Here is a 71195-nt window from a genome sequence, read left to right on the forward strand (position 1 = left end):
ACGAAGACCCAATGCAGCCAAAAATAAAATAAATAAATAAAAATTTAAAATATGTCATGTCAGATTATGTAGTTTCACACCTCAAAACCCTCTAATGGCTCCTCATTTCACCCAGACTAAAAGCCAAGTCCTTGCATGGCCTGAAAGCCCTATATAATCTGTCACTCTCTGACCTCATACACTCTTCCCCATGTTCTCCACCTCTGTTCCAGTCACACTGACGTCCTTGTTCCTTGAATGCACTAGGCACACTCCTGCCTCAGGACCTTTGCACTGGTTGCTCCTCCTGCCTAGAATGCTCTTCCCCTGGATATCCACATGGCCAACTCCCTCTCTTTTATTCAAGTCTTAGCTCAACTGTCACCACCTGACCATCCTATTTAAAACTGCAATCTCCTGCCTCTTCCACACACTCTCGATCACACTTACCCTGCTCTATTTTTCCCTATTGAGCACCTTTTAATACTTGTACCTTTTCACATGCTGCTTTTCTTATTGGTTTATTGTTTGCTCCCTCCATTAGAATGTAAGTTCTGTGAGAGTAGGAGCTTCTTTGTCCTGATTAGGGCTTTGTGGGGAACCAGGTTATGTGCCTAGGCTTTGGAGCCAGACTGCCTGGGTTTGAATCCTGGCTTTGCCATCAACCTTGGGTAAATAGTTTAATCTCTGTGAGCCTCAGTTTCCTCATCTTCAAAATGGGGGAATAATGGTGCCTCCCTCAAAGGGTTATAGAAATGATTAAGTGAGATAATGGATGTACAGGATTTAGCAGTAGTGCCTGGCATACAGTATATGTCTTAGCTCAATATGTGTTAGTTATTGTCCACTCCCATGTCTGGTCCATAGAAGGCATGCAATAAGTATTTGATCAATCGAGTAGGTGTTATTAACCCCCATTTTACTGATGCCCAAAGTTACATGACCAGTGAGTGGCAGGGGCAGGTTTAGAATCCAGGCTTATTTGCGGTCAAAATCCCTGCTTCAGGGACTTGCCTGGTGGCACAGTGGTTAAGAATCTGCCTGCCAATGCAGGGGACACAGGTTCGAGCCCTCGTCTGGGAAGACCCCACACGCCATGGAGCAATTAAGCCTGTGCACCACAACTACTGAGACTGCACTCTAGAGCTCACATGCCACAACTACTGAGCCCACGTGCCACAACTACTGAAGCCCGCACTCCTAGAGCCCATGCTCTGCAACAAGAGAAGACACCGCAATGAGAAGCCTGCACACTGCAACGAAGCGTGGCCCCCGCTCGCCGCAACTGGAGAAAGCCTGCATGCAGCAACGAAGACCCAATGCAGCCAAATAAATAAAATAAAATATATAAATAAGTTTATTTTTTTTTAAATCCCTGCTTCATCCACTGATCCATAATCTACCTTCTGGTGGTAGGTTCTAGGCTCACCTCCAGGGAGTGGAGAGTTCATGTTTCATGTCATGGACGAGATGACCAGAGACCAGAAGAAGTGAAAATGAGGACAGCCAAGGGAAGTGGATACAAAGAGGGGCTCCACCTCCCCCTTAGGATCAAGCCCATGCTCCTTTGCGTGGCCACAACCCCTTCCCCACCTAGCCCCATCTGCCTCTCCAATCCTCTCTCAGGAGAAGAAAACCAACCTCAGTCCAGTTCCTGAGGCTACCTCTCTTCTCATGCACAGTCTGTTCCTTCTGCCTGCATTACTTTTCCAGCTTCTTTGCCTGCTGACCTCCTATTCATTCTCATAACTCAGATGTCACAGATGTCACTGCCTCAGAAAGCCTCCCCTGATGCCCTGAGATGGTTTGGTGCCCTTCCGTTTGGTACCCCTGTGCCTCCTCATCATGTCTCACTTTGTTTCCTTGCTTCCCCCTCATTCCCTGTGTATGAAGACCCACCCCTATCTACCCTTCGCTAGAATGAGAGCTATATGACCCTGTGGCCTCAAGTTGTGCAAGATGTTTCCTACCCAAAGATCCCCCAGGAACTGGAAAGTACCCAAGAGCCAAAGGAAGCTACTCTTCAGGGCCAAATGGTCTTTGTTTGCATATCCTCAGTTCAAGCCACCAACAGAGACTAATCTCAGAATCTCAACTTTTAAATTCCCTTGAGAGAGAGTTGGATGGCCCCAGCCTGCCTCACAAGAAGCTCCCAAGCCTCCCTGCTGCACACTTGACTGTGAATTGCAGTCTACATCATGGCGCCCCCTAGAGGGGAGCAGTGCACAGCCTGCCCAGCTGGAAGGCTGGGCACAGTAACACTGAGTGTCCACTAGGGTGGGCCAGGCTCCCTGGGAGCTGTGGGAGCTGCCTACACCATATAGACTACAGGGCACCTATAGGGGCAATTTGCAGAGAAAGGTGTGGACTGATCAGATATACAAACATCTGTAGTTGTCATCAGATTCCCAAAGGGTTCACAAACCCATAAGAGTTTTAAAATTCCTAAGGAGACATTTGGTGAACACATAAAAATATTCATATTAAAAGGGTATGTACGTGGGCTTCCCTGGTGGCGCAGTGGTCAAGAATCCGCTTGCCAATGCAGGGGACACGGGTTCGAGCCCTGGTCTGGGAAGATCCCACATGCTGCGGAGGAACTAAGCCCGTGCGCCACAACTACTGAGCCCATGTGCCACAACTACTGAAGCCCACACGCCTAGAGCCCGTGCTCTGCAACAAGAGAAGCTACTGCAATGAGAAGCCTGTACACCACAACGAAGAGTAGCCCCTGCTCGCTGCAACTAGAGAAAGTCCGTGCGCAGCAACGAAGACCCAATGCAGCCAAAAATAAATAAGTAAAATAAATAAATTTATATATTAAAAAAAGGGTATGTACGTGAATCCATCTGCACAGCCCGCCACCACCATTGTTTCTGAGAAGGGTGCTTGAGATGGGGTGGGTTTCCCAGGATATGAAATAAAAATGAAAATAATGATCAGTTATCAGATTTACTCAGTGTAGGTACTTTTCTAAGCCCATTACATACAATAACTCATAGAATGCTCTCATAGGTAGGTACTGTTATTATCCCCATTTTGTAGAATAGGAAACTAAGATAGGAGCAGTAAGGAACTTACCCAAGCTTACCAGTACTCAAGTGATGGAACCAGGGGACAAACACAGGGAATGTGGCTATAAACTGGTGTCCAGTGTCTGCGCGTCTATCTCCCGGCCTAGATGAAAGCAGATTCAAGCCGGGGTGGATAACTAAGTCCAAGTTGTCTTCACCAACTTCCTCATTGGAGGGGGGAGGATAGCCAGTCTTCCAACCCTCTGCCCCTGCTCCAGCCAGAAGGGCCCCCAGCACCTTTGGCTGAAGCCCATCCAGGCAACTTGGAGTAGAGACTATCATGTGAAGTCTTTTCTCAAGCCTAGTGGGGACAACCTTTGGAGACAGGCCTGTGTTTCCATCCTGGCTATGCTCCTTATTAGCGTGGGCAAGCCTCCATTTCTCCAATGGAAAATGGAGAGAATAGTGCCTGTCTCATGGGGTTGTTGTGAGGATTAAAGGAGAGTGTGCTCATAAAGTTCACAGCGCTGTAAGCGCTCAGAAAGCAGTTACTGCTCTTTTCATTCACCTTCGGTTGAAGAAAAGAAAACGCCTTACAATTTTTTGGAGGTCTGTCTTATAGCTCTGGAGGTTGGAAGTCTGAAATGGGTTACTGGGCTAAAATCAAGATGTTGGATGGACTGTGTTCCTTCTGGAAGCTCTAGGGAAAAATCCATTTCCTTGCTTTTCCAGCTTCTAGAGGCTGTCTACATTCCTGGTGGTGGCCCCTTCCTCCATCTTCAAAGCCAGCCGTTTAGCACCTTGGAACCTCTCACTGACTCTGACACTGACTCTCCTTCCTTTTTCACATATAACGAACCTTGTGATTCCATTGGGCCCACCTAGATAAGCCAGGATACTCTCTCCATCCCAAGGTCAGCTGATTAGCAACCTTAATTCCACCTGTGACTATAAATTCCCCTTGCTATGTAATATAACATATTCATAGGCTCTGGGGATTAGGACATGGACATCTTTGGAAGGCCGTTACTCTGTCTACCACAGTGGTAAGTAAGAAAACAGTGTTGTTGGCCAAAGACATACTGGGACTTTGAGCCATGAGCACACCTGTGCTCAAAAGCCTACATGGCTCCCACTGCCTCCAGGAAAAGGGCCAGGCTTCTCAGCCTGGCAGGCAAGGCCTTTCATGAACTGGCCTCCATCCCATTTATGAACAGGCACTTTCTGGTCTCCTTGCCTCTGCTCTACCTGAAAGGCCTTTTCTTCCAGTTATGATCATTAAAATCCCTCCATTCATCATCGCCAAGTTCAAATCTCATCTTTTCCATGAAACCTCTTCAGAACCCCCAGAACAACTCTCCCTCCTCTGACACTATTACAGAATGTCTGGACTGGAGTTATTTGTGTTATGTCCCGGTTTGCGTTGGTCCCCATCTGACTGTGGGCAGCTGAAGTACAGAGACTACTGTAGCAACGGTCTGTGGTTCTCACACTTGAGTGTGCATCAGAATCACCTGGAGGGCTTGTTAAAATACAGGATTCAGGGCCCAACATCCAGAATTTCAGATTCAATAGATCTTCAGTGGGACCTGGAAATCTGAATTTCTAACAAGTGCCCAAGTGACCCTGATGCTGTTGGTCTGGGGAACACACTTCAAGGACCACAAGCATGGAAGCTGAGGTGGTGGCATGAGGCTAGACTTGGATCTCAGCTCTGCCTTTCATTGCATGACTTTGGATACATTCCTTGCTCTCTCCGAGCGGCTCGCTCATCTCTAAAAGGATTCCCTGCATTTGGATTCCCTCCCTACCCCATTGGGTTGATGTAAGGAGTAACAGGCTTAGGACAGTGCTATGCACCTTTCTGGTACTGAGTAAATGGCATAGAGCTCTATGTCTATAATTTCCCTCTCCCTGTATTTTGGCTTCCTAGTGGGTATTCAGTAAAAACTTGTGAGTTGGTTTTAGGGAAAACTACTGACTTGGACCCTGATGAAGAATGTTGGCAAAATGAGAATAGCTAAAATAGCCAAGTTGCATATATCTGGGTCAAAGGAATCCTAATTACCTTCACATTGGGGAGCATTTTCCTTCCATGACTGGTGACCACACAGTACAATAACAATCATGTGTATCGTCACGACGGACTGCAGATCAACTGTGTTCTAAGTTCATGGGCATTTATCCAACACATGCTTCCCCAGCACCTCCAAGGAGCCAGCCTGGTGCCCACTGGTTTGGCTCAGGGGATGCACTGCCTGGAGAAGAAGACTCCTTGTGGCTGGGACATTGCCTTCAAGCTTCCCTGAGGACCTGTTCCCTTAGGATGCCAAACACACACACACACACACACACACACACACACACACACACAACCATGCTTCTGCTGCTGCTCCTGGAGCAGAGCATCTTCTCCCGACTTACATTGTCGGACACAAGTCTTTTTTTTTTTTTTTTAACGGTACGCGGGCCTCTCACTGTTGTGGCCTCTTCCACTGTGGAGCACAGGCTCCGGATGCACAGGCTCAGCAGCCATGGCTCACGGGCCCAGCTGCTCCGCGGCATGTGGGATCTTCCCGGACCGGGGCACGAACCTGTGTCCCCTGCATCGGCAGGCGGACTCTCAACCACTGTGCCACCAGGGAAGACCCGGACACAAGTCTTGATCTTCATGGGCAAAGGGCTGTGTCTGTTTCCCCAGCATCTAGCATTGAACACACAAAGGAAACATCCAAGGTCAGAATGCAGCCCCCACAATGCCAGTCAGGAGACTGGGCACATGATGGTTAAGACCGTGAGTCTTGGAGTTCAGTTGACCAGATTCCAGTCCCATCCCATTTTCTCCCTTGCCTCACCCTAGTCACAATCCTGTCTACTACATCTAGCTGTGTGACCTCAGTCAAGTAACTTCATCTCCCTGAGCCTCACTGGGGATAATAATACCTATTCTATAAGGTTTTGGGGAGATAAAACAAAACCGGTCCTGAATGGTCTCCACAGGGAGAGTTTTTTTCCCAATTTCGGCTTTTGGCAGAGTGGCCACCAGAGGGCAGTGGTCCCCATGCTGGGAAAATAACCTGCCTGATGATCTGTGGTTCCTTTGAAGGAACAATTGAAGGAACACACACACACACACACACACACACACACACATCTGCACACGCGTACACCAGGAGGGTATGTGGCCTTGATTGGATCAACACAGCCACTGGCCAACAGATGAGCATCCTGCTGGTCACTCCCCTCTGTGGTCACTTGAGGATTGGCATGAGCCTGAGACCAGTGAATTGGCATTTACTGGGACATTCTATTCTTTATACCCTAACCATGGGGCCACCTGGCCTTTTCCAAAGTGGTTCCTTCTGCTTGCTGTGCAGCCTTTTCCCCCTCTTTGCTTTGGCAAATGTCCTATTCAGGTCCATCCCACCATGCCCTCTCTGAGTTCATTCTTCCATAGATGGGGTCCATCTAGGTTCCCAAAACACTCTATTGCCTCCTTAATGGTAGCATTTAGAACACCCATTAAATTACTTATGTGCAGTTTAACTGGAGGTTAAGAGTAAGGACTCTTGGGGACCTGCAGCCTGGGTTCTGTCACTTACTGTGTAACTGTGTGCACATTACCTAACCTCTCCTAGTCTCAGTTTCCTCATTTGTAAAATGGGGCTAATAACAATATTCAACACATAGGGTTTTCCTGAAAACTACACAATATTATGAATGCAAAGCCCTGGTTTGATGAACAAATGAATGAGTGAGTGAGTGAATGCCTATTAAAACCCATGGAGTTGTGAAAACTATAAAACATTGATAAGGGATATCGAAGATGATTCAAAGAAATGGAAAGATATCCCATGCTCTTGTGTTGGAAGAATTAACATTGATAAATATTAATACTACCCAGAGCAATCTACAGATTTAATGCAATCTCTATCAAAATACCTATGACATTTTTCACAGAACTAGAACAAATAATCCTAAAATTTATATGGAACCACAAAGGACCCAGAATTGCCAAAGCAATCCTGAGGAAAAAGAACAAAGGTGGAGGTATAACCCTTCCAGACTTCAGACTATACTACAAAGCTACAGTAATCAAAACAGCTTGGTATTATGGCCAAACGTTACATGAAAAGATGCTCAATATATACACATAACTGAATCACTTTTTTGTACACCTGAAACTAACACAACACTGTAAATCAGCTATACTTAAAAACAAACAAACAAACAAAATAAACCAGCATGGTATTGGCACAAAAACAGACATATATATCATTGGAACAGAATAGAGAGGCCAGAAATAAATCCATACACCTATGATCAATTAATCTACAACAAAGGAGGCAAAAATATACAATGGAGAAAAGACAGTCTCTTCAGCAAGTGGTGTTGGGAAAGCTGGGCAGCTACATGTAAATCAATGAAATTAGAACACTCCCTCACACGATATACAAAAATAAACTCAAAATGGTTTAAAGAACTAAATATGGGACTTTCTTGGTGGTCCAGTGGTAAAGAACCCACCTTCCAATGCAGGGGACGGGGGTTCAATCCCTGGTCAGGGAACTAAGATCTCATATGCCGTGGGGCAAATAAGCCCGCGTGCCACAACTACTGAGCTCGTGTGCCTCAACAAGAGAGCCCGCGTGTTGCACCCTACAGAGCCCGTACGCTCTGGGCCCACGCACCACAACTAGAGAGAGAAAAAAACCCTCACACCACAACTAGAGAGAAGCCCACATGCCGCAACGAAGAGCACCCTCTACAACGACAGATCCTGCATGCCTCAGCGAAGATCCCACATGCTGCAACTAAGACCCGACGCGGCCAAAAAAAAAAAAAAAAATTATATATATATATATATATATATATATATATAGAGAGAGAGAGAGAGAGAGAGAGACAGAGACAGAGACAGAGACAGAGACATATATATATAGAGAGAGAGAGAGGGAAAGAGAGAGAGAGAGAGACATGATACCATAAAACTCCTAGAAGAGAACATAGGCAAACATTCTTGGACATAAGTCTCAGCAGTATTTTCTTACATCAGTCACCCAAGGCAAAATAAATAAAAGCAAAAACAAACAAATGGAACCTAATCAAACTTAAAAACTTTTGCACAGCAAAGGAAACTATCACAAAACAAAAAGACAACCTATGCAACGGGAGAAAATAATTGCAAAAGATGTGACTGACAAGGGTTTAATATCCAAAATATACAAACAGCTCATACAACTCAATATTAAAAAAACCCCAAACAACCCAATTTAAAAAACGGGCAGAAGACCTAAATAGACTTTTCTCCAAAGAAGACATACAGATGGCCATCAGGCACATGAAAAGATGCTCAACATCACTAATTAGAGAAATGCAAATCAAAACCACAATGAGATATCACCTCACACTGGTCAGAATGGTCATCATCAAAAAGTCTACAAATAATAAATGCTGGAGAGGGTGTGGAGAAAAGGAAACCCTCCTACACTGTTGGTGGGAATGTAACTTGGTAAAGCCAAGTTACATTGGCTTGTAACAGTGTGGAGAATAGTGTGGAGGTTCCTTAAAAAACTAAAAATAGAGCTACCATATGATCCAGCAATCCCATTCCTGGGTATATATCTGGAAAAGAAGAAAACTCTAATTCAAAAAGATACATGCTCCCCCATGTTCATAGCGGCACTATTCACAATAACCAAGACACGGAAACAACCCAAGTGGCCATCAACAGATGACTGGTTTAAGAAGATGTGGTATATACGCACAATGGAATATTACTCGGCCATAAGAAAGAATGAAATATTGCCATTTGCAGCAACATGGATAGACCTAGAGAATATTATACTTAGTGAAGTAAGTCAGACAAAGACAAATATTATATGATATCACTTATATGTGGAGTCTAAAAAATAGTACAAATGAATCTATATACAAAACAGAAACAGACTCACAGATATAGAAAACAAACTTATGGTTACCAAAGGGGAAAGGGAGGTGGGGAGGGATAAATTAGGAGCAAACAAACAAAGAAACCCCATGGAGCTGTAAGCTTCTCAGCGGTAGGAAGTTTTCTTTCTTTTTTATATTGTGTAATGCCTGAAACCCAGTGTGGGCATGTTACTAGTGCAATGGTTCTCAAAGTAGGGTCCCCCCTGACCAGCAGCCTCAGCATTACCTTGGAGCTTGTCAGATATGCACATTTTTAGGTCCTACCCCTGTCCTACTGACTCAGAAACTCTAGAGATGGGGCCCAGTAATTTGTGCTTTAATTAGCCCTCCAGGTGATTCTGATGTGTGCTAAAGTTTGTGATCCACTGGCCTAGAACATAGAGGCTCAGAAGTGTTTCTTTAAATGGATGTACCAACCTGTAAAATATGTGATTTGGATTAGAATAGGTTGTAAGCTCCATGAAGGCAGCAGGGGCCATGGTTTCCCTAGCACCTAGCAGATGCGGGCACATAGTAGGTGCTCAGAAAATGTTTGCAAAACAAATAAGTGAAAATCCCTTCCAGTTCTTTTTGTGGTTCTAAGTATCTTAAACTTTCCAAATTTCAGTTTTATTACCTGTCCTCTCTCCCAAGATTGATGGAAGGATCAAGAGGCAAATGAAATATATGAATATACATAACAAAATAGTATTGTCATACTGCTAAGCCCCATTAGAAATTCTCCTTTAGAACACCCTGAGAGGTCTGGGCTTCTATCCCTGCTCTAATCTAGAACTTCAGGCACCTTAAGAGTTCTGTGTGCAGACGCACACCTTCCAGGCCTTGTCCATTCATGGAAAGAGGAAGCCAGTTCCTAAAGCAGGTCAACACTCTTGACAAGGAAGTAGCAGTAGTTATGACCCTACCCTGGCACCCTGGCAGAGTACACTGTAGTTAATTGCATGGGTTTTGAGCCGTCAGATCTGGGCTTTTTTCTCCCTCTTGTCCTATTGCTTTGTCCAGGATCACCAGGATGATGTTGAGTTGTAGGTGTCCTGGTCTTGTTTCTAAGGTTTTACTCTTAAGTAGGATATTTTGCTGAGGAATAGTAATTACTGTGTATTCTGATTTACCTATCGGGTTTCTAAAAACCATAAATGAGTGTTGAATTTTTCCAGTGTTTTTCCTGTATCTATGGAGATGATTACATGGGTTTTTCCTTTAGTTTGTTAACATGGGGATTGCATAGATTGCTTTCTTTCCATTTTTGAGGGCAGGAGTTTATGTTATGCATGGTGTCAGAACAGCACCCAGCACTTAATAGGCACCTAAATATGTTTGCTGAATAAATAAATGAGGAACAGATTCCTAGGAAAACTTCCCAAAAAAGTAGCATTTCTAGCTCATATTCTACACATAAGAAAAGCTTGGAGTTTTGCAGCAAATGTGCTGACAACATGTTTGCATGCCTGGGGTCAATCCAAGTTGGCTGTGATTTATTTTTATTTTGCAAGGCTATATTTAACTGGCTAATATATATTTAGGATTTGTGTCTCTACGTTTGAGAGAATTCCTCTGGCATTTTGTTTTCTTGCATTGTTGTCCTTGTCTGGTTTGGGGATCAAGATTATCCTAGCCTCATGAAACACATTAAATGACTTTTGTTTCTCATTCTCTGAAAAATGTGTAAGTTCAAGATTAAGGTTTAATAAAACTTGTAAACTCCATCTGGCTCTGGTATCATTTGGAGTCAGAAACTCCTGAATGCCCATTCAAGCTACTTAACGATTTGTATTTCTTCTTGAGCCAGTTTGCATAAATTTATTATTTTCTAGAAAATTTTCCCTTTCACACACATTTTCAGCTCTGCCTCTCATTGGCTGTGTTATCTGGGAACTCTTTTTTTTTAAACAACTTTATTGAGGTATATATATATACACACACACACATATATATATTTTTTCGGTACGCAGGTCTCTCGCTGTTGTGTCACCGTTGTGGCCTCTCCCGTTGCGGAGCACAGGCTCCGGACGCGCAGGCTCAGCGGCCATGGCTCACGGGCCCAGCCACTCCGCGGCACGTGGGATCTTCCCGGACCGGGGCACAAACCTGTGTCCCCTGCATCAGCAGGTGGACTCTCAACCACTGCGCCACCAGGGAAGCCCTATTGAGGTATATATATATATATATATATATATATATATATATATATATATATATATATATATTTTTTTTTTTTTTTTTTTTTTTTTTTTTGTGGTATGTGGGCCTCTCACTGCTGTGGCCTCTCCCGTTGCGGAGCACAGGCTCCGGACGCGCAGGCCCAGCGGCCATGGCTCACGGGCCCAGCCGCTCCGCGGCACGTGGGATCTTCCCGGACCGGGGCACGAACCCGTGTCCCCTGCATCGGCAGGCGGACTCTCAACCACTGCGCCGCCAGGGAAGCCCTGAGGTATATTTTACATAATCTAAATTTCACCTATTTTGGGTGTACAGTACATTAATATCTAGAAATTTTGTCAAGTAACTACAACTATTACCATAAATTTTCATGTCCCTATGTCCACTTGTAAAACAATAGCTTTGTTGAGATATAATTCATATACCATACAATTCAACTACTTAAAGTATACAATTCAGAGGTTTTTAGGGCATTCATGGAGTTGTGCAATCATCACCACACCGATTTTAGAATATTTCCATTGCCCCCTCTCAATAAATCCCTGTACATTAGCAGCCACTCCTCTTCCTCCTTCCTCCCAAGCCTTAAGCAAGCACTAATCTACTTTCAGTCTCTAGATAGGCCTACTCTGGACATTTCATATAAATGAAATAATATCCTATGTTGTCATTTGTGTCTGGCTTCTTTCATTTAGCATGTTTTCAAGGTTCATTCATGTTGTAGCATATATCAGTAGTTCATGTCTTTTTATTTGCTAAATAATGTTCCATTACTATATGAATACACTATATTTTATTTATCCATTCATCAATTGATAGACATTTGAGTTGTTCCACTCTTGGATTATTATGAATAATGCTGCAATGAACATTTGTGCACAAGTTTTTGTGTGAATATGTTTTCAATTCTCTTGGGTATATACGGGGTGGAATTACTTCGGTTGCATCGTGGTTTTATGTTTAAACTTTTGAGGAACTGCCAAACTTTTTCCAAAAGTGGTTGTAGTATTTTACATTCCCACTAGCAGTGTACAAGAGTTCCAATTTCTCCACATCCTCACTGGAGCTTTGTTATTATCTGTCTTTTTGATTACTGCCATCCTAGTAAGTATGAGGTATCTCTTAGTTTTGATGTGCATCTCCCTGATGGGTGGCTAATGATCTTGTGAATCTTTTCATGCACTTAATGGCCATTTGTATATCTTCTTTGGAGAAAAGTCTATTCATATCCTTTGTACATTTTTTTTTAGTTTGGTGATATATATATTAATTATTAAGTTGTAAGAGTTCATTCTATATTCTGGATACAAGTCCCTAATTAGATATATGATTTACAAATATTTTCTCCCATCCTGCAGGTTGTCTTTTCACTTTCTTTATGATGTCCTTTTCAACAAAAAAAAAGTTCTAAAGTTTGATAAAGTCAAATTTGTCTATTTTTTTCTATTTTGTTGCTTGTGCTTCTGGTGTCATATCTAAGAAATTATTGCCTAATCCAAGGCCATGAAGATTTATGCCTATGCTTTTTTCTAGGCATTTTATAGTTTTAGCCCTTATATTTAGGTCTTTGAGTTAAATTTTGTAGATGGTGTGTGTTAGGGGCTCAACTTCATTCTTTTGCGTATGGATATCCAGTTGTCCCAGAACCATTTGTTGAAAAAATTATTCCTTTCCCCAATGAGTTGTCTTGGCATCCTTGGCAAAACTCAACTGACTGTGAATGTGAGGGCTTATTTCTGGACACTAAATTCTATTCCATTCATCTATATGTCTATCCTCATGCTTGTATTGACTACTGTAGCTTTGTAATAAGCCTTGAAATTGGGAAGTGTGAGCCCTTCAACGCTGTTTTTTTTCTTTTTTGAGATTATTTTGGCTATTCTGGGTCCCTTGGATTTCCATGTTAATTTTAGGATCAGCTTATTGATTTCTGCCAAGAAACCAGCTAGAATTTTGATGGAGCCTGGGTTGAATTTATAAGTCAATTTAGGGAATATTACCATCTTAACAATATTAAGTTTTCCAATCCATTAACATGAGATGTCTTTTTACTTATTTGGGTATTCTTTAATTTCTGTCAACAATGCTTTGTAATTTTCAGAACATACGTTTTGTACTGCTTTTGTTATGTTTATTCTCAAGTATTTCATTATTCTTGATGCTATTCTAAATGAAATTGTTTTCTTAATTTTGCTTTTTGCATTGTACACTACTAGTGTATAGAAATATAACTTATTTTTGTATGCTGATTTTGTATCCTACAACCTTACTGAACTCATTTATTAGTTTTATACTTTTTAATGGATTCCTTAGGATTTTCTATACACAAGATCATGTTATCTGCAAATAAAGCTAGTTTTTCTTCTTTCCAATCTGGGTGCCTTTTATTTTCTTGCCTAATTGTCCTGGCTAGAACTTCCAGTACGATGTTGAATAGAAATGGAGGGAGTAGACATCCTTGTCTTGTTTCTGATCTATGGGAAAAATGCATTCAGCATTTCACAATGAAGTCTGGTGCTAGCTGTGAGTTTTTCGTAGATGCTTTTTATCAGATTGAGAAAGTTTCCTTCTATTCCTAGTGTGCTGAGTTGTTGTTTTTTTTAATCATGAAGAGGTGTGGAATTTAGTTAAATGTTTTTTTCTGCATCTATGGAGATGATCATTTTCGACCTTTATTCTATTGATATGGTGTATTCCATTCACCGATTTTCAGATTTTAAACCAACCTTGCCTTCCTGGGATAAATCCCATGGTATATAATCCTTATTTATATGTTGATAAATTTGGTTTGCTAGTATTTTGTTGAGGATTTTTACATTTCTATTCAGAAGAGCCCTCGTGCCCATTTACAGTTCATCTCATTCCCACCTCCTGTATCAGGCAACCACCAGTTTACTTTTTGTCTCTATAGATTTGCCTATTCTGGACATTTCATACAAATGGAATTAACAACAGGTGCTCTTTTGTGACTAGCTTCTTTCACTTAGCATATTGTTTTTGAAGACAATCTCATCCATATTGCATCAGTACTTCATTCCTTTTTGTGGCTGAATACTATTCCTTTGTCTAGATCAAATATTTTCTCTCTTCACTGGTTGATAGATATTTAGATATTTCCCATTTGGGCTATTATGAATTATGCTGCTATGAACATTCATGTGCAAGTCTTGTCTTTGCATGGACACGTTTTCATTTCTCTTGAGCAGACATCTAGGAGTGGAATTACTGGGTCCTACGGTAGTTTTATATTTCTGAGAAACTGCCAAATTTCAAAAATAGCTTGTACCATCTTACATCCCTACTAGCAAAGTATAAGTGTTACCTGGGAACTTATTCAAACTGAGTGTTTCCTCATCTATAAAGTGGTGATAATAATAACACTGACTTCATAACGTGAACATTAAATGAACTTATCATGTGTGAAGGACTGAGCACACTGCTGTGTCCAGACACATGTGAAGGCTTAAAAAATGGCGTCTGTTTTGTTCCTTTGTCTATGCTAATGTCTCAAACCTCAGCCCTTGCTTTGCTTACGTGGATGAGATTGTCTTCATGCCCTCCAGGTAAACTGACATCTTGGTGTCAAGTTCAAGACCCTCCTCATTAATCAGTCCCCTGTGGTCTAACAGGACCCCCAGACCTAGTCTCCAGATCCCACTGCCCTTAAGGTCTGTGTCAACCACTTTGGCTCAGCAGGCTTCCCCAGGGCAAGAGCTCCAAATTGGCAGAGTTGGGGCAGCAGGCAGTGCTTTGTGGTGCCACCCTTGTCTGCTGGATGGCAGGACAGAAGGTATTGATTGCTCTGCTTGGAAGTCTCCCATCCCTCATTTACCGTTACTCCAGGCTACTCTTATTTATCTGTTAAGACATACTTTGGGCATCACCTCCTCCAGGAAGCCTTCCCTAATGACTGCCCCTCCCAACTCTTATAATGTATATTATTGCAACTGACACATCATTTGTAATTTTTTTGGGCCATGCTGCACGGCATGCAGGATCTTTAGTTTCCTAACCAGGGACTGAACCCAAGCCCCCTGCAGTAGAAGCATGGAGTCTTAACCACTGGACTGCCAGGGAAGCCCTGTAATTATATTTTTACGTGTCTGTGTCTTGTGAGCATCCTGAGGATGGGGACTATTCTTATTTATCTCTATCTCCCCAGTTCCTAGCACACAGTAGGTATTCAATAACCCATAAATGGCCATATCCGTGTACAAAGTATTAACGGTTACATATTAGTGTCAAGGAAAAACTCTATAAAAAAACTGAACTGGGCCTTGAAGAATAAGCAGGAGGGCTTCCCTGGTGGCGCAGTTGTTAAGAATCCACCTGCCAATGCAGGGGAGATGGGTTTGAGCCCTGGTCCAGGAAGATCCCACATGCCGCGAAGCAACTAAGCCCATGCGCCACAACTACTGAGCCTGCGCTCTAGAGCCCGCAAGCCACAACTACTGAAACCCGCATGCCTAGAGCCCGTGCTCCGCAACAAGAGAAGCCACTGCAATGAGAAGCCCGCGCACCACAACGAAGAGCAGCCCCTGCTCGCCGCCGCAACTAGAGAAAGCCCGTGCGCAGCAACAAAGACCCAACTCAGCCAAATAAATAAATAAATAAATTTATAAAAAAAGAGTAAGCAGGAGCCTACTCAGGTGAATTGCAGAGAAGGGGGGAAACATGTTGTTTTCAGGAACTGACAAAGAAGTCCAGTGTGGCTATGGGTGGTGGGAAGGAGTGGCCAGTGAGGCTGGAAAGGTAGGGTAAGCCAGTTGCAAGGTTAGAAATGGACGTTCACACCAAGTGAAAGGGCACTTCACCCTGAGGGCAGAGGGAAGCCATCCATTAAGAAGGGGAGTGACATGATGAGAGCTGTGTTTTAGAAGGATCTCTCTGGATTAGTGGGGTCATGGTTCTCAAACTTCACCTGCACTAGAATCACCTGGAAGGCTCATTAAGACACAGATTCTGGGTCCCACCCCATGAGTTTCTTATTCAGAAGGTCTGGTGTGGGGCCTGAGAATATGCATTTCTCACAAGTTCCCAGGGAATGCCGGTTTGAGGGCCACATTTTGAGAACCACTGATATAGAGGATGGGGTGGAGAAGAATGGGTAGCAGTGAGAATATTAAGGAAGCTACTGAAATTGCTCAGGTGAGAGGTGATGGAGGCAGACGCAAGGCAGGGGCTCACAGTTTAGATCTGGGTGCTGCTAACTTCAGGGTCTTATTGGTGAGATTTCAGGCATGGTACTAAGCCAACGTGGGGAAGGGAGGCTGTTTCTGGGCATAGATCAGCCAGTTGGTCAGAACAGTCTCCACCCCCGACCTGGGAGGGCCAGACCCACACTTGGTAATGACCTTCAGAAAGCACAACAGAGACAAGGGGCCCAGGTTTGTCATTTAATGCCCAATCATCACAACACGTGGAGGTTTACATGGTGCTCGTCAAGGCAGGACACAGGGCAAAACCAGAAACCCGGCCAGAGGTGAGTGACCCGAATGGAATCCCAGCAGAGACCAGGGTCCTTCTAGACACGTGTCACATACAAGGCTTCAGCACTTATCCAGGAGCCAGCAGGCTGGCTGGGCTTCTGCTCACCGAGAGTCCCCATGGTAGGCTAGGGTCCTAGGATGAGGTGGGGACCTCAGGACACAGTGATAAGAACCAGAAAGCTGCTTGCAAACAACCCCAAACGTCTTTCACTTCAAATGCTTTAAGCCACACAATGCTTGGACGCAGGAGCACCCAAACTCTTTCACTAAAAACTAAACACGGCGCAGAACTGAGGCTGAACACCTGGAAAGAGGAAATAAAGTCAAAACCACGCTCCAGCCAGTTTTAACACCCTCCGCCCTCCCCCTCCTCTTCCCTGTAGCCGCACTGTTCAGACCACAGCGTGGCTGTGGAGGAGAGATGCTACTCTGGTTTTAAGAAATCTCTTTGAATCTCCAACACTACTGCACAATTTAATACTACTGGGTTCCCGGGAGTCCCCGAGCCTTTGATGCCCCTGGGGACATGAGTGACGGGGGTGGAGTGGGGGCTGCCAGAGCGGCTGGGAAATTTCCTGGCAGGAATAGTTTACCTCAGAAAGAAACTGGCTTTTCTTCTACCCTGGTTTTAAAGTTTACCTGGGCCCTGAAGGGAATTCCACTCAAAATGTTTCTTAAAGTACTTGATGGAACTTGGGAGGTTTCAGGAATCACCAGGAAGAAAGAGGCACAAGCTTGTTTCCTACACCAAGCCTGAGGCTTGGCCTGTTGATCCCGCCACTGGGCCAGGACAGGTGTGGAGGGGACAGGACGGTGGGGGCGCCAGCTGCTCTGGATATAGGCCATGGGCCCAAGGGACAGCCTCTCTGTCCAGCCCTTTGGCTGGGCTTTGGGGAATGAGCTTCAATTCTGGCTGGATTTCACCACTAAATTCATTTCCCTTTTCTATGATTTAACTCTAGGAGAAAGCTCTAGACAGAGCCCAAGGCATGGAAGTCAGACAGCTCTGTCCTCAGATATGGCGCATGGCTAGATGGCAGCCCAGCAGAGACCTCACAACAACCATGCCATCTCCAGCCCCACCCGCCCCAAACCAGATCTCAGGCAGCACCCCTTCCCCCCACCCAAGGGCCAAGGTGGTCCCTTGGCCCTAGGCATGCTGGGCTTCAAAACTGCCTTCTGGGGCTTCCCTGGTGGTGCAGTGGTTGAGAGTCCGCCTGCCGATGCAGGGGACACGGGTTTGTGCCCTGGTCCGGGAAGATCCCACATGCCGCGGAGCGGCTGGGCCTGTGAGCCATGGCCGCTGAGCCCGCGTGTCCGGAGCCTGTGCTCCTCAATGGGAGAGGCCACAACAGTGAGAGGCCCGCGTACAGCAAAAAAAAAAAACAACAAAAAAAAACAACTGCCTTCTGATGAGACCCCTGTGTTTAGAGAGTAGAGACCAAAGTCACTTCTGTAAAGCATAAAAAAACTAGCCCTGTTTATAGAGCAGGGTATCTGTGACCATTCCTGAGAGGGCACTAACTTGGGGACCCAGGAAGTTGAGCAAATGACAAGGCCTGACTGTCCCTGGCTGGGCATTAGCTCACATTGGACCCCACCCCCAAAGAAGCCCACCTTCCAAGCTTCAGAAGCCAGTAGGTCAGCTCAGGAGCAATCCCATAGAGCCAACTTCATATTTGAAACCAACTTAATGCTACAAACTTAAAAAAATAAAAGTGCTGCCCAGCTGAGCCCCTGAGGAAACCTAGCTCCCTGAGGGTGGGTGGTGGGTCTCTCAGACCACCACCCCTGGCTGCCTCTCTCAGGAAGGCACAGCCTTGGTTCAGCCCAGAGCCCCCCACCCACCCCAAGTTGGGCGGGGGAGGAGAGCTGACTGCCCCATACCCAGCTGGGCTATGGGGACAATGTGGGATGGTCAAGCCTCTGGGGGATGGGGTGAGGCCAAAAGACCTTCTTAGGACCCCAAGCCTGAAGAGGTAACATGAGCCCATCTCCCCATTAGCTGCCAACGTCTGGTCTGCCATGAAGACTCTTCCCTGTCACCCCTTCAGCATCCTGTGACAAAAGGAGCCAACATGCCATCAAGCCGTGGTCACTTCTGTCCCTGGGGGTCTCTGTGAGAGCTGGGGGGAAGGGGAGGTCCTTAAAGAATCACCCCCTTCGACAGATGTAGCAAAAAAAAGTCCTTCCAGGGAAGGGGAGGACGATACCAGCAGCTACCAGCAGAGGTGCTTTCTGGCAGTTTCTTATTTTATGCTCACCCTTGTCCATAGTGGGCCTATCTCTACCGCCCAGGTCCTCAGGGTAAAACAGCCCCTGTCCCAGCAAGAGGCAACAACGGAGGAAAGGTGCCCACAGCAGCGGACAGCTGCTTCCATGTTCGTGCCCCAGTTTCCCCGGGAGCTCTTTTGGGCTGACTCCCTGGAACCAGCTCTGGGACACAGAAGACCAGGAATCCTGCAGCCCCCGCTCGAGAGAATTAGGAGGCTGAAGTGCAACTGGCATTCCAGCAGACTGGATGGTCCCCTGAGGCCCAGTCCCCCACTGCGGGGGGGAGTCAGGGAGTTGGCCTGGGCCCCTGCAAGCCCCCGCCTGCCCTTGGACCTGTCTGAGGAGATGTCTTCCTAGGAACTAGAACAACCTCCCTGCTAAAACTCAGGGAAGGCAAACAAACAAAACTCAACCTGAAATAAATACAAAGGCATTAAGTGCTTCTTGATAAACTGAGGGTCCTAATTGCCCCTCTAAAGGCAATTGCAGGAACTCTCCTTGGACCTGGTCACCTCCCCTGTGGCCCTTCACATGAGATCAGAGGTCAGAAGACTGGCTGCGTCTTCCCAGGCCCAGTTTCCATCAAGAAGGACAGGACCCAACCCCTGACAGGCTCCTCCCCCGTATCCTCCACATTCCCCTGACAGCGCTGGCTGGCAGGTGGTAGGTAGGAAAGGAAAAGGGGGGACCCCCATACCCTGAGGGCAGCACCTCGTGTCACATCCTGTGCAGGCAGAGGGCCTGTCAGTCTGCCTGTGAGGAGGTAGAGACTGGAGGGGTTGCCGGGGGGCAGGCAGGGGCCATTCAGTTAATCAGCAGGTCCCCGAGGTCATAGGTGTCGAAGAGGTCACTGATGCCCTCCCCGCCGTCCAGGCCCCACAGGTAGTCGTCCTGGTCCAAGGGCGGGGAGAAGCTGATCAGAGGGGAGCTGCACGGCAGCGTCGGGGACAGGAACTGGTCCTCCGTCTGCTGCAGGAGTGGGTGCGGCAGCTCCAGCATGCTGTCGGTGGCCTCCAGGGGAACAAGGGATGGCGGGAGTGGTGGCAGGACCTGCTGGGACGTCAGCGCTGGTCCTGGAGACAAATCAACAAGGGTTACGCCTGATGCTGGTGTCCGAAAGCCTCTGGTCAGACCTCCGAGAACAAAAACAGCCTCTGGTCTCTCCTACCCTGGCTCACGCCTGACAGCACAGGACACCCTGCCCTTTCCCGCCCCAGCTCCAGCAGCCCCCCTCCTTCACCCACACTCTCTCCCCTCCCCTCTCCTGTCTCCACACCCACCCCCAGCTTCTGCAGTCACCCTACCCACTTTCAACGTCAAGGTCCTGGCCCCTGAAGTCACTATCTCTTTTTCCTGCATCATCAATTCCCCTCACTCTCCTAGATCATTCCTGTCAACACACAGACATCCTCTTATAACTCTTATCTTTATTATGTTTTTTTGGCCTCACCATGCAGCATGTGGAATCTTAGTTCCCCGACCAGGGATCGAACCCACGCCCCTTGCATTGGAAGCGTGGAGTCTTAACCACTGGACCGCCAGGGAAGTCCCTAATAACTCTGATCTTTAAAGAGCATCCTCCCCTGACCTCATGACTCTCTCCAATTACCAGCCCACTGTACTGCTCCCTTTCACAGTGAAGTTTCTTAAGAGTTACCCGTGCTCACTCCCTACTTCCCCACCACTATTCACGCTTCAACCCACTCCAACCTGGGATCTGTCTGAACCAGTGCCCTCCATGTTGCTAAATCCAGGGGTCAGTTCTCTGGCCTCATCCCATGTGACATTCCAGCAGAATCTGATGCAGTCGTTCACACCCTTCTTCTTGAAACATCTTCACTTGGCTTCGGAGGTACTAGATTCTCCTGGTTTTCTTCCTACCTCTTTGGCTGCTTCTTCTTGGTCTCCTTTCCTGGATCCTCCTCCTCTTCTCAACTTCTAAACCCTGAAGCCCAGGGGCTCCATCCTCCGATTCTTCTCTCCTCTGGCTGCACTCCTTGCCAGGTGATCTCAGCGGGCCCCATGGCTTTAAATCCGTCTCCAGATCTACTGCTCCCAAGTGGATGCCTCTGGCACAGACCCCACCTCCCGGCTCTGGGTTCCTGCTACATCTATACTTGATGGCTACACTAGGTCAGAACTCAGCATGTCAAAACCAAACTCCGGGGCTTCCCTGGTGGCACAGTGGTTGAGAGTCCGCCTGCCGATGCAGGGGACACGGGTTTGTGCCCCGGTCCGGGAAGATCCCACATGCCGCGGAGCGGTTAGGCCCGTGAGCCATGGCCGTTGAGCCTCCGCGTCTGGAGCCTGTGCTCCGCAACGGGAGAGGCCACAACAGTGAGAGGCCAGCGTACCGCAAACAAAACAAAACAAAACAAAAAAAAACCAAACTCCTGGTCTTCCCCCATTGTATTTAATGAAGCCCCGCCCACTCAGTTGCTTAGACCAGAAGGCCCAAGAATCACCTGTAATCCTGCCATTTCCCCGCATCTGACCCAGCAGCAAGTTCGGTCACTTCCACAACCAAATCAACCCTCTAAGCTGCCCATCTCTCTTCAGTCCCGCTGCTGTGATCTGCAGCCCGCCCCTTCCTCTCACCCAGGCCCCTGCAGAAGCCTTCTCACCAGTCACCTTGCTTCGACTCTTGGCCCTTGCAGTCTGTGCTCTGACTTAAAAATGGCTTAGAGGGACTTCCCTGGCGGTCCAGTGGTTAAGACCCCACGCTTCCAATGCAGGGGGCGCGGGGTCGATCCCTGGTCGGGGAACTAAGATCTCACATGCCAAGTGGCGTGGCCAAAAAAAAAAAGGTGGCTTAGAATAAAATCCAAGTTCCCACCAGGACTGAGCAGGCCCGGTGTGACTTGGTCCCGGCCTCCCTTTCTGGTCCCTCTCCCGCCTCCCTCCCATAGCTCACGCTCACCTCTCTAGACACACCGGCCATCACCTACTCTTCAGCACACCAGCTCATTTCCATTTAGAGGTAAGGACGTGATTCCCTACGCAGGCATGTGGAGCAGGGCGCCGGAAATCCCCTGCCAAATATACCCTGACGCCCAGAATCTCACCATCTGGGTCGTTCCTTACCAGCCAAGCATTGCTTTGAAAATACAACCATGTCAGTGTGCCAGACCGCCTCGAGCTAGCTGTGTAACTGTGGGCAAGTGACAACGTTCATAGGTCTCCGTTTCCTCACCCCTAAAATGGGGATGATGATTATACCTGCCTCCGGTTGAGGGGCTTAAATGGTAAGTGCAGATAAAGAACAGCTGGTCTGCAGGCCGCCCTTCTTAAAAACAAAAATAGCTCCCATTTCCCAAGGGCTTACTCCGTCAGCTCTGATCTCAAGGAGAGGCCTGTTTCACCTCCTTGGACACTCCAGAAGCCCCAGCGGGAGGCACTGTTATTATGTCTATTTATAGATGAGGAAACTGGAGCTCAAAGAAGCCAATTAAATGTAGTATTTGAATGAAAAAAAAATCAGTTTGTTTAGCACATCGCAGAGGCCTGCGCGTGTTAGAGTATGAGGCCTGGCTTGGGAGTGAGGAAGAGGCTGGGAGCTCAGTCCCCAGCCCCTCACCAGCTACAGGACCCAGCATCTCAGTTTTCCCAGCAGGAGAAATAAGGACCCACCACCCTGAGTTGTGGAAGCAGCAACTGAGCTATCACACCTGAGAGCCTTTACCTCAGGTCCGACCCCTCCCATCCATCCATCCATCCATCCATCCATCCATCCATCCATCCATCCATCCTCTCTCCCTCTTTCTCTGTCTCACTGTGTATCACATCCAGAAGAGAAATGCTCTTTGTAACATCTGTGCCTCCACTGCGCCCTGAATGGCTCATATTCACTTAAATATCTCCAAACCCACACATAATAGGTGTCCAGTTCACACAAGCTTTTAAAAAGTCACATTCACGCTGTATCATCACCTGAAATGCACCCAATAATCACGAGGGGGTTTTATTTAGTGTCCCCCTTTTTGGAGACGTGGGAACAGAGGCTTGGAGGGGTTAAAGTGACTCCCCCCAAGTCACCCCATCATAGGAGGTGAGATGCAGACTCACATCCAAGTGTCCCAGCTGCAGCTCCTGTGCCCTCAGCCACATGTAGGTTTAAGTCAGAAAGTCACAGCCTGGAGGGATGTTCAATGACCCAGGTTCAGATTCATCCCATTGCAGGTGAGGGAAACGAGGTCCCCAAGCAAGAATGATTCCCCTGGTGGCACCAGAACTAGGACGGGAACCTGGGTCCTAAGACTGTAGTGGCCTCCTCTTTGGACCAGGCCCTTGGTGCTTGTATCTCAGAATGACCCTGCTTCAGGCCAGAACATGGAGCACGTGTGAGTGCACGTGTGTGTGTGTACACCTTCTGGAAAACTTCCTCCTGCTCTTTTCAGCAGGGACATCACTAAGAGACCACATGGCAAGGGTGAAGAGGGGCAGCAAGGGCATGGGCCCTGGCACAGAGCTGACTTCTGGGCTGGCCCCTCCACCTACTGTTCCATAAGCCTCTATCTAGGCTTTTCGGGCCTCAGCCTCTTGACTTGTACAACTGAGGTAAAATCCTTGTCCTTGCTTACGCGGTAGGGTCCTCCACCTCTGCCCAAGGTCTCAGACGACAACTGAAGGTTCTAACTCTGGAGAGCCGTGCACATGTTGACAGTGGAGCGAGAAAGCAGAGCGGGGGAGGAGGAGGGAGAACAGGGTGGGGCACAGGTCTGGACTGGGAGATAGGCACTGGGAGGTTCCCAGAGGGACAGATGGTCGGTTCAGGGAGAGCCCTGGTCCTGGGACCAGGCTGGAACACAGGAGAGATCGCTAGAGAAGAACTGGGAGTCTGGGCTCCTGTCTGAGCTCTGCCACTAACTTGCTGTGTGACCTTAGGAAAGTCACTTGCCCTCTCTGGGCCTCAGTTTATTCATGTGTAAAATGAAGTGTTGAGTTAAATCAGGGGTCAACAAACTTCTGTAAAGGGCTAGATAGTATTTTAGGCTTTACAGGACACGTATGGTCTCTGTCACATAGTCACTTGCCCTACGCCGAACCCCCAACTCTTTAAAAATGTGAAAACTGTTCTTAGGTCATGGGTCATATAAAAACAGGCCGGATTTGGCCTGCAGGCAATAGTTTTATTAACCCTTGAGTTAAAGAAATGGAATCCAATCTGGGTTCTGTGGACACCTGCCTCCACCACCACACACACAAAAAGCCTCTTCCCCCAGACCAGTTCTAGCTCTGCATTTGTTTAAACACTAGGGTTCTATTTAGGGGAATTCTGCTGCTAAGAAAACAAAAGCGGAACACTGGCCTACACGGCCTCGAAGGATCCTGCTGATCTAACCTGATGTCAGTAAAGGGCAAAAACCATTCTGGGGGAGGGGCCTTCATAGGCTCCCATTTCTACTCTTGCCCAACTCCCAGTCTCCCTGGGGAGACCTCGGGGACTCTCCTGCCACTTTACTCCTTGGCAACGGCCTCATACTACTTCCTGCCCGGCATAGACAGCTTTCAGCTCTACCACCCACCTCCCAGCCACCGTCCTTCCTTGATCTGTTCTGTGCCTCGTGGAGAGAGCCCTGGGCTAGAGTGTGGAGACCAAGGTTCAAGACACAGCTCTGCTGCCTCCCAGCTAGGAGGCCTTGGGCAGGTCACATCACCTCTGTTTCAGTTTATCTATCTCTAAACTGGGAAAAATAAAACCTACCTCAAGAACCGCTGTGAGGAGTAATGTGATAATGGACGTACCTGGTACACAGTCGTGGCTAAAACACCTTAGTTATGATCTCCTAAGAAAGTGCTGAGCCTTCCTCAGAAAATCTATAGTTTCCATGTACTATGGGCTTATTGAGTGTCAGGAGCTGCCGTCAGGAGCTGTTACAGAAGTAGCAGTGCTAGTGACGGTGGCCGTAGTGATGATAATAATAGTTAACAGTTACTGCCAGGCACCGTTCTAAATGCTTTACCTATATTAACTCATTTAACGTTCACAAACTATGAGGTAGGTACTATTAATTACTATGCCCAAAATACAGATGCGGAAATTAAGGCAAAGACAGGTAAAGTAAGTTGTCCAAGATCATATAGCTGGTAAGTGGAAGAGGTGGGATTCAAACCCAGGCGCCCCTCTGCCCAGAGCAGCAACAGTCTCCCCACTGAGACAAGGAACGTGCATGTGCTTTATAAAGTGTAAAGGACAATGCACACGTGTGTGGGAGAAGGACTGTATCCCCTCCTGCTGGGTAGAAGGTAGGTACCCAACAAATGCTGACACGGAAGAGGGAAACTCTAAGGCTGGTCCCTCTCGGCATCCCTTGTCCCTCTGGACAGAGGGTCTCACCTGAGGATGCTGTGGATTCCGTGATTCCAGGGTTGATGCTGCTGCTGGGCTGCGTGGGGTCAGAGCTGGGACTGAGGGCGGAGGTGGAGGGGAGGGGCTCCTTGGCAGGACTGTTGGGCTCCTGCACCTCTTCTGGGCACAGGTAGACTTCGATGGGCCCCTGCGTGCTCTTCAGGTATATCTGCAGGTTCTCCTGGAGAAGCAAGAGAAGCCAGGTCATGGCTCTGGGCAGCTGGACTTACTCATGGCTCAGTGGGTATGGACGGACACATGAGGCTCTCACCGTCCATATGAGCATGCTCGGCTCCTGAGCTGGGTGCTGGGCCTGCCCCATGTGGTCTGTGGTAGACATCTCTCTGGCCCCGAGACCCCCTTCTTTTAGGGAGAGTGCCTTGATTTTCCTTTGGGAAATCACTCCTCCCCCACTCTCAGGCCTGAGCTGGTATCATAAGAGCTATCTTTGCTACGGCAAGGGGAAAGCCCACCTGGGAATGGAGTTGGCACAGAAAATGGCAGAGTGAGATGGAGAGTGTGAGGCCAACTTTACAACACGGTTTGAGCCTCTGCATCCAGCCTTGCCTTCAATCCCCAAATCTCCCCCTGGACCTGTCACTTGGTTCCCCCCGGGTCCCCCTCACTTAAGCCAGTCGGACTTGGCTTTCTGTTATTTGTAACCAAGAGACTGATACTTGGCTTTCCTGCCCTTGCCTCCTGCCTGCCTCGTACCCGCAGCTTGAGCCACAGCCGGCAACGCACGTGCTGCTGCCGATCGCATTCAGGTGTCCACGCCTGCGCCCAGGCAGTCACTTTGCCTGCCCCTACGGGCCTTAATGTTTTTCCACTAAACAAATTATTTCTGGAGCCTTTATCAGACTCTGGGCTGGGGGTACCACATGGGTGGAACACGGCTTTGTGGAGGTTACACTCTAACAGATGAAGCAGAACATAATTACATAATCACCAATATATCCCGGCAAATGGAGGTTAAGTGCGATGGAAAAGAACACGTGGTTATGAAGTCTGGAGGTAATCATGGAAGGCTTCTTGAGGAGGTGATGTTCAAGTTGCGACCTGTAGGATGAATAGCCGTAAACCAGGCAGAGAGAGGGAAGAGCATTTCGGCTGGAGGGAATAGCGTGTGAGAAGGTCTTGTACTGAGGTCGAGCTTAGTGTGGTGGGGAAACGGCAGGCAGCTCAGTGTGGCTGAAGTAGAGACAGAAGGGGGTCAGCATGCGAGAGGAGGTGGGTGAGGTCAGAGCACAGACAGCCTCATAGGGAGTGTAAGAATTTTGGTCTTTAAACTAGGTTAACATGGAAGGATTACTGTGAGTACTGACACTGCTGTGCGTGAGTGCACGTGTGCATGCACGTGGTAACGCAGGGGCTGGTGGGATGCGGAGAGGAACCAGGAACAGAGATTTTCTCAGGCTGGTACCTAATGCCTGATGCCCTTTCCAGCTTCCGCCACTTCTGCCCCAGCTCGGAGACCATCAGTCTTGCCATGGCCACCAGCATGGACCAAGGAAGCTTGGGACTAGGCAGTGACAGGAACGGAACCTGCAGAGCTGTCTGGAGTGTTCCTAACCCTGCTCTCCACTAAATGCTTCCCCTCTTACCTCGCTCCTGTCAGGCACTTCTAGTCTCGTCTGCGGAGGGGCCTTGACAGCGATCACCGTCTGCTCCTTAAAGCTGCCCACAGCACGGATGTCCTGGTAAGTCACGTAGGCCAGTGTAGGGGCAGGAGAGTCAAGAGAAGTGACTGTCTGGTCAAAATTAAAACTCCCAGCCTACCCGGAAGGGATCTAACCCACCTCTCAAAGACTCTGAACACCCCAAAACTGTAACCTGTTCTTTTAATCTTATAAGCTACCTTGGACCCCTTTAGAAATGGAGGTATGAATCATTAAAAAAAAATGCTGCTTATATCAGCTTTTTACATAAAGGCTTCATCTGCCAAGCTAGATTTTTAGCTCCGAGAGGGCAGGAAGATGTGTCTTATTTCTTTATATTTCTCACAATGCCTACTATCCTTCCAGAAATACAAGGTCAGATCCAAATACCGATTAGATGGTCCAACCATTTGGAAAAAGTATATGTAAAGCCATTGCAAAGTCTATGCTCTTTGACCTCATTGTTTCAATCCTAGGAATCTAACCTAGGGAAATAAGTAAAAAACTTGGGAGAAGTTTCTATCTATAAAGATATTTGGGACTTCCCTGGTGGCACAGTGGTTAAGAATCCTTCTGCCAGTGCAGGGGACACGGGTTCGAGCCCTGGTCCGGGAAGATCCCACATGCTGCAGAGCAGCTAAGCCCGTGCGCCACAACTACTGGAGCCTGCACACCCTAGAGCCCGAGTGCCGCAACTACTGAGCCCACATACTCTAGGGCCCTCGTGCCGCAACTACTGAGCCCATGTGCTGCAACTACTGAAGCCCGCGTGCTTAGAGCCCGTGCTCCGCAACAAGAGAAGCCACTGCAATGAGAAGCCCGGGCACCGCAACAAAGACCCAGCACAGCCAAAAAATAAAAAAATAAAAATAAATAAAGACATTCATCACAATGTTGCTTTATAAAACAGAAATCTAGGATTGATCTAAATGCCCATTCTAGGCCTTATCAACAAACCATAGTGGTCTGAGTAGGACATTCTCAAACCACTTAAATATTCCCTGGCGGTCCAGTGGTTAGGACTCTGCACTTCCACTGAAGGAGGCACGGGTTCGATCCCTGGTTGGGGAAGTAAGATCCTGCAAGTCGTGCGGTATGGCAAAACAAAAACAAACAAACAAACAAAAATATATATGATGTTAAACGATACGAAACTGCTGTTTTTATAGGTAAAAAAGAAAAAAGGTCCAATATCAGCAATTTCATGTGGATCAACCAAATAGTTAGGAAGGATATGTAACAACATAAAAACCACCTATGGTAGTATACTAAGTAGAGAAAAGCAGAATATAAAACGTTGTATACAGCAGGTACACACAGTATTTAAATAACACACACCCTGTGTATAGCTAAGGAATGATGGCTGTGTTCGGGTGGCAGCTCTTTTTTCTTTTCTCCATTTTCCAGATTTACAGAAATGTACTTGTCTTATTTTTATTTTATTTTATTTTATTTTTATTTATTTATTTATTTTTTTTATAAAGGAACAAAGTGTGCCATTTTCAAAGCTAAGCTGATGAAGATTTTCGACATCTGGATTTTTTTTTTTAATTTTATTTATTTATTTATTTATTTATTTATTTATGGCTGTGTTGGGTCTTCATTTCTATGCGAGGGCTTTCTCTAGTTGTGGCAAGTGGGGGCCACTCTTCATTGCAGTGCGCGGGGCCTCTCACTATCACGGCCTCTCTTGTTGCAGAGCACAGGCTCCAGACGCGCAGGCTCAGTAATTGTGGCTCACAGGCCTAGTTGCTCCGCGGCATGTGGGATCCTCCCAGACCAGGGCTCGAACCCGTGTCCCCTGGATTGGCAGGCAGATTCTCAACCACTGCGCCACCAGGGAAGCCCTACTTGTCTTATTTTTATGAGAAAGTAACTTCAAGAGACCCAAGAGGAAAAGCCACTGAGGAAGGAAGAAACAGATATGCCAGCCCCCTAGGGTGGATCAGTCCCTGCAGGGAGGTACTGCATCAACTCTGGGTAGTTATGAGCATGCAACAGGCCCCCTGCTCCCGGACCCCTTCCTCCCAACCAAAGAGGATATCTCTTGTTGGCCTTGTCCTCCGTCAGGTGCTTGAAGTGCAGAGAGCAGCTCTGGATGAGCTGGTCCAAGGCCTGCTCCATGCTCATTAGCTCCTTCAGCTCCTGCCCCAGCTGCTGCTGCTTCCCAGGCCGGGTGGGGTCTTCAAACAGTCCTCTGCCTCTGGGGACAGAGCAGTCCCCCAGTGTCAGTCTCAGTCTACATCCAGGGACCCCAACCCCAGGGCTGCTGTGCAAAGCTGCACAGACGGTGTGGGCAAAACTCCAGGAAGAGGCCATTCACACGGTCTATGATGGTGCCTCCTGGCTTGTACAAATCAGTGGTCCTGCCTAGCTCCCAGGGAGCTGCCAGGGATTGGAACTTGATGTTTGGGGGTTGGGCTAGGGAAAAGAAACAAGTCAGGGCCTGACACCACTTTTGGGGGGCTTTCAACTCTACGCACCCTATGCCCCAGGCTCCCCCAAATGGCAGGGAACTGGAGTGACCTCACTCCTGACTTCTCTGCTTGCGTTCTCTTAGAGTTCACGCCAGGAGTTGCAGGTCTGTTCTTTAAGACCTTATAGAAGTGAGGAACGGAGTCTGTAGTACTTATATCTCAGCTGGAAGGAGTTGGGTTACTACTGCGCAGATCCCAGAGGACTTTCCTAAGTTAGAAGAGGGCAATATTGGGACCCCTGACTAAAGAGGATCTGGGGTCCTCTTAGCCTTTACACGTCCTGTAAATCATTCTCTGACCCTGCCATGCTCTCCTAATACTACTTCAGCATATACACCTGCTCTTCCGTCCCCCCCTTAAATACATTGGCTCCACCCGCAGCATGTAAGCTTATTGGATGTTGCCCTTCCTTTCCCCCGCCAGCACTTGTGCCCATTGGATGTTGCTCTCAGGCCCGCCCCCTACATTCACAACCTCAGGATGTTGCCCCTGGCTCCACCCACAGCACGCGCACTCATTGGTGCCATCGGCCCCAGCCCAGGCACTCACACCCACTGGATGTTGTTCTTGGCCTTCTTGCGGATGAGCTGGATGCCCTCCAGCACATTGGTTATGTCGTAGATGCGCCGCTTCTGCACGTCCAGCACCTCAGCAGCCCAGTTAAGGTCCAGGACCCCATCCTCAGACTCGCTCAGGAGGTAAATGAATTTCTTGGTGAGCAGCCCCAGCGACGTGTCATAGCGAGTCTTCTCCCCAGGCGACTTGGGGGCTGACGAGGAAAGGCGCTCAGCCACTGCTCAGAGGGGGCCCCCTGGGGAACTTCCTCCATTGACCTGGACCCACTTTCCAGTTTACACCCTCCATGTAAGCACCCACTTTCCAGTTTACAGAGCACTGGGAGGGAGGGGGTCATTCACCACCATTGTTCAGACAGGGAATCTGATAACTAGAGAGGCAAAATGACTTGCTTAAGGTTTCACAATCGGGGGCAGCGTCGGGGCTGGAAACCAAATATTCTAACTCTTGGTTCGCACCTTTCCACCAAAGCTCAGGGCAGCCATACCGCCACCACCGCTAACAACAACAAATGCGTACTGTGTGTAGCTCACTGTTCTAAGCACTTTCCATATACAACACATTTAATCCTTACAGCACCCTATAAGTTTGGTGTCTAACCATCCCCATTTTACAGGTGAGAGTACTGAGGCACAGACAGATTAAGTAACTTGCTCAACTCACTCAGCTAGAAGGTGGCAAAGCTGGGACTTAAATCCAGGCAGTCTGGCTCCAGAGTCTCCCTTCCTAACCATTACCCTATCCTGCCAGTTATGTCAGGAATTTGGAATTAGGGTAGGGAGGGAATGACAACAACATGTTTATAGGCATGTTTTTTTCTTCCCTTCCAGTTTTATTGAGATATAATTGACATACGGCACTGACATACAGACTTGCTCTTTCTTTCTATGTGTCATGCAATGATTATCTGAGAGGAATCAGTCCTGTTATGTCACATGTGGCAGGTTCATGAAAAAGGTCCCTTTCTTAATGAGGTCGATGTCACAAGACCACATCTCAGCTGCAGCATCTTAAACCACAAGAAGACTTTTGCAATCTAGTGACTTGCAAGTCATATAGCAAGTTAATGGCTAAACTAGTTCTGGAAGCTGAATTGTAGAGAGTCTCAGATTCCTCTAGAAGGGGACTTTAGAATCCCTTAATAGATAGACAGCAAGTATTTGGCACGCAGACAGTGTTGTTAATTTTTGCATTCATGGCAGACATTACTGATTAGTGCACTTGGGATCCTTCAATAAAGAGCTCTGGGCAGCCTCTACTAATCAGTTGGAGAGGAAACTTTCTTGCTATTCCTGATCTAGCTGCGCCTTGCTTTACAGATGAGACAGCTAAGATTCACAGAAGAGGAGTGACCAGACCCTCAAGCTTACCACCCAATAACATACCTTCTTTATTAGGTCTCTGTCCCCCCAAATTAGAATTCCTCCCTAACGCAGTTGCTTAAACTCCCTCCCAAACCAGAATATTGACTGAAAATATCAAGAGGCAGAAACTGGGTTCTGGTCCTGACTCCACTGACTAGCAGTGTGACCTTGGGTAAGTCACTGAAACTCTGAGTCTCCTGTTGCCTCATCAGTAAAAGGGGGATAATCCACCTGCCTGGCAGGATCCAGTGACAAGGCACAGGAAACTGCTGTGTAAACCAGAAAGTGTGCTACAAATATTAGCCCTGGTGATCTGGGCAGGGCTGCTGCCCTCTGCCCCTCCCCACCCCACCTCCAGTCTCCTGAGCCTGCCCTTAGATGACCCATCGGCGTGGCTTACTTTTGGGGCTGGGGAGGCCATCCACTCTAATGCACTTCCGCTTGGGAGTTCGGAATTCAGGGACCACAGGCTTCCCGATCCCCTCCAGGTCCAGCTTCCTTTTGGCCTTGGGGAGAGAGAGGGGAGAGAGGCAGAGTTTGAGAATCATTCGTCCTTTAGCTTCTCCTCGACTTGGGGCCAAAGCACTGAGGCCACCAGCAGCCACCGCCTGCCTCAATTTGCCACCAGTCCTGGGTGACAAAAATCACTGTACCTGGTAAGGAAATATCAGTGACCTGAAAAATCAGCTTTCAGGGGAAGGAAGTCCTTTCTGAGGGGCACACAAGACTCCCATCTTCCGAGGCCCAGGCACTTGAGACTACCAAAGCCAGTCTGGGTTTTAATACAGGGTTCCTTAATAACTGGACCCGACACCCGCCTCTCTACCCCCCTCCCCCAGGATGATACAGGGAGGAAGGAGAGGGGAGGGCCTAAAGCACATCAGGCTGGGGAGAGCCCCCGCACCTCCACTGCAGAAGCAGCTGGCTCACCCAGACTGGGTGCCCATCACAGCCTCACAGCTGGCCCTTATCAGGGTGGGGCTGGGCATCCGCCCAGGCCCAGGGGACTTCCTGGCTCAGTGCCACACCCCAGGGAGGTGTCCACATCGGGAAGCAGTGCAAACATCCCCCACCCCCCTTTTGGGCTCCAGCTCAAGGGCCCCAGGGCCTCCTGAATAGACTCTATTTGCCATTCTTTCTTTGCTGAGAGGGGCAGACAATGAATCCTTCCCCTGTGTCTTAAGGACAAGCAGCTGAGGTCCCCCTGCTCCCCCTCCCTGTTCCCGCCAAGCTTGGGAAACACCTGCTGGGGAAATCAAACCACAGACCCATCTGCTCCTCTCCACCCCACTGCCACCCGGCCTCAATTACGCCCAGCTTCTGGGCTGGCCCGGAAGGGGCCTCTCTCCTTGTTAGGGCTGGCCAGAGGCAGGGCTGGGGCACTGGGGCACAGGTCAGAGACCCAGGGTAAATCTCCCTGCTCCTTCACGGGCTCGCTGTGTGACTTGAGGAAATGCTCCACATCTAGGAGCCTCAGTTTCCTCCTCTGTAAAATGGGGTGGAAAATACCTACTGTCAGGGGCTGTTGTAAGGATTCAAGGAGATAACTTTTGTAAAGCACTCAACCTGTGGCTCAGCATTCAGTAGGTGTTCAGGAAATGCAGAGTCCCTTCCCTAAAATCCAAATTCGGCCTCTTCCTAGACAAACTATTCTGGGGGTCACTGAGCCCATTTCCTTCTTCTTCCCTTCCCCCAGTCACCCAGACACCCCTACCTTAGTTGGGACAGAGAGGTCTATTTTAACTTTTGATGGTGAGGTCATGCTCAGCAGGGCTGAGACTTCTAACCGCTGCTGAGCACAGGTGGGCTGACACGTGTGGGAGGTAGTGATGGCTCTTCCTGTTGTCAGCTCCCTTCCCCCTTCTCATGCCTCCTTCAGGAAGTCTTCCTGGACTGATTTGAGGAGCCCTGCTCCTTGGTTGGAGGAGCCTGGATAAGAGGATCCTCCCCTCCACCTCCACCCAGGCCTGGACATGATCCAAACACCACATCTCCCTGCTCATTCCTCTTTAAGTCCTTCTGGAAAATATTCCTTTTCTAACCTGCCAGCCGGTGAGATGCTAGATTCTAGGGAAAGTGACCTGCTCTAGTCCCATCTTGTTTAGAGGAAAAGTCCTAATCATTCACTGAGACCTTCCACCTGCCCTAGACCAAGCCCCAATGTTCATCACCTCACTGAATCTTCCCAACGCCACGAATCCCAATTTTACAGCTGAAGCAACTGAGACCTGGTGAGCCCAGGACAAGGAGAGGAAGGGAAGTCAGGCTGAGTTCTACCTGAGGCAGAGGTGGCAGCCCAGAGTCGCCCCAGCCCCACTCACCTTCACCTGATGGAAGCCAGCCCCTACTGAGTTCACAGAACACACCAGGAAGAACCTCACTACCTGCAGAGCAGGGAGGAGGGGAGGACCTTGAACAGAGTACCTGCGCAGGGCCTATCACGTGCTCATCAGTCCTAACTCAGCACTGCACTCTCCCTTGGTGGATGAGAAATGGAGACTCATAGAGGTTAAGCCACCACGTGCCCAAGGCCACACAGACAAAGAGCAAAGCCAGAGTTTGAACCCAGATCTGTCTGACTCCAAAACCAGGTATCAGGCTGTTCAGCTCCATCCCATACACGTTGCCCCAGAACTTGCTGAAATTTGAGCCAAGGCCTGGTTATGTCCACCTGCCCCCATCACTTTACTTCACACAGACACACACACACTGGCCCCCTCCCTCTTCTTCCTCTCCTTCACCCTTATCCTGCACTCTCAGGGTCCCTAAGCAGAAAACTGTCCCCCACCTGAGGACATCTCTCTGACACCTTTGAGCACTGCCCAGAGAAAAGTCAGCTCATCATGGATGGGCCTGAGCCTGCAGAACAGAAGTGGCAGAGAACAAGCCTAGGAGGACAAGGACCAAGGAGAGGCTGAGCACAGGCCTTGGAGTCAGAGCTGCCTGGGTTCCCATCCAGGCTGGGTGAGCTGGGCAAGTCCGCTGGCCTCTTGAGCTGCACCTGTAAAAGGGGGCTGCTGTGCTCCTCCCTCCTGGAGGATTCAGTGAGGGGGCGGCAAGGCGCTTGCTCACGCGGGGGAGCTGCAATCACTAATGCACCAGGGCCACCAGCGAGGGGGAGGTTCAGGGCTGAGCTGACAAGCGTCGGGGACGTGCTGAGGGCAAAGGCCAGCTCGACTCCAACCTGACCCTCTTAGGCAGCCCCTTTGGCTGTCTCTTAAAGGCCTGGTTAAGATTCAAGCCCACCATGCCAACCCCGAGGGAGAAGAACGGAGCTCCTTCCTCAGACAGCCCTAGAAGTGACAGGGCCAGAGGCCCCAGACACCACCCCCTTGCAGGCAGCCAGGTGAGGTAACCGGGGCTCAGAGGCGGGGAAGTGACTTGCCAGAAATCACACAGGGAGTGGAGCCAGGTCTCTCCTAAGCCCTAAGTTAGACGGTGGGGGTAGGAGCCAGTGGAAGGAGTTGAGAGCCTTGCTTCCAGATCCGCCTCGCGGCGGCCTGGGAGGGACTCGCTGCCTTGCCTCCCTAAGCCTACATTTCCTCATCTGACCCACCTTGTACGGTTGTTCATTAAAATGTTCATTTTCTTCCCTGGTGCTCAGAGGAAATTTGGAAAAGACAGACAAATGAAAAGAAAAGGAGAACTCTGCAGAATCCCACCCTCTTCACAGGTTCCTGTAGGAATGACACAGAGCAAGGCCGTGTGCCCGGCTGGGCAGGAGCATCCCACGCCTCCTCCAGAGGTGCTGGAAGGAGCTCTAGTCAGGGAGTGAGGAGACCTGGGTTCCCGCCTTCACTCTGCCGTTGATCTTGGTCGCCGTCCCTGGGCAGTGCCTAAGGTCCCTTTAAACAGCAGTTCCCCAACAAATCCTGCTCACCCTGCACTTTGCAGCCTGGGCACAAAACAAGTGGCCACACCCAGGGTTGGGTTTGGAGCTGTCCCAGGTCACACCCTGTTAAAATGAGTAAGCAGGGGGCCAAGGCCTGCCCACCGGGTTTTGGGGCACAGGGCAGCCGGGGACTGACAGGAAAGGGGGCTCTGGGCCCCAGAGGCCTTTAGAGTGGTCTGATGCAAAGAGATGCTCCCACGTCTTGGCTTAGGACTTGGACAAGTGACTTCACATCTCTGCTCAGGTTCCTCATCTGTAAGATACCTCATCCCGGGCATCTTGGCATCTTGACCAAGATAAGGAATGTGAAGAGTGCCAAGCAGTGCCTGGCACACGAGAGGCATTCAGTAAAAGAGCCATTCTTGCTGTGATCACTGAGCCCCTCCGGGAGGGAGGTACAGACAGATGCACTCAGCTCCTCTGGGAGGGAAGCAGTTCAAAACCACAGCTGTTACTGAAACTCTGCCGGGTCTCCTGAAAGCAGCTGGCCAGAGGAGAGACTGGGCCCACCACTGAGCACCCTCCCTGGGGGCACCCAGCTCCTAAATCACGTGGTACTGGGGAAAGTCAAGGCTGCAGAGAAGAGACTAATGATAACCTGCCTTGTGGGTCATATATCTCCCTATATGATCTTGGACAGGTCACATCCCCTCTCTGAGCCTCAGTTTCCCCCTGCAACATGGAGCTACTAAAACCATCTACTTCATAGGGTAGAACCAGTCTAACTATTTTAGACTGTAAAATGCTTAACTAAAGATAGGTAAAAACTCCCAGTTATCCTTGGCTGCTTGACTTGTAAAACAGGAATAGCACTCCTGCTGCCTTCCTCCTAGTTGGAAATAATGTACAGGAAGGGGTTCTGAAAGTTTAAAGCCTTGAGCATTGGCAAAGCAGGATTCCAGTAGCAGGGAGTGGGGCTCTCTCCTGCAGCCAGCGGTGGCTGGAGGCCAAGGCTGCTGATTGACACAGGTCAGATGAGTGCCTCTAGGGCAGAGGGGTTGATCTTCTCCCTGTACTTGAACTTAACTCACCACTCACAACAAAGCCAACCTACAACATCCCCATCTCCCCTTCCTGGATCCTGCTTCCAAAACCCAGAACCTGGAAGAGACTTGAGATGAGTTAGTCCCACAGCTACCCCGTGCACGCACACATTTTCAAGACAAGGAAACTGACGCCCAGACCAGGGCCAAGACTTGTCCAAGGACACACAGTGAATTAGCGGCAATCAGGACCAGAAATCAGGCTCCGTAACTATCACCCCCCACTTCCCAGGGCTCTTCCAACTCCACCCCACCCTATGGTTGTTTCGATTCTCATGGGCTCCAGGAATTCCACTCCCAAAAAACACACCCTGTGCCTGGTGCCACCACACATTGGGCCCTCCCTGGCAACGGTCCTGCGGCTTTGAGAAAAGAGCAGTCAATCTGAACAGGGACCTCAGAGGGCTGCCCCCACCTTGCACCTGCTACTGGCTGTCTGGGACACAAGACTGGGCCTGGGGGAGGACCTAGGGCAGATAATTGGGAAAGAGTTGGCTGGATGGAAAATTAGGAGTCTCAGCCAAACTGGACCTGAGAGACCTCCCCCTATTTTAAAGCTCCCATGGTATCCCCAGGCTCAGTTCTGTGCTTCGACAATAGCAGGTGCCCAGTACTGGTTTCTGGGCCAAACAATGAATGAAAGAATGAATGAATGACAGCAAATTGACTCCGTAGACTTCCCCAAGGTCACAGGGTGCACCGGGGGTAGGGCGTTGGGTCTCCACACTCCTGATCCAGTGCTCATTCCATTCCACCCCAACGGATGAGGTTATTTCATCCCAAGTCTGAAAATGAAAGGCTCTTCTACTTAGATATTGGGGCAATGGGCTGTTCTGGAAGCTGAAAGCTCCCCTTCTCCCTCCCCAGACTCGAGCTGCCTCACTCAGACTAGCTCCCAGGCGTCCCTCCCGCCTTTCCCACACCCGTAAAAGCAGAGAGGGAAGCGGTGCGGGGGCGGGGGGGGGGTCCCCAGCATTACCGGCAGCCGGCCAGCAGGCACGCATCGCACAGCTTGGCCCTCCGGTCCGTGGGGGGTGGCGTCGAGGCAGGTGCCCGGCGCCGCAGCGGGAGGCACAGTCTGCGAGTACAGCTGGGTGTAGTAGGTGGTGGTGGCCGGGCAGAGCTGAGGGCTGCTGAGGCCGGGCGGCCACAGCTCCGTGGGGCTCATCGCGGGCAGCCCCTTGGGGGGTGGCCCCGCGGCCGGAGACAGGTCCCGCGGCCCTCGCAGCATGGCGAGCGCAGCGCCCCCCTCCCCAGCCGGGCCTGGCGCGCCCGCCGGCACCTGCGGGCTTCGGAGCCCGCGGCGGCTCACACGGCCCGCGGCATGGCGCGGAGGCCGGGCAAGGCCGGACCCTCCCCTCCTGGCCCGCCGCCGAGCCGGGCAGTGCTTGGAGATCGCCGCTTGGAGATCGCCCCGCGCCGGCGGCGGCGGCGGCGGCGGCACGGCCAGGGGATACCCCGCCGCGAGGGTGCTGCGACCAGCAAGGGCCCCGCGCCCCCAAAGGCTTCGGCGCCTGGGGTCTGGCCCGCTTCGGGAGTGGTCTCTGGGATGCCCACGGGCTCAGCAGAAACGAGATGCGCTCGGACGGGGGAGGGGGACCGATTGCACCGACTCCCTCTCGCCTCGCTCTCGAGTCCTTGAGCTTTTCTCTGCCTTTTTTTTTTTTCTGCCTTTTTTTTTTTTTTTTTTTTTTTTTTAGCGCGAAACTGCGTGCCGCGAAATTCGGATCTCCCGCGGAAAATGCCGCGCTTCGGTTGGTCGCTGCAACAGGCACAGGCTCCACCCCCCGGAAGGACCCGTCCCCGAGGCGGTGATTGCAACACGAGCTGGATACTTAAAGGGGACGCCACAGCTGCTGTCGCCCGGCGCCCGCCAGCGCTGACAGCCAGAGAAACAGACTGGGAGGGTGGTTCCCTCACAGAGCTGAGGACTGGGCCCGAATTCCCTGGGGGTGGGGGGAACATTTTGGCGCGGAGTCTTGACCAGAGCCCAGACCCAGCAGTACATTGCCCAGGCCACAGACCTTTTGCTAGTTTGCATTATAGCTCAGCCAACGATAACATATAGGTATTTATATCGTTTTTCCCCCCGCTAAAATGAAAGCCAGGAAACTGTTCTCTTTCTTGGCAAGGGGGCTGAGGGACGGAGCCTAACGTTTATACCTCTTCATAGGGGGATACTAACGTCAACTGAGTGCCCACAGTATGCCTAGCACTCTGGAGATGATTACGTCTTATTTAATTTGATCAACAGTCGTCAGAAGAGGAAAGATGATCTTCGTGGTAAAGATGGACAGTCTGAGAGGCTAGGTAACTTGCCCAGGGTCACACAGAGAGATTCACTGATTTGAGATCTGGCAGTTCAGTCTGGGACAGGCCCGGTCCTGAGCCCTTGCTTGTTCCAATAAGAGTCTCCTCCCCTGCTCGCCCAAGCTGTGCCCCTTGCAGGCTTGGGTGGGGGTCCAGAGTGCACAGTTCTGATTTGTTCGCAGTTGTATTCCCAGAGCCCAACACTCAGTAAATATTTGAACATCTCCAGGTTTCTCCTCAACAATCCTTTTGTCACAGGTCTTCCCTCCCTCATTGCCGATAATCCGTTTACATTCCTCATCTCTCCAGTTTAGAGAGGTCAAGGCTCAGAGAAGTGACCTTGGCTGGTGAGTGGCAGAGCTGCTAAAAGCTGCTTCTTAATTCCAGGTCTGCTGATTCCTGCCTGGTGCTGTGTGATTTTTCTGCAAGGCTGAGCCTGGCATTCAGAGCACTTCCAGAGTCAGTCCCCAGCTTAATACCTGATCCTCAGATCTGGAGGATGAGGTGGCAATAATGCATAGTGGTGAAGCACCCAGACCTTGAAGTAGACAGCCCTGGGTTCAAATCCAGGCCTGGCCACTTTGCTAACTGTGTGACCCCAGGGAAGTTTTGTAAACTCTCTGAGCTTGGTTTTCTTATCCCTTACCACTCACTTCATAAGGTTGTGGGGAAATCTCATGAGATAATGCATGTAAAGCACTCAGCACAGAGTGTGGGTCATGAGGAACCCCAAGAAATGGCATCTGTGGTTACATCTCTGGCCTTATCTCCAGTACACAGACCCCTTTACTCCTGTCTACACGTTTCACTGGTCTTTCATGGCCCAGTTTATTTATTTATTATTATTATTATTTTATTTGAAAGAAAATAGACTTTATTGCCCAGCAATTAAAACCATTTGAACATGTATTTTTCTACATAACTTATTGTGAGGTGATCAGTGTTCACTAAAATATTAATTTTCATCATTTGCTTCAATTCATGTCTTCTTGACCAATTCATCATTTTTCTTTCCAAAATACTGTATGCCACACCTTTCAGGCAATGAAGAAGTTTTAAACACCACAGCCAGAGACTTGAACATTCATCTGCAAGTCCCTATACGCTTATTACATGCAGTTGTGCTCCCAGTGGTTTTCTCACAGCCATCCTCTACAACAAGTTTTTGGAAAACACTTATCATGAAAACCTTCATTCACCTTCAACTCATAGGCTCTGTTGCACCTTGAAGAGCCTGGTGACAGGCCTCCAGGCGCTGCTGCCCTGCCCACACAGCTGATGGTGTCTCTGATGCCTTCTTTCCTCAGTGGCCACATGGGAAAAAGCTTCATAGCCTAGTTTAAACATCACCTCCTCCAGGAAGCCTTCCCTGCCTGCCTCCCCTCTCCCAGTCAGAGTGCCTCTCGCCCTCTTTGGACACTTCGTGTGTTCTGCCTCAAAAAACAAGGCTTTGTTTTCACACCTTGTTTATCTGTTGGGTTCTAAGCTCTCTCAAGGGACCAGGTGGTATCTCTCTCTGAATGCCCCTCAGCATCTACGGCCTGGCGTGGCATACAGAAGATGGGAAATAAATATTGATTAAATGATTCATTCATCTTCCCAGCAAAGAGTGGCAGAAGTTAATGAGATTTGAAGTCAGAGGCTCAGCAGGCCCAGATTCAAGTCCCACTCCCCACCTGCCATCTGAGCGCCGCTGGACAGGCTGCTGCTCTACCTCTCAACATCAATTTCCTCAACCATCAAATATCAATAATGCTTCCACTTGGCCGATGTCACAGGACTTCAGGGTTATCATTAAGAGGATGATGGTGATGATGATCGTTAATATTTACAGAACCTACTGTGTGCTGGGCTCCAAGCACTTGGGCATCTCCTCTGATCCTCACGTCACCCCTCTGGGACAGGCACTATTATTAACCCCATTTTACAAATGAGGGAAACTGGAAGGAATTGTGGCAGCGTACGTTTGGGGAAGGAGCAGGGCCCCAGGGCCAGGAAGGGAAATGGGTGTGGCAGGGTGGGGCTGGGAGGAAAGAAGGGAGCCAGCAAGGGGGCCGTGAGCCAGCTCTCCATGGTTGAGAGCCAGCTCTCCATGGTTGAGAGCCGGGCAGCTGGGGCTGGCTTTAGAGTTTCACTGCCTGGGAACTAATTCCTGCCAGAGGTGTGAGAGGCAGATCTGCACTGGGTCACCCTGAATGTGAATTCCTGGCACATCCATTCCTGGCGTAGGGCTCTTAGTCAGGTTGCTGGATCTCTCTGAGCCTCAAATTACTCATCTTTGAAATGGGAATTGCAAAAGTGACCTTTCCATTTACCATGAAGATTCAATAAGGGATTGGTTATAAAGTCCTCAGACGGGTGCATAGCAGGTATTTAATATATTTTCACTGAGATTTGTGTGAGATGGACTGGAGAGGCCCTCACATGGAACTGAATTAAAATACTTGCAGTTTTCCCTTCATGCCCTACACTCTCCCATTTCCCAGGCTTGGCATCCACGGCTCCATATCCACAAGGCCTTTTCTCCCTCCCAACCCCATGTGACAAATCTGACCCACCCTTCAAGGCCCAACTCAAATGGTGGAGTGACAGGAACAAAGAGTCTGAAGTCAGACATCTTCTCAGTCCTTGGGAACAGGACCCATGCTGTGTTTTCACCTTCATGCCCTCCTCCCTGAGAGTGCCGGGCACACAGTAGGTCTGCAGTAAGTGATGATGGTGTTAAGAGCTCACGTTTCCTGAACACTTTATCAGTGTAAAGCACCAGACAGGCACTTTACATGCGTTACTATACTGAAACCTCCCAACTATCCTATAACGTAGGTACAATAAGGAAACTGAGGTTCAAACATGTAGGGGATTTGAGCAAGGTTTGGTTAAAGAGGAAACCAGGATCTGAACTCAGATCTCTATCTCCCAAGGCACTGAGGCATTCTGAACAAAGAACTCAGCCCCAGAACCAACCCCACTGAAGGAGGGTATGTTCTGCCAGTGAACCCAGAGTTCCAGTGCTGCAGGCATCATTGGGGGTGGGAGGAGTGTGCCCACAACTAGATAAGTTAGGGATGCTTAGTCCCATTTTCCAGATGAGGAAGCTGAGGCATGGGGGACGTTAAATGAGGTGGTACAGCTGGTAAGGGAGAAAGCCCTGTTCCAGCCAGACCCCAAAGCCCTAGAAAAGCCCCCAAACCAAAGCAAACTTCCATCGCAGCTGGTGTACCTCATCCCTGGTATATCTTTTCCTGAAAAATGCCTCTGATTCCCTCTACTCAAAGCCCTACTTTTCAAAATATAAAATGCTTGATAGAAACTTCCTGAAGGCACAGGCCTCCTGTTCTGGGGCTCCCCAGTGTGTTATCTGTTCACATAAATCCAAAATCAGACAGAAGCCAAATCAGAGCTGTGGGAAGGAAGAGGGAAAAAAATCTCTGCTCCATCATATTTGTGCTTCTCTGTAAAGTCTTTTCCAACTATTCTAAAATGTGTTACTTTGGTAATTGGAGAGAAAAAGGTATTTTTTTTTTAAAAAAGAAATAAGTTGCTGCTTCAGGGAAGTTCTGCTATTGATAATGATCCTTTCACTGGAAAACTGTTGGAATATGAGGTTCACAGGTGCTCTGGACTGGCACATAGTAAATACTATATGAATGTTTGTTAAGTAAGTAAAACTCTGGGCCCTGACCCTCCATAAGCTGTGGGCTTTGGGGCATATCATTGCACTACTCTGAGCCTCAGTTTCTTCACCTGAGAAGTGGGGCAAATCATGGCTTCCTCATAGAGCTGTTGTGATAGTTGAAGTAAATCCGGGATGGTACGAGAATGTGCTCTGTGTGTGTGTGTGTGTGTACGTTTGGCATAATATTACCAAAATGTATTGAGAAGATAAAGGATTTGAATGGACAATTCTCCAAAGAAGATATACAGAGGCCAATAAGTACATAAAAAGGTGCCCAATATCATTAGACATTAAGAAGTGAAAATCAAAGCCACAACAAGAGGGACTTCCCTGGTGGTCCAGTGGTTAGGACACCGCACTTCCACGGCCGGGGGGCATAGGTTTGATCCCTGATAGGGAACTAAGATTCTGCATGCTGCGCGGAGTGGCCAAAAAAAAAACACCCCACAACAAGATTCACACATACTAGAATGGCTATAATGAAAAAGAATGACAATAACAAGTATTGGCCAGGACATGTAGAAATTGGAGCCCTCATATATTGCTGGTGGGAATGTAAATTGATGTAGCAACGTTGGAAAACAGTTTGGCAGTTCCTCAAAAAGTTATACACAGAGTTACCATATGACCCAGGAATTCCACTCCTAGATATATTCCCAAGAGAACTGATGACAAATGTTTTCATAGCAGCATTATTCACAATAAGCAAAACTTGGAAACAACCCAAATGTCCATCAACTGATGACTGCTTAAATAAATGTGGTATATCCATACAGAGGGATATTATTCAGTCATAAAAAGAAATGAAGGGGACTTCCCTGGTGGTCCAGTTGTTAAGAATCTGCCTTCCAATGCAGGGGATGTGGGTTCGATCCCTGGCTGGGGAACTAAGATTCCTACATGCCGTTGGGCAACTAAGCCCACACGCACAACTAAAGATCCTGCATGCCTCAACAAAGATTCTGCGTGCTGTGACTAAGACCCGAGGCAGCCAAATAAATAAATTAATTAATTAAAACAAAACAAAGCAAAAAAGAAATGAACTACTGACACCTGCTACAGTGTGGTTGAGTCTTGAAAACATTACGTTAAGTGAAAGAAACCAGACACAAAAGGCTACATATTATATTATTACATTTATGTGAGATGTCTAGAGTAGGCAAACCTATAGAGACAGAAAGTTGATTAGTGCTGCCCGTGTGGGTCGGTTTCATCTTACAGATGAGGAAACTGAAGCTTAGAGAGGCTAAGTTCCACTATGCCCACCTATCTGTGTGACTTTGGACTGGTGGCTTCACCTCCTAGAGGCTTAGTTTTCTCATCTATAAAATGGAGGTGATGACGAGCACCTGAAAGGGTGATTGCACATCCTTCATATTTGTTAGTTCATTTTCCCTTCTCTCTAGCCTTTGGGTGGAAGCGGGTGGGGTTGAAGGGTTAAGGCTGCCATCTAGCGGTGAACTCCAGTACCTGCCAAAAGCCTGCGAGGCTATCTATTAACAAGTTAACCCCCTATGGACTTAGGGAGGAGAAAAAGAATGTGAAAGATGCAGCCCCTCTGGGAAGGCCAGGGCTACCAGATTGGCCAAACTCTTTCCAGATGTTTCCAGACCCTGTAGATGTTTTTCACAGATGTTGAGTCTTTTGGAGGAGGACAGTCGGATTTAGGTCCTTGTAGAGGTGCCCAGAGGAGCTTGGGGAAGCACAACCTACAATTCATGGGATTATCAATTTATTCCCTCCTTTTCCCGAAGGAACTCTTTAGGTTTTTAAAAAGATTTATTTATTATTTATTTATTTTATTTATTTATTTTTGGCTGCGTCGGGTCTTAATTGCAGCACGCGGGATCTCTGTTGATGCATGCGGGATATTTCGATGCTGCACGTGGGCTTCTCTCTAGTTGTGGCGGCGGGTTTTCTCTTCTCCAGCTGTGGTGTGTAGGTTCCAGAGCGTGTGAGCTCTGTAGTTTGAGGCATGGGGCCTCTCTAGCTGAGGTGAGTGAGCTCAGTAGTTGTGGCACGTGGGCTTAGTTGCCCCGTTGCAAGTGGGATCTTAGTTCCCTGACCAGGGATCCAACCCACGTCCCCTGCATTGTAAGGTGGATTCTTTACCACTGGACCACCAGGGAAGTCCCCCAGAAGGAACTCTTTAAAACACACATTTGCTTATGGTCTTGCAAATAGCTCCCAGCATGGCCTGACCACCCCACCCCCTGCCAGTCCCTCTGATCTTCAGCCTCCTTCACACAGGGACCTTAGGCTCTCATAAAACACACTTTTTCTGACAACCCCTCTGACCTCCCTGCTCACCCTGTAAGCCCACGGTATTCTCTCTGCTTGGGATGCTTCTCTCCACCTCTTCTACCAGGAAAAAAAAGTCTGCTCTCAGACACAAGTTTCTCAGATACACAGCTCATTGAGAATGCTGTATACCCCATATGCACATGTGATCTCAAACAATGCTTAGTAAAAATGGGTGTATTTTCCATTGACAGATGAATGGATAAATAGGATGTGGTGCATATATACAACTGAATATTACTCCTCCATTAAAAAGAATAAAATAATGCCATTTGCAGCAACATGGGTGGACCTGGAGATTATCATACTAAGTGAAGTAAGTCAGACAAAGACAAATATAATATGATATTGCTTACATGTGGAATCTAAAAAAAGATACACATGAACTTATTTACGAGACAGAAACAGACTCACAGACTTACAGAATGAACTTATGGTTACCAGGAAGGAAGGTGGTAACCAGGGGGCAGGATAGATTGGGAGTCTGGGATTGACATGTACACAGTGATATATTTAAAATAGATAGCCAACAAGGACCTACTGTATAGCACAGGGAACGTTGCTCAATATTCTGTAATAACCTAAACGGGAAAAGCATTTGAAAAAGAATAGATACATGTATATGTAAAACTGAACCACTTTGATGTACACCTGAAACTAACACAACATTGTTAATTAACTATGCTCCAATATAAAATAAAAAAAATGTTTAAATGGGTGTATTTTAACTCTTTAGTTGAACACAATTGAAGCCTGGGACAGCAACATCAAGAATCCAGATCAATTATTAACATAAAAAAACAAGACTCAGAAGTATTTTGAAATAAGCAAGACATTCAGTCCTTGGAGTCCAAGTGGTATTGGCCACAGTATGAGTATGTGTGGTGATAGCTTACAGCACCCATTTCTCAGAAGCTGACTCTGATCCCTGCTCCCCACCTCCTGTTAGGAATCTCAATCTGTCATCATTTCATATTGTAATTGTTTTTCTGTTCTGTCCTTCCTCACCAGATTTAAGTCACTCCTTGTCTTCTTTATCTTCACACCCCAGTATCCAGCCCAGTGCCCATCGTGGAATAGAAGCCCAAGAATTGCTTATTGAACTGAACTCAGTGAAAGATTTTTGGAATAGTTGAGAGGCTACTTGGCCACTGTCAGAGGCTCTGTGACTCTGCAAGCCAAAGAGGTCGCCAGGGTCAGAATTCTCAGGTATCTCTTATTCCTGGTTTATGGAGAGAGGAGAAGTATCCCTCTGCCCCCATGATCATTCCTCCCCCAAAATGCAGATAAAAATGATACAAATAGTAGTAAAGCAAGTATATTCATACCCCAAATCCACTTCAGTTACCATGAAGTGGTACCATAGCCCTAAGAAGAAGCCACAATTAGCCCCATTTTACAGGTGAAAGAACTGAGGCCAGGAGTAGCTCAAGATATGCCTGAAGGCACACAGCTTAAGAAGTGTCAGGGCACATAATTTTATTTACTATGTGCCAGTCACTGTTCTGAAGGCTTATAAATCTTATTTTATATAATCCTCATAACATCCCTATGAAGTATTGTTATCACTCCCACTTTACATATGAAGAAACTGAGACTCAGAGAGTTTAGGAACTTTTCCCAAGATCACAGGGCTGGTGATGGTGGAGCAGGTTTTGAGCCAGGGCAGTCTGGGTTCACCCTCTCAACCACTCTGCTACCTTTCCTTCCTTCTGGATATCGTCTGAAAGCCTTGGCTTCAGCATGTATAAGTAGGATAAGAACACCCACATCTCAGAGTGGCTGTGAGGATTAGATCTGCGTGTGGGCGTCTCTAGATACCAAGGAAAAAGAGGTAATAATTTTTGTTCCTCTTGAGAGCCGAAGTTGACAATTGCAGCAACTGGCCACCAGGGGGAAATCATGCGCTGAAGACCTAATAGCTTCCCAGGCCCTGGTTCCATGGTTAACAATTCCTGTGCCCAACCCTGTAATCAATGACATCTCACCAGTGCAGAACCTCAAAGAACTAACCTTCTTGCAAAAGAAATAAGGTTTAGGCCTTAAACGCATCCAAGGCCCCTTTGCCAACACCAGTTCTGGGAGGATGTATGTTGTGGGGAGCCCAGCTGTGTCCCACTTGGTGGTGGCAGTGGTTGGGGGTGGTGATTATCAGGAGTGCCCCTTCTGCTGGAGGCTGGGCTCCTGGAGCCACAGCTGCAGGGTGAAGGGTGGCAGGGAGGGCTTTGAAATTGTCTCCCTAGGGATTTCCATGGTTACAGATTGATGCCGGCAGACCACTAGGCTGGGTCCTTTATCTGTATTGTCTCGTGGGGAGACAATGGGCTTTAGGGATGGGGGGGCCCTCCATGCAGATCACTGCTGCAGCAGGGCCCTTGTGTGCCCTGCTCTGTGAATCTCCTGACCCCGGCTTCTGGGGCTGAGAGACTGGGGCATGGGGGTCAGCCTTGGCAATCACTCCTTGCTTTAGGGTACAATACTACTGCTGCAGAGACTTGGGAGAGGCCATCTTTCAGGCTCCAAAACACAAAGCTGCAGAGGCCACAGGGTATTCAATAAAAAGCACACATTTTGGAGTCAGCCCTGATTATATCATGATTCTGACTTGGACAAGTTATTTTACCTGCCTGAGTGTCAGTTTCCTCATCTGGAAAGTGGGGGCAGCACCTGCTTTATAAAATTACTGCGAGGAAGCATTAAGCACAAAGCCTGGTGTCAAGATGCTCAGAGAGGACCTGAGCTCAGACGGGCTCATAGCATATCCGGGTCATAGGACCAGCTCTGTCACTCACTCTGTGGCCTTAACCAAGGCCCTTCTCCTCTCTGGGCCCTAGCTGCCCCATGTGTGACTTGGGGACTTTGAAAGGTTTATCAAGGATGAGATGAAATGATGATAAGAAAATGCTTGGAAAAATAGGAATCAAACCTTGAACACACAACTCTGCCTTCCAGGACTTAAAGGTACTTGTAATATACAGCACATGATCATAGGGGGCATGTGGCATTTGGGTGAGTTGAATCTTTGGAGCTACGGCAGAAAAGGGAGATTATTTAGGAGGCGGGACCTGCAGGGTCTCAGAGTCAGGGAGTTATTCCAGCAAGATCTGCCACGCTGATTAACAAAAGAAACAAAAGCACAGAGAGGGAATTCCCTGGTGGTCCAGTGGTTAGGACTCCGTGCTTTTCACTGCTGAGGACACAGGTTTGATCCCCGGTGGGGGAACTAAGATCCCACAAGCCTCGGGGAACAGCCCCCCCCCAAAAAATAGCACAGAGAACTGAAGGGACTCAGCTCTCTGCCACCCAGTTTAATCACCTTGTCCTGTCACCAGCTTCTTCTCCAAGGAAAGGGTGTGTCTAGGTGGAGAGGAAAGGAAGGAGTAAGGGAAATTTATTGTCACTTATGGGACACGTTTAAATGAGGTTAAGTTGATCGTTAGCCCCATTTTATAGATAAGGAAACTAAAGATTGCTATTATGGTTATTCAACTGGATTGGCCAACCAATGTATAAGACACCAAAATAAAAATAATTTGCCTGCAGAATGGAAGACAGAACTTGCTCAAGGGAAAAGTAAAACAATCCCTTCACCTTTAAATAATCTGCAGAGGGACTTCCCTGGTGGCGCAGTGAATGGGACTCTGCTCCCAATGCAGGGGGCCCAAGTTCGATCCCTGGTCAGGGAACTAGATCCTACCTGCATGACGCAACTAAGAGGTTTGCATGCTGCAACTAAGGAGCCCACATGCTGCAACTAAAGAGCCCACCTGCCACAACTAAGACCCGGTGCAACCAAATAAATAAATAAATACATATTTTTAAAATAAATAAATAATCAGCAGAGGGAATCAAAAACTTTTAAATGTCTATCACTCATCCTTCCATTAAGATGACTTAGCCCAGAGTCTTGCACACAGTAAGTATTCAGGAAATGAAAGTTCTTATCACCACTACTGTTTTTATTAAATTTACTGCGACACATTCAATGCAGGGGATACAAAGGTAAATAAAACTCCCTCCTGTCTTTGAGGAATTCAGCTTACTGAGAGGGAAAGGGGCAGTGCAAAAAATAATCTCTTACACCTGCTGGACTTTACAATGTACAAACCACTTTTACATGCATCATCTCACTGAATTCTCAAAACAATCTCATGAGGAAGGCATTTTTCCCATTTTAGAGATAAGGAAACTGAGGCTCAGTGGGCTCCAATGACTTGCCCAGACATTGTAAAATATGAATAAAAGAGGAAAGAAACTAATTTTAGGAGGAAAACCACCTTTATTGGATGAACAGATGTGTTTAAAAAGCAATAAAGAAAAACAAAGCAATAAAGTATATTAATTATATAAGGCACAAAGACCATAATCCGGTTTTATTAAAGAATATAAAAAAGATACCTCTTACCGAGTTAAAAAAACAGCCAGGCTTTGAAGAACTCTCACTCATGGAGCAATGACTACGTGCCAGGCACTTTTTGTGCATTTCTCTAATCCTCACAGCAGCCCTGAAAGGTAGAAACGGTTAGCCCCCCTTCACAGATGAGAAGCCAAAGCTCAGAGAGGTGACGCTAGTGCACAGCAAGGAGGGGTGAGAACGAGGACTGAGACCTGGGCTCTGATGCTCAGGTTACGAGCTAGAGCCAGGGCTTCCTCCCAGGTCAGTTTTGCCAAGGAAATCTCCTGCTGAGAGGTGAGCACAGCTTCTTGTCTCCCTCCACAGAGCATGGTGAGTGGGAGGGAGGTGCAGGCAGCTCTCCAAGGTAAGAAGAAGCAGCACAGCATAGCATGGCCTTCTTCACAGTGTGTGTGCGTGTGTCTTCATGTATGTGTGTGTGTACACGCACATGTGTGGCTGTGTGTGAAGTTGGCTGGGCTCTGGGTCTCACAAAACCATATGATTGATCTGTACTTCTTCCTGAAATGTCAATCTTATTTTTTAAAAATTGAGACATTACGATGCTATATAAAAGCACAGATGGCTATAGAATGTATGAGAACACACTTCACGTGGTATGCTAAGATAAGGAATGACAGCTAGCATTTGGGGGGTTCCTATTACGTGTCAAGCATTAGACTGAGAGTGCTATGTGTTAACTAATTTAATCCTCACAAAGTAGGGACTTTTATTATCCCCATTTTATAGGTGCAGACACTGCGGATGAAGGAAGCTAAGGAATTTGCCCAAGTTCACACTGCTAGTGGGGGACTGCAGGCACTCATAGGCGTTTCAGTAGCCAAATATTGTAGGTTCAATTGAAAGTTTACTAAAAGATTCACAGGGACTTCCCTGGCGGTCCAGTGGTTAAAACTCCATGCTTCCAAGGCAGGGGAGTGCGGGTTAGATCTCTGGTCAGGGAACTAAGATCCCACATGCTGCAAGGCGGGGACAAAAAAAAAAAAAAAAAAAAATCCAAAAAGATTCACAGATGAGGATGATGACAAAGAAGCATGTGGCTCCTGCCCCACTAGATCTTGATAAAATTATAAGGGCTGGGCTTCCCTGGTGGCACAGTGGTTGAGTCCGCCTCCCGATGCAGGGGACACAGGTTCGTGCCCCGGTCCGGGAAGATCCCACATGCAGCGGAGCGGCTGGGCCCGTGAGCCATGGCCGCTGAGCCTGCGCGTCCGGAGCCTGTGCTCTGCAGCGGGAGAGGCCACAACAGTGAGAGGCCCGCATACCGCAAAAAAAAAAAATTATGAGGGCTGCCAATTTCAAGCATCTCATCTGTGCCAGGTACTCTATCTCTACTGTCTTATTTAATTCCTACAACAACCCTATGAAAGAGGTACTATTGGGAGTTTCAGATGAAAAACTGAGGCTCAGAGAGGTGGTCACACAGCTAAGAAGTGGCAGAGACAGGTCTGTCTGATCACAAAGCTCCTGCCACGTTCAGCCTCCAGGTCCTCTGGCCTCTGGGTCATGTCCTTCCTACCCCAAACCCCAACCCCCATTCTCTTCTAAAAAGGGGTGCTTTCATGAGTAAGCTGGCTCTGGCTCAGGCTGAGCCTGGGTCTAAAGCTCTGTCCTTCTACCAGCTGAAAACACATTTGTCATGAAATAATTACAAATCCCAATAATGAGAAAGTACTAGCTGGGCACGGACTGGGAGTGTGAAGATCTGGTTTTTAATCTCTAGGTCTGTGAGGGGGTCTTTCTCTGACATTGGATGAGTTGCTTACCCCCTCTGGGACTCCAGTTTCTCCATCTGTGAAACGGGACTATTCCTAACTCCATCTGTGACTTACTGAGTGCCTCCATGTGCTTGCAGGCTTCTCAGTGCTTTACCTTTAGTGCCTCACTAAATACTCAGCAGGACTCTGTGGTGGCTCTGTGCTGGTTCTCTGAGGCTCAGAGAGGGAAAGGAGCTTGTCCAAGGTGGCAGAGCCTGGGAGTGGAGATGCTGGACTGCAGCCCTGCTTCTTAAGTCCGTGCACTATTTCTCAAGGCACCAAGCTGTCCTGCTGATCAGATACTCCTGTGTGTGTGTGAAAGGCCTCTGAAGAACACACATGCTAGAAAGGCAGTGCTGAGAGGCTGGGATTGGATTATGCCAACAATACTGCCACCCGGAAAGATGAGGGAGGAATCATGTGAGGAATCTGACAACCATGCCCAGCAAGCTCTGCGGATGATGTCACCCAGGGCCTACCAAGTGCCAGGCGCTTTACATATGTCGTCTGCTTTAAACATCACAGCAGCCATCTAAGGCTCTGAGAGGATAAATAACTTACCTGTGATGGCATAGCTAACACATGACAAAGCTAGGATTTCAGCCAGCATCTCTCTGATTCCCAAACTCACAGAAACTACGGGAGGGCTGTGGGGTCTGGCTGAGGCCAATTCTGTGTGACCATTGGTTTGTACAAAGTTAAAAGAACTGCAGGGAATTCCCTGGCGGTCCAGTGGTTAGGACTCGGCGCTTTCACTGCTGTGGCTCGGGTTCTAAGTCCCTGGCTGGGGAACTAAGATCCTGCAAGCCGTGGGGCACGACCAAAAAATATATAAAATTAAATAAAATTAAAAACTGCAGACATCAACAGGACTGGATGTGGAAGCTATGTTGGAGACCTGGGCTCTGACACTTACTCCAGGGACCTCTGGCAGGTCCCTTAATATCTGTGAGCCTCACAGGGGTGAAATGGAGGCAATCCCCTGGTCTCGCATTACCACATAGACTAAAATGCTGTGTACTAGTGAATGGCCTTTCTTGCTTTCTTTCTGCTGTCTTTGAATGTGGAGTCAAACTTGTCGAGGGAAATGTGATGGACAGGAGTCAGGACCAACATTTAGGCCCCTCAGGGCCCACCTGGATGAACCCTGGGTGGAAGCTGGGATCAACCCTTCATGCATCTGGACCCAAAGCAGGAACTGCCAGGGACCATGGTAGGGAAGAGACGTGTGTGAGCAGTGGTGGAGGGGACTGTCTGTCTTGATGGTCCCTAAGTACTTGTCTCCTCCCCTCAGAACCTATAGTGGCCAAGTACCCAGTGTCTTGAAACCTTTGTTTTTTTTTTTTAAATGCTAAAAATGGCATAGGCTGGAAACAAAACCAGGTTCAGGAAGAACCTGGATCGGTGAGCGGGCAGGTTATTCTGGGGAGTCTGCCTTGGGTACCCTCATTGCCACACAACACACACTTTTAGCCCCAAACTGACCAACTGCCAGCTGGCCAGCGACCACCTCAACTTAGGGTAATGAGTTCCATATGTTTCCACAAGAACCCAGCTAAGCTTTTCCCCAGCAGTTCTTAAAAAGTGTTCTCTCTCCTCCCTGGCTTCACTTGGCCACCCTTGTTTCATTTGCTCCGAATGAGGGCGCGAGGGAGGGGGCTGGGTGGCAATGACAAGGAGACAATGCTTTAGGGAGTCACCATTCCCTGACTTCACATTTCCAGATCCTCAGGTGAGGATCTGCGCAGTCCACCAGCCCCTGGCAGTCCCTCTGTGAGATCTGTGTGATTCCTGAAGCCTCTCAGGGCCTCAGCTGCCCCATCTCTAAAGTGGGAATAGCAATCCTTGCTCTGGAGAGGCAGAATATCACACGAAGTTTCCTAGATACAAAGTTAGGAGGCATGGGCTCGAGTCCTGTCTTTTTTTTTGGCCACGCTTGCGGGATATTAGTTCCCCCACCAGGGATTGAACCTGGGTCACGGCAGTGAAAGTGCTGAGTCCTAACCACTGGACCGCCAGGGAACTCCAAGTTCTGTCTTGACCACGAATTTGCTGTGTGTCCCTGAGCAGGCTCCTTCCCCTCTTGGGCCACATGTGTGACCTCTAAGGGTCCTTCCATCCCTGACAGCCTTTAGGTTTATGAACAAATGACAGAAAGGTACAGGGAAGAGCATCAACTTACCTGTTAAACATGGGTGGCTCCAAGGCCGGATCCCTTGGAAGCCCAAGGCCCCCCTGCCACGGCCAGTGTTACTGCCAGTCTGACCATGGCCTGGCCCAAGGAGGGTTTTGCCTCCAGGCTCTGGCACAAGGTAGGAGCAGGGTGGTGTTGAGGACAGGGAGTGTCCCAGATGGATGGGCAGCTCCACAGCCTGGGTGATGCAGGGAGAGGCTATGGTCAGCCCCCAGACATGGAGAGATATGAATCCGAGTTCAGAGAGCTACAGTGCCGCCTTCCCCTTATCTGGCTTACCAAAGGCAACCCCTAAATTCTGGTCTCTGGGTGACCTACTACCCTGATCCAGACTGTCCACTGACTCTACCCAAAGACTGACTCACTAGCCTTGGCCGCTGATGCTATTCAGACTAACCCTCACACCCTGTCTATTAAGCCCAGCCACAGACTGACGGCTGCCAACTTCTACCCACTCTATCTCCAAGCCTTGCCAGTCTGGCTGAACCCCAATTCTGGCCACACTCTGACCCCTCACTCTACTTTCAGACTGACCCCTGATTTCGGTCACAAAGTGACCCCCTGACCTTGCCACTGACTGACCCTTAACAGCAGAAATAATCAGAGAACAATTAAATGCTAAACTCTAAGTAAAATAGGACAGGGAGGAGAGTCGGGCGGGGTGGGGAGGGAGACTGGGCGGAGGGCAGAGGCTTGGCGGAGGGCACAGGCTTCCCGGAGGACCCCGGTGGGCCTGGGGCCACACTCGGAAGGTCAGAGAGGCCTTGTGCGGGGCACGTCGCAGGCGCTCGAGGAATGCGAGTTGCCTGAAAGAATGAAGGAAGGAAGGAACGGGGTGCGATCCAGGGCGGCAGCCCGGCCCGGGCAAAGCTGCCGAGGCAGGAAGCGGGGTGGGGGCGCGCCGAGGCTGCAGCGGCCCGAGCGCAGCTGGGGGCAGCGGGAGAGCAGTCGGGTCAGCAACTCCGCTGGGTGGGGGGCCCCCCAGGCCGGGAGGCTGGGAACCGGGAGGCCGCGCTGCTGGCAGAGTGGCTGGGGCGCCGCGAGGCTCCGGATGGGCTGGGAGCCCCGCCCGCAGGCTGCGGAGGGAGCCGGAGCCAGAGCGGAGCCAGCGCTCAGACATCCGGGCGCCAGCGAACACCTGCGAGCGGCCCCCAGGGCCCGCGGGGGGAGGGCGGGTCGCCGGGCCGGGGGCGGGGCCAGCCAGGCTCCGCCCAGCCGGGCTCTGGGCCACGTGGGCCGAGCCTCCGCCCCTGCCCCGGCGCAGAGAAGAGGCTGAGGGGAACGCCTCTCCCAGTAGAGCAGGGAGCGGGCCGAGCGGACCCGAAGGCGCAGTTCTGCGAGAAAGAGAGAGCGAAAGGAGGATTTAGGGTGTAGCCTGGGGAATGGAGAAGAGTGGTAGCCATGAGAGGTGATGAGACCGGGAAGACAGATAATTGACGGTTGTCCGGCACATCCACAGCTAAGGAGAGCTGTAACTGGCCTTCTCGGAAAGGGCACCATCTCCAGTGTCACAGGCATGAATTTGAATCCCTGCTTTGTTACTTAGGAGCCGTGTGGCCACGGGCAAGTTACTTCGCCTGTTCTGAACCTGTTTTTTTATTGACACAGTAAGAATCCCTTCCAAAAGTCCGTTTTTCAGAGCTGATGCAATAGTGAACTGTAAGACTCAGTTAATAGTGAATCTTGTATTTTCAGGGAGCCTGGTAGATGCTTTACGCATGTTATTTTTAATCCGAACCACAGACCTGCAAAGGGAGTACCATCATCCCACTTCACAAATAAGAGGGAGACCTGGGGTGGGCTTAGGTCTTTCATTCAGCAAGCACTTACTGGGGACCAAATATGTGCCAGGTAAAGGGAATGGTGAGGGGAAAAAATTGGCCTGGAGTAGAGGTAAGAACATGGACTAGATGGTGCTGGATGGTGCCTTGCTGTGGCACTCCCTTGCTTTGTGACCTGGATCAAGTTAATCAGCCTCTCTGAATCTGTTTCCTCTGTAAAATGGGAATAATGATACCCACTTTGCTGGGTTGTGGTGAGGATTAGAAAAAATTAAGATAAAATAGAGCCTGGCACCTGGTAGGCATTTGATAGGTGTTTATGGCAGAAGACAACTATCCTGAGTTTTCTCACCTAAGGTCAAATTGCTTTCACTCCCTAATGACTAATGAATTGGTGTACTGGTTTCAACGTTTGTCCCAGCCACCTGACCAGCTCAGTCTCGGAGGACCTTACAGGCAATTTCCTTGGAATTAGCTTAATAATACCTTGTAGGTGTGTGATGCATTTCAAAGGACTTTCCCACCATTATCTCTGTCCAGGGAGGCAGCAGTGCAAGAACCACCAGCTGCTGGGCAAGGGAGGAGAGAGGCTGGGAGAGGTGAGGTGTCTTGCTCAAGCTCACATGGCAGATGAGCGATTCAGCTCTTCCTAGCCTTCCACAGTCCCGCAACTTCCGAGCAGGAAGCAGCATACTGTGGCAGAAAGGACACAGGACGTTGAGTTCAGTGCCTGGCTTTACTGCAATTAATGGTGTAACGTGGGGCCGGGTGCCTCAGAATTGTTTTCTCAATATCAGCATTCTCATACAGATGTGGAAGCCGAGGCTGAATAGACGCAGTTGCTAGCTTGCAGTCAAACTGCTAGTATGTGGCAGACAAGGATTTGCACCCTTGTGTGGCTGACTCCAGAGCCACCAGAAGACACCGAACAAATGATCCAAGGTAGACCCAGCCTGGGTCTTGTACTTACTTGGTTTGAAGCAAGAGTTCCTCACATGGGGTGTGAGGGCTTCCCAGGGCATTGGAGGTATACTATTGCTCTGCAAAGTTTGTGTGTGTGTGTGTGTATCTTCTGAAGAGAGCATTCATACCTTACATCAGATCATCAGAGAAGACCAGGAAACAGGCTAAGAACACTGGTCAGCTAGGAGGGTGGTTTGCAGAGACAAAGGTTGCCTCTCCTCCACGTGCCCCTGTTCGCCCCTGAAAGCTCACCAGGGTTAAGGCATGAAGGTGGGTGATGACGTGACCTGTTTGTTATGGAATATTGAAGTAACTCATGCCAGTGGCCAACACACATATGAGATCATATCATAAACGGGAATCTCGTGAGGCCAGGTGCCTGGTGGAACCCACCTGGGGAAGTGCCAGGTGGGGGCAAAGGAGGATGGCATGGTTTGGGGGTCTTGCCCTCTGCCTGCCTCTCAGGCCTGGCTCCATGGAATAGCCAGTCTCAGACCCTGCTCCTGTCCACTGCTATCATAGTCACTGTAGTTAAGGTTAAAATCCCATCTCTGCCTCTCAAGGGGTTGTGTGAACCTGGCTCCAACCCATTATCCATGAGCCTCAATTTTTCCATTTCTGAAATAGGGCTAAAGATGCTTACAGAATAGGCTCCCAATGGAGATACGAGGAGGATATACCAGAAATAAGGGCTGTAGGGCCTCTTCCTCAAATTCCCAGTCTAGGCTCAGAGTCTTCGACTACCTGGTGGTAGAGGGATTTGTTCCCATATTTCCCAACCAGCACCAAAATCCTGATCAGACTGGCTGAGGATTTGAGGGAAGAGACCCGTCTCCTATTTTCTCCAACTTTGAAAGCCCAAGAGAAAATTAAAACAGAGAACGTGAAAAGGGAAATGAAACCAAGCCCAATGATCCATTTATTCAATTCTGAAATGGGTCTATCAACCACCAACCCTGCCTGGGCACCAGGTGAGGCTTCTCTTCCACATCCCCTGCTAGAAAGACATCATGAATAATTAATGGCATTGAAGAAGACAGCCATCTGCTAGTTAGCAAAACAGCTCTCAAAATACCTAAGAACTGAGACTCAGGAGACCCGATTTCTATCCTGAGCCCCCAACTTGCTGGGTGAGCTTGTGCCAGTCACTTCCCTTCTCCAGTCTTCCCTCACTTGTTAAATGAGACAGGACAAGGCTCTTCTTTGCACCCAATGGATGTGGGGCTCCCCCCCTTCCCCGGCCTTAGCTGGGTATTCTCCCATCTCCCTTTTAAGGGAATAAGCAAGTTTGCTTTTCCCAAGCTCCAAGACATTAATTTAGTCCCCCTAAATTCAGTCTTGTGAGAAAGTGTTAGCACTTACGGAATCAAATTACATACACAAGTGTTTAAAAACCGTTTATTATGCAAAATGTTAACTTTTATAAAAAGTTTAATATACATCGCATGGTTACAGAAAGTCACCTTCCTGCAAAAAAGGTACAAAAGCTAAATACTCTATTATAGAGTTCATAATCAGGGCAACAGAGCCTTTCTCCAAGGAGACCAGAAGACCAGCTCTACCGCTGCCTTGCCAGAGTTTGGAGAGCAGCCAGCCCCGCCCCCCATACACCTCCACACACTGAAAGACAGTCTTTAAACTTGGGGGTGGGGTGAGGGCTGGGGGAGGTTGCCCAGCTGGTGCCCAGAGCTAGCTCTGGCTCTTTAGGCCACCCAAGTTCACAGTCCTTCGCTCCCGGGCGCAGGTCCAGCCTCGAGGCAGGGGTTTGGGGAAGTCAAGTGGGCAGGGCGAGGTTGGGGCCCATCCATGCCCTCGGGCTTCCGGCCGTAGAGGGTCCCGGGTCCCAGGCGGAACGGGCGCCAGCACCTGCGTTCTGGGCGGGGGAGGAAAGAAGACCAGGGAGCCGTCAGTTTCCGCCGAGCGCGCCGAGGCGGGGGCCGGCCGCAGACTGGCCGGCGCCAAGGAGGAAACTTGGTCTCTACCTCCAGCTGATAACTCCGCGCCCCACGCTGCCCCCACCCAGTTGGCGCCAAAGGACTACAGGCGGAGCTTGCACCATCCCTCCCTCTTGGAATTAACACTAGCTGGGAGGGGGCTGAGGAAAACACGGATCCTTTAAGGACTTCAAGCAACAAACAGACTGGCTACTTTATTTAGTCGGACCCGCGCCTACTTTCTCACGTCTTTGGCCACTAGGGAAGGCAGGGACACCGTGTGTTTAAGGTTGAAACGAACACTGGATGGGAATTGGTTCCGTCATTCATTTGATGTGACCACGGGCAAGTCACTTGCACCTCTCTGGACTCGGTTTGCCTAAACCGAGGGGGCGCGGTAATCCCTTAAAAGGCCTACCAACTCCAGGATTTGCCACTTAAGCACCAGCTGCTCCCCTTCCCCGCTCCCGGGAGAAGGCGTGGATACTCACCTGGAGGCGCCAGGACGTCCAGGTCAGTGGCAGAAGCTCCTTTGGTCGTTGGAGATCACAAGTTCCGGAGCAAGCTCGGCTGTCTGAGAGAAGGAAAACGGGAGAGTTATGCACGACGCTAGGAAGTTCTAGGGGTCCCGCAGCATCCCAGCCCTGGAGCTCAGCCCCGCCCCTGCTCCAAGCACGCCCACACGCACCTGGATGGGAAGATGCGGGCCGTCTGGGGGTCCAGGAGCGGGCTCGGCCAGGACCACCTGAAGGTCGAGGATGTAGTCGATGACGCGCTGCAGGATTTCCACCTGGCTAAGCTGAGTGCCTCGCGGGACTCCGGGTACCAGTTCCCGCAGACGCGAGTAGCAGTGGTTCATGTCGTCAAGCAGGCTCAGCGGCTCCTCAGCTGCCGGGCTCTTGCCGCGGCCCCGCGCGATGGCCAGGCTGCGTTCCGACAGGCAGCACACCGCCTCGTAGCAGCCGCGCACCGGGCTCAGCGCCTTCATATTGAGGAATGAGGTTGGAAGTGCCGAAAGAAGCAAAAAGCCAAAGAATCCCTTGAGCAGCTAGCAACGCGCGCACTCTCACGGAGGTCCGCAGTTATAGAGCCCGCCTGGAAGGCACGCCCCTTTATGCAAAACAGCCCGCCTTGGCCCCGCCTCCGTCGACCCTGGGCGTTCACAGCCCGGGTAAATTGCAAACAGGCTTCCTCTGGCGGGTCTGACGCCGAATACCGCGGAGCCGCGGATTCAAAGAATGAGGAAGCGCTGATACAGAGGAGAGGCGGGCCTCTTTGCCAGAAAGGATTTAAAAAATCACTTAAAATCATTAACTTTAAGAATTTGCCTTTTCCTGGCAGCGCCCCAGATCTTAGAGCTCCCCTGCCCCCTGCCAGTCCACCCACAGCCCAACACTGGTTCGAACTCACAGTCCTCCGAGGTCGTAAATCCCCGAACAGCAAAGAAGCTTTTTTTTTTTTTTTTGGTAAGCAAAAGATTTTTCAAGGGAAACTTGTAAGGAATTAGTGCCGCCTTGTTCCCCAATTTGCTGTTCGTCTGACCTCCAGACTCACTGGCGTCAGGAATTATCTTGTGACCAGAGGGGAAAAAAATTAATTGCGGTGAAGCTGAGGTTACAATGAAGAAAACAGATTTGGGCTAGGCGCTGAGATTGCAGAAGGAGGAGGGGAAGGGGGTTTGAGCAAAGAACACTATTTATTTGAGCAACAGGGGGAAAGAAAAAAAAAAGAAAGAAAGCAGCCTGAATCGTGCTTTTTGCATGGGGAAGGAAGAGAGCTCCCATTCTCTGGCCCCATGCACTCCATAAGGAGCCAAATATATGCCCAGTTATATTTTGGAAGCGAGTTTGATTAGAATTTTGGACAGGGTTTTGAGTTGGGGTGCAGAAGGGATGATTTCTAAATAACCTTTTTAGGAGTTCCCGTTAGGTCAGCAAATCTCTTTTAACTCTCACTTCTCCCTTCCCCCATTCTCCACACACCTCTATGCGGAAAACAATAGTTTGGTAATTTCATCACTCTATTGTCTATCCCTCTCTGCTATGGAAGGGCAGGCCACCTGGACTGGATTATTCTTAGCCTTGCTGAAATGGCTCCAGCTCTATCTGAGAGTCCAGGAAAGGGACCACGGGACAGGCAAGTAAGCCCCGTATCGCAACGGGACATTGCATTCAGTATTCTTTGCTTGTCATCTTGTCATTTCCAAGGACTTTTGGGATTCTGCAGCCTCAGAATGCTGGTTTCCATCATGGAACTGGCCAGGTGGGATCCCCCAATGGTTGCTTCCTTAATCAGTCAGTTGGTAAATATTTATGGAGTCGCTTCACATAAAACAGTGGCTCCTGCTCTCAAGAATCTCACAATTTGGGGAGACAAGATTAACACAGGAAACAATTAAGAGTTCTATAGTATGTGGCACTGATTAACAGGACAATGGGAGCTCAGAGCTAGGAGAGTCTCAAAATAGTCATAGTAAAAAGGACACTGGACTGGGAATTAGGAATCCTAGCTTCAACATACCAGCCTTGCCAATAATTTGTCATGTGATCTTGAATAAGCCCAGGTACCCTGGCCTTAGTCGCCTTGTGAACAAAATGGGGAAATGGTGCTAAATGATTATTTAAAATCCTTTCCAGCTCTAGAAGTCTAATGCTTTATGAAATTTGGACAGGCAGGTGTGGGATGGTAAAGGGTACAGAAAGGAGTTATAAAATATTTCCAAGGTCACACCACAAGTAATGATAGAGCCAACCCTGGATCCTTGTTCTTTGCTGTCATACCACAGGACTCTGTGTCCCAAGAAAGAGTCGAAAGACTTCTTCCTGAAATATAAACGTTTTCCAGGACAGCCTCTTTGGTATAAGAAAATATCCCATGAATGGACAGATCAGTCTATATAGGCCACAGATGTCAAGTGAAGAGCATGCCAGCTATTTGGTCTTGGGAAGGGAATATAGTGGCTATGTGGACTCCTGAATGACCAAATAGAAAACACTTTTCTGTCACGCAGACTTCCGTGTTTGTGCACAATAGTCAAGCCCAGGTCCTGGAAAATATCATAGCCTTCAGAGCTAGGCAGATTTATGTTCAAATTCCCATTCTTTTTTACTAATAATGTGAACTTTGGGTAAGTCACCTCTGTGCCTCAATTTTCCAATTTATAAAATGGAGCTAACTAGACCTACCTCATTCCTTCAACAAATAATCACTAAACGCCTCTTCTCTGCAAGGCGCTTGACATACTCTCTCCCTCACATCCATTAGTCTCCTTGGTGCCCGAGGACCCAGCAAGTGGCCGGTTGAGTGGTCTGTGCTCAGTCCACAGGACCACACAGATTCCCCTCTCTCCTTTTGCCTCCCCCATTACTACCCACTGCTGCCTCAGGCTTGTGCAGCCATTTGCAAAGCACCTTCACATTATCTCCCAAGATGCTTTCAGGGTGAAATGCCCATGAGCTGGGTGACATAGGCAGGAGAGGGATGCCGGGATCAGCAAGCAGAATTCTGACCTGGTCATGTCAGTAACTTGCAATGTGGCCTTGGAAGAATTTCTTTCCTTCCTGGGCTTCATTTTCTGTAAAATTGAGGGAGGGGGTAACAAATGACCTCTAAGGGTGCTCTCCAATGTAAGAATCTAATTCTGAAAGAAATGGGTTACGGTTGAGAACACTGAATAAAGTTTGAGCCCAAAAGACTTCTTTTTCCCAACAGCGGACTGGAGGGCTAGCTCAGGCCTTCTGCAACTTGTTTAGCGGTGGTGGGGCCTCAGTCTCTTATTCCAAATGCCTCTGAACTTTCTGTTCCCAGTTCTGCTCCTTTTACCAGCTTTTTCCCCCCTCTTGCATTTTTTATTTTTATGAAAGGATGTCATTAAGGCTTTTGTCTGCGCTGTTTTTGTTTCAGAACTTTTCTCACAATCCTATTTTTTGTTGAGGAATCCGCTCCTTTGCCCAGCTGTGGGTCCCGGTCCCACAGCTGTGTTGATCTAAGACTCAGCCCCAGACAGCCTGGCGCCAGGGTGGGACGTCATGCGTTCACACAGGGATGCGTGTCCCAGGCAACCTTTCCTCGGGCAGTCACCGGCCGGCGACTGCCGTCCCCACCAATGAGCGTCCGACACCCGAGAAAGGGGAGGGGTCTGCGCCGCCCCGACCCGCAAGCGGCTTGTGAGTTGCAGATGCTGAGAACTTGATAACGTTCCTTGAATTGGGGCCCTTTAAAGTCTTTTTTCCTTCTCTCTATCTCTTTTAGTTCTTTCTTTTCTTTCTTTTGTTTATTCTCTTTCTTGCCACCGTCTGCCTTTATCTATATATGTTTATAAGTTTTCGTCTTCTTCCTTTTTTAACTATCTCCTCCCAGTGTCAGGAATCATTTTGTAAGCATTTCCAGGAACTGAATCTTTCTTTGCCAAAATTTTAAAAAAAAGAAGAAGAAGAAGAAGAAGAAAAGGAAAAAAAGTCAGTGTTGTGCTCTCTGATTTTTTTAAGAGTTGGCAGAACTATTAAGTTATACTGCTTTGTCTTTAAAATTTTGAAAAGTGGTCGGGGGTCTCTGAGCTGTCGATTTCAAAGCCAAAGTAATGATGATGAGAATTGCAGATGTCTTTTTGCCTAAACTGAGCTTCTATCTATTTGTCTACCTTTCTATTTTTTGCCATTAATGTTGAAAGTGGGGATCAAGGGAACTTCCAAATCTTGCCCAAGGTTACTCTGGATGTCAGTTGCTGACCTGTAGCCAGGACCCAGAACTCCCCCTCATTTGGCTTCCTGTCCATTCTGCCCTCTAACTCTCCTTAGCATTAGGGTGGTCTGCTGTAGTCTCAGGACATCCCCAGATGCTGCATTTTTTAATATGTAACTGTTTGCTCACAAAGTACATGTAAAGGTGTGCGGAGGACTTCCCAGCCATACGCTTAGAACATACCCCTTCTCCTCCTCCAAGCAAGGCTAGACCTCAAACTACTGCTTGAGACTCATGTGATACAAGAAGAGCACGGGGAATTCAGAATCAAGGCTCAAACCCTTGGATGGACTACTTATTCGTCCCTCTGCCTCAGTTGTCTCCTTGTAAAATGGGGTGAAAAATAATATCCACCGACCTTATTTACAGCTGGGAGGATCAAGAGGACAAGGGATGGAAAGTGCTGTAGTAACCAATTTGTTATTTTCATGTGCTATGATATGATGTAGCCCCTAGTGAGTGAGATAGGTGGTACCAAGGGAGCTTAATGGTTCCTGCTGAGTCTGGTCTCAGGAACATGTGAAATACTGCAGAGGGGACTATGGTGAGCATCTGGATCTAAGGCATGAGTCCTTATAGGAATGGGGATTTCAGGGGTCTCCAAGATGGGCTACTCTACAGTTCAGAGGACTTGGTGCCGCCACTGCCGCCGCCACCACCACCATCATCATCATCATCCGTCATTGAATCTTAACTATTTGCCAGGTCCCACTTGCCTTCTCATACATTATCTCATTGACCCATTTTACGCACCAGGAGACTGAGGCTCAGAGAGGTTAATGTGCTTGCCCACAGTCACATGCTAATAAGTTTCAGATCTAAGATTTGCACCCAGGTCTGCCCGTCTCAAAACTTTTATCTTTCTGTGTTTATGCTTTTCCTTCTGCCCTTTCAAGGGACCTCCTAGGAAGGTAGTTTGGACCTGAGAGGGTTTTATTCCACCGGATAGAGAAAAGCAAGGGGGAGCGTGCATTAGGTTGGAAGACAGACACTAAGGTATTAGGAAATGTCTTCTAAGTAGAGAGACTCAGAGAGCATTGGAAATTTCTTGGAAAAAAATTTCCCCCCTAAAAAACCTTCCTGTCCATGCTTTCAGGGATGTTTATTCTTAAACAAAGTGCAGGCTGACTACTCCTGTTTTTAGGAGTCAACTTGGGAGTTGAGTTTCCTCCCTCTCTCCTTCTTTCAACCCAAAGCCAGACTAGCTTGGTCCAGCCATACCACCCTGAAGTTAACTAACCCCTTATGTCAGCAGGTAGGCAGTGACCATGGGATGTCCAGGGGCTGGCTTGGCATCTGGGGTGTGTGTGGGTGGACAACCACAGGAAAGTAGGAAAAGAGTTTGTTTTCTGAGAACCTATCTTGTGCTGCTGCTTTATAAATTCTGTCTTATATGATCTTCTCTAGAGTCTTTTGGGGGTAGATATCATGACAAAGGTATTGAGGTCATAGAGATTTGTCCACAGAGCTAGCAGGCACAAAACTCCAATAATCAAAATTTGAACTCAAGCCTGTGGCTCAAACACTGGTGCATACAAGGATGGAGACAAACATTCAAACTGCACACAGCGTCCAGACACACAAGGACTAGTTTCCTCACCCTCGCATTTCTAGGCTAATGAGGACAGACAGGGACAACCTCATTTCCCTGTTAAGAAAAGTTTGGAACTTCTAGACTTTGCAGAGCATCAGTAAGTTATGTAGGAGTTTAACTCTGATTTAACAAATACAAAAAGGCAAAGAATATGTTGCAGAGGTTTTGCTATTTCTGAAGCACTTTGATTCATGGTTTCATTGAACACTTCCAACCACCATATGGGACTTATAGCTCACCTGCTTTGTAATCATGTCATATCTGTCTTCCTGGTCTCAGTATCCCTCACAGTGCCTGGCACAGAGTGGGCAATTAGTAAAGATGTACTGAATTAAGTTCCACCCCAGTAATCACTTTTGGGAGACCACTTAGGGGATGTTCTTAGTCACAGACAGAGGCTGACAGTTGGATTTGGGCTCCCACTAATGGGGTTCAGGAAAGGCTTTAGAAAGATGATGGAATCCAAGGCAAGAAAAGATGAAGGCAAAAAAAAAAGGCCTTGAAAAGCAACATTCACCCTGCTCAGATATTGTCTTGTGTTGGCCTAGATCCCAGCAGCAGTTCAAAAGCTGCGAGGGTAGATATGGGAGGGATCCGGCCTGGGGACAGAGCTGACCCTGTCAGAGAGGAAAAGTCTCCCCCATGCCCAATGGGGCACTGAGGTGGAAATGCAGGGGTGCCAGAAAGCAGAGGCAGAGGCTGCAGCACAGAGAGAGCCTCCTGCCGGCCAAAGCCGCCCTTGAGTGTCATCATTACAGCAGCCCACGCCATCAGCAGGCTCATAAGGGATAACTTTTGCCAAGTGCCAACAACGAGTCAGGCATCTTGTTTATATTCTCTCTCTCAACCCTCGTATCGATTGAAGCTCAGAGTAGTGAGGTGACTTGCCCAAGGTCACACAGCTGTTGGGAGGCAGAGCAGGGCTGCCTGAGTCCAGAGCTTGTGCTTTGAAGCATGAGCCAGGCTACCAACTGGAGGGAGAAAGGAAGCAAATGCTGGAGAATGGGGGCCTGTCTTAAGGAGAAATTGGGGTTGGAAGGAGAAGGAAATTCATATCGGAAATCCATTTTGTTCAACAGAGCTTTATGGTTTTAGGCTGTGTGTGTGTGTGTGTGTGTGTGTGTGTGTGTGTCTGAGTAAGTGGGTTGTTCTCTGAATGTGTGTTCCTCCCTGAGTGTGTGTTGTTGGCCTCTCTCTGGCTGTGGGACCCTTCCTCAGGGTTGTGTGTCTGTGTCCCCGATGAGAGTGAGAGAGAGTGAGTGTGTGTGTGTGTTTGTCTCCTTGATTGTTGCTTAAATGTGTGGTGTGTTTCCCAGAGTTCTCGTGGCCCCCTGCCTGAGTATACGACCTCCTCCGGGTGTGCAGCCTTCTCCCCATCTGCCCTTTCAACGAGTGTCCATTTTTCCCCAATCTCCGGCCCTGGTGCAGAACAGGGCCAAGAGGACAATGGGCTTGCGCGCCCGGGTGGCCTTTTTCTCCACCCCCTCAGCCCCTGCGACCCTCCCGCCCGCACCCCGCGCCCCGGCTGCCCCCACTCCGGCCTGTCGACCTGCCCAGGCCGTCCGCGCCCGCGCCCCTGCGCCCCACCCCTGCCCGGCTCGACCTCCGGGCCCTCCGCGCCCGCGCTCCGGCCCCGCGCCCCGGCGGCCCCACCCCGGCGGCCCCAGGCGCGCAGCTGCGGGACACACAATCGCCGGCGCCCCCGCCCCGCCCTCCGCGCAGCCCCTTGCCCAACAAAAGCCGCTTTCTTTCCCCACAACAGATTAAAGACCAGGAGGGGGTGAAAAATAGTTTCTCCGGCCCTGGCGGGGGAGGGGCGCGGGAAAAGCCGGGGCTTGGGGGACTCTTTGATGGCAAGTGTGTGGGAAACCCGGAGGAATGTGGCTACTCGGACCGCCGCGGCGGGGAGAGGCGCCGGGAGGAGGGCCCGCCCCCCGGGACCCCCGCGGCCAGGGCACCTCAGATCGCTGCGCGTCTCCCCTCGCGCTCTCCTTGTCCCCCCTCCTACTCTCCCCCATCGCGCCCCTGCTCCTTCGATCTCTCCCTCAAATTCTAATTCCTCTATCTTCTCTCTACTTTCCCTTCTTCTAATTTTCCTTTTCAGGAATCCCTTTTTCATCTCCGCCTCCTTTTCCACTTTTTCTTATTTCTCGTCTCTTCGTCTCTCGCTCCGTGCCTTTCTCTTGATCTAAACATCCATCCTTTTTCTTCTCTTTGTCTTGAACACACTCTCTGCCCCTTTGTGTCTGTGTCTCTCTGCTTCTTGGCGGCTCCTTCTCTGTGCCTCTGGCTAGGGCCCTCCTGGGTTGGCTCATAGGGATGGTGCTGGGTTTAATACGTCTCTCTGGTCGCCCTTTCTCCTGCCTGTTTGGAGAGGCTGGGAAGAGGGAACAGGGATGTGGGCAGTCTGTTTAAACATCCCTCTCCCTACACACATGTGAGTGGAGATGGGAGCTGGCAGGGGAAGTCTGGGGGAGCCCAGAAGATGGCAGAGAGGAGATCTGGGGAGGCCTGGCCTGCTGGACCCGGGTGGAGTAGGAATAGGAGCTCTTGGAGGCTTCCAAGGGTTCAGAATTATTTTCGGCTCAGTTTAATTCAGTCTGTGAAAGGAATTCCCGGCCCAGGACCGGATGGTGGCCTTGGGACCCTGATGGGAAATGGGTTGGGTCTCCTGGCCCCCTCCTCTCTAGTCTTTGGGACAGGCTTGGGAGAGGAAGGGGGCTGCTTCAAGACAAAAGGCTTCCAGGTGGCTGGGGGCAGGGGCCTTCCATGTACAGACAGTGAGGTACATGCAAGACACTCAGCCTGGAAGCCTAGAAACCGGGCTTTTGCTTTTGGCTCTCCCACTTTCTGACAGCCCTGCACAAATCTTCTCCTTTTTGGGCATCAGGTTCCCCACTTGCCAAATGAGATATTTAGATCAGTGGCCTTCCACCTTTTACTACACCCACAGGTCCCAAGATCTGATTTATTCCAAATGCATTGTTTATACTAATTAATCTGCTTTCTCATTTTGTATTTATGAAAGGCAAGCATTCAGTCAGAGTTTCTGATTAGCATGATTCATTACCATGCAGAGCTGTTCTAATTCCAGCCAAAGGCACCCCAGGAGACCCCCAAAGCCCTTGGTGCTTTAGTAGTCTGTGCAACAAAACCCCATGGAAGGCTATGGGCTTTGGAGGCAGACAACTTGGATTTGAATCCTGAGTCTGCTAGTGTCCAGCTGTGTGACTTTGGGGGAGGTCACACCCTCCCTCTGTATCCTTATCTGTAAAAAGGAGATATTCATAATACCAACCCCACAGGATTGTGCTGAGCATTATGTCAGATAACAGATACAACAGTGTAAGAAATTAGGTGCTCAATAAATAGCGACTGTTAGGATGTTGATATTCTATACCAATGCTGTCCAGTAGAACTAAAATTTAGCCACAGACGTGAGCCACATGTGTAACTTAAGGTTTTCTAGCAGCCACATTTTTAAAAAGAACAAGTGAAATTAATTTCAATAATGTATTTTACCTAACCCATATACCCCAAATACTATTTGAACATGTAATTAATACAAAAAAACTATTAATTTTATATTATTTTCATACTAAGTCCTCAAAATCTGGTGTATATTTTATAATTCAGCACACCTTAGTTCAGACTAGCCACATTTCAGGTGTTCAACAGCCCGTAGACAGCACTGGTCTAGTTAGTTAGAAAGTCAAGATAGACCTTGGAGAGGAAAGGACACCTGAGTTGAGTCTTGAAAGCCAAGTGGGATTTTAATACTCAAAGAGAAGGCAGGAGGAAGGCAGTGGGGGAGAGGGCAGAGAATGGTATGAGCAGAGGTGCTGATCAGCTTGGCTGGGCAGAAGCTAGAGGGTAAAGTGAATGCTGGCCAAGATTGGACAGGTAGATGGAGGTGGGGGTGTGGAGAGCCTTGAATGCCAGGCTAAGAGCATATAGGATGTGGGCATTAATACTGCAGAGTGACTGCCTCTTGGAGATCCACTTTCTTTTCAGGGAAGGAGGCAACAGTCCTGTGGTTTCTAGCACTACAGCGGATTCTATTAAGACCTCTGTTAATACTAGCTATCATTTATGGACGACTCAGGCACAATGCTAAGCATTTCATGTTAATTATCTCATTTAATTCTCTCAACAAATCCTCATACATTACTGATGGGAATGTAAAACTTTGAAACACTGTTTGGCAGTTTCATAAAAAGTTAACTATAAATTGACCATATGACTTAGCAATTCTTCTGGGTATTTACCCAAGAGAAGTGAAAATATATGTCTACTCAAAACCTTGTAGGGGGATAGTCATAGCAGCATTGTTCATTGTAGCCCCAAACTGGAAACAACCCAAATGTCTATCTGATAAATGCATAAATAAAATGTAGTATAGTCATACGATGGAATATTATTCAGCAATAAAAAGGAGCAAACTAGGGAATTCCTAGTTTGGCGGTTCAGTGGTTAGGACTCAGTGCTTTCACTGTCTTGGGTCTGGGTTCAGTTTCTGGTCTGGGAACTAAGATCCCGCAAGCGATGTGGCGTGGCCAAAAAAAAAAAAAGGAACAAACTACTGATATATACAATCCATAGATGGACCTCAAAAATATTAGACTAAGTGGAAGGAGCAAGGCACAAAGGACCACATGTTGTATAATTCCATTTACATGAAATTTCCAGAAAAGGTAAATTTTAGAGACAGAATGTAGATTAGTGGTTGCCTAAGCCTGAAAAGAAAAAGGGGAATGGCTGCTAACGGGTACAGGGTTTTTTTTGGAGGGGTGATGAAAATATTCTAAGGCTGATGTGGTGATGATTGTTCAATTCTTCAAATATGCTAATAATCACTTAATTGTATACTTAAAGCAGGTAAATATTATGGTATATAAATTATACCTCAGTAAAGTGCTTTTAAAAAAGAAAGGCATCCCCAAAACATTTGCGATAGATACCATGGCTATCCCATTTCACATATGTGGAAACCTCAGAAAGGTGAATCCCACGGCTACTCAGCTAGGAAGTGGAGAAGCCAGGTTGGAAACCTACAAGGCTGTGCTCTTGATCGGTGGGCGCTCCCACTTCCTGAAGCTGGCTTGGGCAGTGCCTTCCATCTTTCCAGGGCATTTGACTCCCATGTTTGGTGCCAGACATGTTTTCAAGCTGCAACAACTGCTCCTTAGATGACGAGGGTCAGGGGGGATGCGGCAGAGGGCCTGGGGTGGATTTGGGACACTGGGAGAGCCTCCTTCGTGAGAAAGCTCAGGCAGCAGCTGGGCCGGGGTCATCCACGGCAACCCCCATGCTCTGACACCCCTTCCCCAACCCTGTATCCCTCCCAGGGGAGAGAGGAACTTGGCTCCAAAGCTGAGGCCCAAATGTGTGCCAGAGACCTGACCTGACCCCCACCTTAGAATCTACTGGATCTGGGGCTATGACAGGGGAGGGGCTGTCCCCAAACCACTAACAAACTGAAATCCAACTGCCCCACTCAGCCCTGTTATTTTATGATCACACCATATAATCACACCATAGGACAGGCTTGAATTGAAAGTCGTGGGAACTGGAATCTTGATATCCTGGTTCAAGCCTCTATCTTCTCTGTGTCCAAACTCACTGTCCTTGAGCAACTTGCTTACATTCTCCAGGCCTCAGTTTCCTTATCTATGAAATGGAGACAATGATATTCCCTTCAGAGTGTGGTTGTAAGAATTTGGGGGACCAAAGGTTAAATTCACTTCATTTTAGATCACCTACATTACATGTCTTAAGTTGTTATGGTTTTAATAATTGCCCCACTCAAAAGAAACAAGGTTAAAAGAGAATAGTAAAAATAGTTAATAGGAAGAGTCAGTATTTTTGGACACTGATTTTGTGCTGTTTCAAGTGCTTTACAGGCATTAACTCATTAATCTTCATAACAACCCATGAAATTGGTATCATTATTACCCCCATTTTACAGATGTAGAAACTGAGGCTCAGAGAGGTTAAGCACATTGACTCAAGGTCACCAGTGTGGAAGGGGCAAGCTGACTGACTCTAGAGTCTTAGCTTTTTGTAATTCAGAATGGAATAGAATAGAACTTAAGACACCAATCTGGTTTACTGAGTCCCGGTGTGTGAGGATAAGGAAAGCAGCAGTTAAGATGATGGATACAGGGGACTTACCTAGTGGCGCAGTGGTTAGGAATCCACCTGCCAATGCAGGGGACATGGGTTCGATCCCTTGGGTCTGGGAAGATCCCACATGCCGCGGAGCAACTAAGCCCGTGGGCCACAACTACTGAGCCTGCTCTCTAGAGCCCACGAGCTACAAATGCTGAGTCTGCATGCCACAACTACTGAAGCCCACACACCTAGAGCCCGTGCTCCGCAGCAAGAGAAGCCACTGCAATGAGAATCCCACACACTGCAGTGAAGAGAAGCCCCCACTTGCCGCAACTAGAGAAAGCCCGCGCTCAACAACAAAGAACCAACACAACCAAAAATAAATTAATTAATTAAAATTTAAAAAGACGATGGATCCAAAGTAATTGGCCAAATTTATTCACATTTATTCACATTTCCATTTCTTCCTGCAGTGAGGTCACACATCCCGTCTTCACGAAAGTGCAGTAGAGTCTCCATGACAACTGCATTCATGTTTTTACCTTTAACATAAACTATAGTAGTTTAAAATATTTTTAAATGAATAAAAGGATTTCACTTCAATGTTTTAAATAGGTAGTACCTTCACCTGGTTCAAAATTCAAAAATCTTTCATGAAAAGCCTCCTCTTCACCCCACCCCTGCCATGCCCCAGCCCACCAGTCTCCACACAGCCAGCCAGTATCGCTAGTGCTTTCAGGGGGAAGGGAAGAACTGATACCTCTTGAAATTAGAAAGGGTCTGCTTGATTTGTTCTGAAGCCACAAGGCATAAAGCCTACCTCAGTCTGGTTGATTTCTTCAGGTCTGCCTTTGTCTGATTTCCTGTACCCTTTGATGCACCACTGCTTCCTGCAGGTGATGGTTGGTCTCTTAGGGAAATGGTTGGTCCCTTCTCCCTCTAAACTTTCCCCCGAGGCACCCCCTGCAGTGTCTGCTATGCTCCTGACCACGTTCCCTCCCACCTCCAGACCCAGCTGGTTCCTCATCCCCCAGAGCCTGCAGAGCCTGTAAATGCCAGAGAACATCTCATCATCTCACCACGGTTGACCGGGTGGAGCTGAATTCAGAGGTCACACCTGGGTGGCCTCAGGCCAAATCTAGCCCACAAAAAAAATTTTTTGGCCTGCCCAGTGATTTCAAAATTGGAAA

The 71195-nt window shown here is 48.6% G+C and overlaps 2 protein-coding genes across 2 annotated transcripts; both read right to left on the reverse strand.

Moving 5' to 3' along the window:
* Positions 1 to 16394: 16394 nt before the first annotated feature.
* On the reverse strand, positions 16395 to 37469 carry E2F2 (E2F transcription factor 2). Its single transcript, XM_082615298.1, has 7 exons — positions 37207 to 37469; positions 31693 to 31798; positions 29902 to 30121; positions 28918 to 29078; positions 26822 to 26964; positions 25206 to 25398; positions 16395 to 19941 (listed from the first exon to the last, which is right to left on the reverse strand). The coding sequence occupies exons 1-7, from the start codon at positions 37456 to 37458 to the stop codon at positions 19673 to 19675; spliced, it is 1344 nt and encodes a 447-aa protein (XP_082471424.1). The 5' UTR covers positions 37459 to 37469; the 3' UTR covers positions 16395 to 19672.
* A 19538-nt stretch (positions 37470 to 57007) lies between these two features.
* On the reverse strand, positions 57008 to 58636 carry ID3 (inhibitor of DNA binding 3). The gene is made up of 3 exons (XM_082615554.1): positions 58246 to 58636; positions 58049 to 58131; positions 57008 to 57496 (listed from the first exon to the last, which is right to left on the reverse strand). Exons 1-2 carry the CDS (start codon positions 58543 to 58545, stop codon positions 58072 to 58074), a joined length of 360 nt encoding a protein of 119 aa, XP_082471680.1. The 5' UTR covers positions 58546 to 58636; the 3' UTR covers positions 57008 to 57496; positions 58049 to 58071.
* Positions 58637 to 71195: the final 12559 nt, after the last annotated feature.

Source organism: Mesoplodon mirus (assembly GCF_964341445.2).
Source record: "Mesoplodon mirus genome assembly, chromosome: 3".
Classification (NCBI taxonomy): domain Eukaryota; kingdom Metazoa; phylum Chordata; class Mammalia; order Artiodactyla; family Ziphiidae; genus Mesoplodon; species Mesoplodon mirus.

Coding starts and splice junctions, on each gene's coding strand:
- E2F2 (XM_082615298.1), bottom strand. CDS start 37,458: ATGCTGCGAGGGCCGCGGGACCTGTCTCCGGCCGCGGGGCCACCCCCC. Junction 31,799..37,206: donor TGCCTGCTGGCCGGCTGCCG/GTAATGCTGGGG, acceptor TCTCTCCCCAAG/GCCAAAAGGAAGCTGGACCT. Junction 25,399..26,821: donor AAGTGCCTGACAGGAGCGAG/GTAAGAGGGGAA, acceptor TTGCTTCTCCAG/GAGAACCTGCAGATATACCT.
- ID3 (XM_082615554.1), bottom strand. CDS start 58,545: ATGAAGGCGCTGAGCCCGGTGCGCGGCTGCTACGAGGCGGTGTGCTGC. Junction 58,132..58,245: donor GCCCGCATCTTCCCATCCAG/GTGCGTGTGGGC, acceptor TCCTTCTCTCAG/ACAGCCGAGCTTGCTCCGGA.